The 72,089-nt window shown below is 37.6% G+C and overlaps 1 pseudogene; it reads left to right on the forward strand.

Annotated features, from left to right (window-relative positions):
- The first annotated feature begins 10,577 nt into the window (after positions 1–10,577).
- Positions 10,578–18,491, forward strand: LOC127694469 (tropomyosin alpha-1 chain-like; annotated as a pseudogene).
- Positions 18,492–72,089: the final 53,598 nt, after the last annotated feature.

The following is a 72,089-nucleotide window of genomic DNA, read 5'->3' on the forward strand; positions in this document are numbered from 1 at the left end:
GGTTTTGCTTAGCTCCTTCACTTGCTTGTTTGTGCTTTCCTGTAATTCTTTAAGAGATTTTTGTGTTTTTTCTTTCATGACCTCAGCCTGTTGACCAAAGTTCTCCTGTATTTCTTTAAGAGATTTTTGTGTTTCGTCTTTCATGACCTCAGCCTGTTGAGCAAAGTTCTCCTGTATTTCTTTAAGTGTTTTTTGCATTTCCTCCTTGTTGGCTTTTGTATTCTCCTGGATTTCTTTCAATGATTTTTGTGTTTCCCTTGCAAGGGCTTCTAACTTTTGATCCATTTTCTCCTGAATGTCCTTCATGTGTTCCTGTACCAGCATCATGACCAGTGATTTTAAATCCAAATCTTGTTTTACTGGTGTGATGGGGTATCCAGGGCTTGCTGGTAGAGGAGAATTTGGTTCAGATGTTGCCATATTGCCTTGATTTCTGTTAGTGACGTTCCTGCGTTTGCCTTTTGCCATCTAGCTCTCACTGGTGTTACTTGGTCTTGTCAGTGCTGGACTCACCAGTGCAAGCTGCCCCTTCCCCGTTGGCCTCTGGTGCACAGCTTCCACTCTGCACTGCCTGTAGACAGGGTGCTGTTGTCCAGGCTGTTCAGATCCTGAAGCAGGCATCTGAAGGCTCCCGCTGGGGCCCGCAGGATTTATTGGAGCACACCGACTTCTCCCACCTGGCCGCCCGGAAGCCCCCACTAGCCTCTTGAGGGACCTGGAGATGTGGTGGCCACCCAGGCTGATCTGAAGCGGAGAGAGTTGACCTGAGGGCTTCTGCCTGAGGCCTTGCCCCAGATTGTGTCTGTGGGCCAGATGGAACCCGTGTGCACCCCCAGGGAGCTCCGAAGGTGTATGTTGCTGTGACCTCCCCTGTGTTCCGCTCACTCCGCTGGGCAGCCGATTTCCCCAACCGGGCTGGCGCACACTAGGTTAGCCTTGTCGCCCGGGCCCTGAGTCCAGGCAAACGCCTGGGAGGCCAAGGTCCGAGCAAAGTTCCCCTAGGGCTGTGACTGTTATTTGGGTCCGCCAGGTGACCCGGATGGCGGGCGTGCGAGTCCGCGCTCCCTGAAAGCACCGGGAGAGTCTGTTGTGCTAATAACCTCCTGGGCGGGTTGACACACAGATGGCCCACCAAGCCGCCCAGTTCTTGGGGTCAGTCCTGTGCCTTTTGGGGCCTAGACCCCCCGTTTTGTTAGCCTCAGGCTACGCTTGTTAGCAGTCTCTGCCCTCCCGAGCACTCTGGCTCCTGTAGGCAAAATGGCGGTGCGTGCGCCAGCCGGGGCAAAAAAAAAACTCCTGGCTGGGTTGGCGCCCCGATGGCCACTCGAACAGCCCAGGGCCTGGGTGCAGGCCAACGCCCGTCTGGCTCAGACCCCTGCGGTGTTGGGCCTAGGATTATGTTTGTGTACCTCAGTCTGACTGATCTCTGGAGCCCGGAATCAAGATGGGGGTGAGTCTCTCCTGACTGGCGGGAAGCCGAGTTCTGAAGTGGCTTCCGTGCAGCGAAAGGCTCCGCAGAACCGCAGCTGCTTGCCGCCCGGCTGGTCAGCGAAGGTCAGTGGTCGTGGGCGCAGGGCCTAACTGGACCCTGTGTCGCCTTGGTTCCACCACTGATGGCCCTTCAGCTGGAGCAGCCACTGCTACCGCCGCAGCCGACGCCGCCCTGCTGTGTTTCTATCCTTGTACAGTGAACAATATTCATAATCATTCATAGTGACCTCATTTAGGGAATCAGAGTAGCCAATGCTTAATACCAGTGATGCTAATCTTTAACTGCCATTTGGGAAATTTATGTAAACTCCTGAAATCTAAATTTTCATGAAGTACTGTGGAGGAGAGTCAATGGGGGAATATCTTTACCAGGAATACAATGATAATTAACACAGATTTACTATTATTTGTGGGTTTGGTATTAAGGATGAAACCAGAGGCTATAAAATGAAGTTGCATAATCTATAATGATCTCCAGCCCAAGCCTCTTAACTTTGCATGAACAAACGTATCAAGTGTGACCAGGTGAAACTGCCAGATTGATGATTTTAATGGTACCAATAGGTGACCACAGATGGTTAGACCTAATGCATTTTAATGAACAAACCATTGGAAATATTGAGTCACCAAAAATATACACGTTGTGCAGAAAATATGCTTTTTGCATTTTTATTTAAAATAAATATTACATAGAAATTCAGTATTAAAGCATTTTATAAAATATTTGGAGAATCAGATATTTGCCTTCTTTTTTCATTTGTCTCTTACATCCCGTTCTTCAGCATAAGATGATCCATTTAGCCACAGCACATTGACTAGCCTAGGATTCATGGATTGTGCGTTAGCTGATAAAGAGCAACCATGAAGAGAAACTTTCCCTCTCTCTAAGCTTAGGAAATATACCAGGAGTATGTTCATATTAATATTCACCTTTTCTCTACTGATACAAATCCTTCAATGTACAAGACTTATTGTTATCTCAATTTACCTACTGTGGGGCATGAAGATTTGAATTCATAACTTCACTAATGACAGATTAGTCTATTAATCTATTGTATCTTCTTGACTTCCTGCCCAGTTTTTCACAGTCAGAATGATTCATGGAACAGAATTTTTCTGCATCATTCAGCTTTGGCAATCTGTCATCAAAGCAAATTATACACTCGCCTCCCATCAGTCAAAATGTGTTTAGATTATCACAGTTTCTCCAGCTCTCCAGTCACCTCAAATCTGTGTTAAAGAAACCAGAAGAATTCACAAAGCTTCCCTGGACCCTGAAAGCAGAAAATAACAATCTCCCAGGTAAAAACAAACACACAAAGGACACAGGAAGAATTAAAAAAAACCTATTAGTTTGTTATCTATAATAATGATATGTAAAAATGATGAAAATACAAACGAGTAGAAAAATTAATCATTTTAATTTTTGTTTTAATTGACAATATCATGTCTATACAAAACACTCAGTACATAAAGAGTTGTACTTGTCTTGATATGGCCACTAATCTTAAGTGAGCATGAGAATATATGACATTATTGTAATGGATCGATCTAGAGAAGGACAAGTCTATTCTGCAAAGTCAGTGCTGAAGATAGTGAGATCTCAATGTCTCATTGGTGGTTTTCTGACCTCATACTGATTTCCCACTAAGCATTTTTTTGTAACTGTGTTTTATGTTAGTGATTTTATACAGCTACATTCAGGGTAAGAAGTTCTCCCACTACATTCTGGATTTGTCTTGTGTTCTTTATCTAGTCTCTATTCACTTTCCCTCTTAAAATTATTCTGCTTTACATAAAATTCCATAATACATTTTACATAATACATTATCCATAAATGAATGAGAATTCCACATCTTTGAAAACTAACTTTTTTCTTTTCGTGTTTTGGAGTTTAGGTACAGGTAGATAAATACATTAGCAAAATAAGGTAGATGCATATAGTTTTAATAGGATTCTGTAGTTAGTAAAGGATCATAAACTTACGCTCAGCACAGGAAGAGAGGAATTTGTAATATTTTAGCACAATTTCCTTTGGCAGTGTTGGTGAAGAAGAGTGGTATTTTTATTGTTCAGCCATTATTTAGATAACAAATAACAAGCCAAGCAAATCAACTTCAAATCAATCAGTAGAGTCAAATCTATCAGTTAAGAGGGTTCCTCTTCCAATACCAGCAATTTTGGTAGTCATATAAAACACCACTTCTGGAATTTTTCTACATGGTTCCAACCATTCACACACTCTTCCTTATACTGAGTGGGATAAAAATAATCTACCTTCGTATAACTTTCATTTTTATACAAATTCTGTGTTCCTATCTGTTTCTAGTGGGTAGCATTTAGAAGTTAGATGTACTGGTGTATATCCTGCAGTGATGACTGCTTCTGGTTAAAATAGTCAGGGTTTTTGTTTGATTTCATTCATTCTATTTGTATTTGTCAGTGCCTCTGGATAGGTTTCAGTGTGATAATGCTCCTTCTCAATGTGCTACTGAGATCACTACATGGTTTTATGATGTTCAGGTGATATCTGTGTTCTCTGTAAGGAGTGAGGACTATACATGAAAAAGATTAATAGATAACGCCTATTTCCTACTCTCTACATTCTGTCATCTATACTGAGACTTCCATGCATGGTACCAATAAAATTCTCTAACATGGTTGCAAAACAGCAAAGTCTATATTTTCTATAAGAGGATGATTTTTACTTCAGAGAAGTTAAGTGAGATGCCTAAGACCATGATATATAAAGTCAAGAACAGTGCTGTAGTTAAAGCTCAGACAGAGGAATGTTTGCTTAGTATGAACAATTCCTGGACTCAATTCCTAGCATTGATGATGCTCTCCTGTGAGCCTAGCATGTAGGAGGCAAAGGCAGTTCATTCAGAAGTTCAAGGTTACCCTTAGCTCCCTAGTGAGAATTTGAGGAGAGTTTGTTCTATATGATACATAATATAATATTCAAACCAGTAAACAATCAAGCAATTGGCCTCTTTGGTTTCAGAGAAAGAATGGATATTTATGTCATCTGTTCTTTGGTTAAAATTTGGACTGGTTAGTATAGCATTTCAAAGTTTCAGAATTCATATGTAGAAGATAGGAATGAATGGTGAATAAGTGATGGACTTCTAGAAAAAAAATGGAGGAATTTTATTCCCTGGTATAATTATGGGGTCTGTTTGTATCAATAAATAATTTGACCAAACAATGTGTAAAATACTATGTAATTTTCAATGTTAACTCTGCAACATCCCTCAAGGGAGGTGAGAGTGGGGTGGGTGGAGGAACACTCTCATAAAAGCTGAGGGAGGGAGGATGGTATAGGTGCTTTCCAGGGGGGAAACTGGGAAAGGGGATAACATTTGAAATGTAAATAAAGAATATATCCAATTTAAAAAAAGAAACTTGTCTGCAAAGACACCATCTTGAGATTTGTTAGGCAACATATAACTAACTGATATTTATGCCCTAGGGTTTCTGACTTAGTACATATATTATGATATTCAAGAACTACATTTCTAGCACATTCCCCACTGTTGTTGATGCTGTTATCAGGACCAATGTAGATACACCTTTTGAAAGATATGCAGGAAGATTTCATAGACTTTGTTGAATACTGAGAGACAACAAGTGCCTGGACTAAGACAGTGGATGTGAAGAGGAATTTAGTCAAGATATCTGCCTGACTATGGAGTAATCAGATATGGAGGTAAATGGGAAGATAAATTAGGTGAAGTGGTATTGATGCCACAAAACAGAGGAAGCCTAGATGTTGAGTTTCAGACAGAGTTTATTGCAAAATCAGATGGCTATGTGAAAGAACAGTTGGCTATGCAGGGTGGTCCTGATCTACATTCTACCTTCCTTGGTTTAGAGGGTGAACTAAAAGTTTATTTCTTTCCCCTTTGCTCTAAAGGTGCATATGGGTGTATGCATGCATGAGTGTGTGTGTGTGTGTGTGTGTGTGTGTGTATGTGTGTGTGTATGTGTATGTATAGTATGTGTGTATGTGAGTGAGTGTGTTTGTGTGTATCATGTGTGTGCATGAACATGTATAAAAGTCAGAGGACAAGTTTATGGAGTTAGTTTCTCCTTCCAATCATAACTGGGTTCTTTGGTTGAACTTATGATATCATGTTGTGCTAAGAATGTGTCATTACCTTCTGGCCACCTTGCTGGTGGCTTTTAAATACCCTTTTAAAACTACATTTTACAAGTTGACAATAGAATTTCTAATTTATTTTGATACATCCTATTTCTTTTATGCAATTTCTACTAAAATTTCTGGAACACCCATGTGAGATTTAGAAGACATTTCCATCCTAATAGATAGGGGCAAACATCTGAAGTTTGAGCTTTTAATGTTTCAGCTGATTTCATTGTAAGAGACTCGATACACATATCTAATTATAACAGCTCATGTCGGAAAACATTTTGATGAAAATGATATCACATAGGAGTCAAAAGTGATGATTACATCAACAATTAGCTGTAGTTGTATCTCCTTATGGACTGAACCGAGTGCCTTGAAGTTAATGATGAGGGCTGAATATTGCCACAGCTGCAAGTGATGCTGGCAATGGAGCTCTCTCAGTGTGCAGTCAGGTCTCCTGGCACTACTTAAGCTGCCACCAACAAGGGGTAACAGCTGGGCAGAGGGTAGTGTTTGGGCATTACAGAGTGGTTATAAAAATGGTGCTACCAATTCATCTATGCCAATGAGCAATTTCACATCCTCTATAGAATGTGACTTTGGGGAAATTATTTGTGTATTGGGAATGGAAGAGGGAAAATGGAAACACACATGTTTGGAGTTTGGGGTTTATTTTTTGATGTCTCTTCCTTTTTGACAGAAGCAGGCCCATTGGTCAAAGATTGACAAACACATATCTGTAAAATGAGTGGTCTTCCTAGAGTCATGGAACTTAGCAAAAATCAAGTTGTCAACTCTCTAGAAATATAAAATTATTTTCAAAAAGGTCACCTTCAACTTCCATACTGATGTAAGATACTCTAAGCAAACCCAGGGATGTTCAGTTGCTTGTGACAATGGTTGGTTGTCTGTAGGAAAAAATAGCAACATGGGCAAACTGAACACAGCATCAATTTATTTAGTGAAAGCAAGTGAAATGTAACATGTAGATCACTTAGACAACTTTGCAATACTGGGGTGGGATTTTTCCATTTGAGTCTTTATTTCTTTCATTTATGTTGGGATTTATGCACTTATGCTGGGGAGGCACCAATTAATAACTTTATACAGAATTACTGGCAGCCTTTGGGAGAAAGTAGATGAGGAGTTCAATAAATTATACAGTGAATGCAGGGGCTCGATAAAAGAGGAGAGGAATGAAGAATAAAGAAATGGAGGGAAGAGTTTGAGTTTGGAAGGGACATCTCATTTGAGCATCTAAATTACCAGCTTCCCAAGACAAACATTTCTGGATTTTTCTTTCTCCTTTTCTTCACTTCTGATTTTCCTTCTCTTCTTTTTTTCTTTGTTCTTCCTCATTTCAATGAGAACATTTAAAATACAGAATTGTTGGGAGATAAGCAATCAGGAAATACTTATTTTACCAAGAAGTAGTCATTTTAGCCTAAAGTTTAAAAGTTGACCATGTAAAACTTGAAAGGAAACCATTACAGCTTAGGAGATGGAGACCTGAGTGAAAGAAATTGAAATCTTGGGAGAATGCCTTTAATCCTGTAAGTAATCAGTTTGGGAAAAGGAAGACGGAAGGTAGAGATCAAAAGACAAAGGAAAGGGTGTCAATAAAATTTGATACGCAAAAGTATAGGAAACAGAAGGCACTGGGGAGAGGAAATAATCAATATCGCACAGCCAGAAAAATTATGTTGAAATATAAAGACAGTAAAAGAAACTTTAAATAAAATCTATGGCTGAAGTTTTCAACTGTGATGACTGTGACACTTCACTTAAATCTTACTGGATAAAAAAGAATATAAAAAAATATTTGTATTGCTCATTGAAAATTCATATTTTATTTATTAAAAATATTTAGAACAGATATTTGATTTTAAAAATTTGAATGTTAGAATTGCATTATGCCTCATTTAATTAAAATATTTAGGCAACTTATTTGTTTATACTAGATAATTACTAGATATTTAGTAATTACTTACGAGAAGATATGAACAATTCACACCAAGGTAAGAAGTTTATTTTAACTAGAATTCATCAGTAATCTCTGTCATTTATCTCTAGGAATTTGGGATGAGGGACATGGGTTCTATTTCATGAAATATTTATTTTTATCCTTTTTACTTATGTGTGGGTATGTGGGTATGTGTGGGTATGTGGGTATGTGTGGGTATGTGTGGGTATGTGTGAGTATGTGTGAGTATGTGTGAGTATGTGCACAGCACCACAGAAGCTTTGGCAGGCAAGAAATGCCAGAGGAACGCATGAAAATAGTCACAAGCATCTCAGACCCTGGCATGGGTCTGAACTCAGGCTCTCTGCAGGGAGGGAAGATTTTACTGCTGAAACATCTCTCCAACTCAGTATTCTAGATTTTACTTATTTGATTGTTATAGGTTTTTTTAAATAAACAATTTTTGTTTATTTGCATAAAAAAGTCTTAGAATCTCAAATGTGGTTGGTCTCAAACTCATTGTTTTCTTATATATATATATATATGTATATATATATACATATATTTTTTTTCATTTACATTTCAAATGATTTCCCCTTTTCTAGACCCCTACTCCCTGAAAGTTCCATCAGCCCCTTTCCCTCCCCATGTTTTCCCATCTAACCCTTCCCACTTCCCTGTTCTAGTTTTGCCTTATACTGCTTCACTGAGTCTTTCCAGAACAAGGGGCCACTCCTCCGTTCTTCTTGTACCTCATTTGATGTGTGGATTATGTTTTTGGTATTCCATTTTTTCTAGGTTAATATCCACTTATTAGTGAGTGCATACCATGATTCATCTTTTGAGTCTGGGTTACCTCACTTAGTATGATGTTCTCCAGCTCCATCCATTTGCCTAAGAATTTCATGAATTCATTGTTTCTAATGGCTGAATAGTACTCCATTGTGTATATATATCACATTTTTTGCATCCACTCTTCTGTTGGGGGGATACCTGGGTTCTTTCCAGCTTCTGGAAATTATAAATAGGGCTGATATGAGCATAGTGGAACATGTATCCTTATTACGTGCTGGGGAATCTTCTGGGTATATGCCCAGGCATGGTATAGCAGGATCTTCTGGAAGTGAGGTGCCCTGTTTTTGGAGGACCCGCCAGACTGATTTCCAGAGTGGTTGTACCAATTTGCAACCCCACCAGCAGTGGAGGAGTGTTCCTCTTTCTCCACATCCTCGCCAACACCTGCTGTCTCCTGTATTTTTAATCTTAGCCATTCTGACTGGTGTTTTCTTTAATTAAACTCTCAACTCTTCGGAACATAGGCATGCTCTCATTCCAGGCAAGCATTTTTTATTTTAAATTTACTTTTGTTTATTAGATATTCTCTTTATTTGCATTTTAAATGTTAACCCCTTTCTTCTTCGAAACCCCACTATCCTATTCTCCCTTCCCCTGCTCACCAACCAACCCACTCCCTCTTCCCTGTCCTGACATTTCCCTACACAGGCAATGAGCCTTCACAGGACCAAGGGTGTCTCCTCTCATTGATGTCTAATAATGCCATCCTCTGCTACATATGTGGCCAGAGTCATTGGACCCCCAATGTGTACTCTACAGACCCATAAGAGGAACAACAATAGGAACCAACCAGGATCCCCAGAGCTCCTAGGGACTAAACCTCCAACCGGGTAAACATTTATAAAAATGAGGGAAGTGTAAATACGCAACCATTGACCATTTTCACATAGTTTAATTTAGCTTGCTTCTGAACTTTACAAATATTGCAGCATTTAATAATACCATGGAAATCTAGATATACAACTTTTGTACATTTTATAAAATCTTTAGGGACACTGGAAAAATAATTTTGACTATAAGTTTCACCTAGATACTGTTACCTAGCATAAGCTGTGATTTGAAGACAAGTTGTAAAATGTTCAGAAAATGGTATTTAAGAATCCTCTGCTTGGCTTATGAGAGATATGATTATGGATTCTTTTATATTTGAAAATGTAACATAGAGATTCAGCTATTCTTAAATGCAAATTAACCTCCTAAAGTGAATCACAGAAATGCAAGAGGATTGCCTTCATGTTCAACAGGAGTATTATAGAATAACTCAATGTCATGGAAGGCACTGGAATTCAAAACGGATGAACTGGGCCAACCTCTGACAAAGCAGAAGGATTAAAAACTGACTCCGTGGTCTTCCTATGAGTTTTGAGTCACACCAACATTAGATTTCCTGCTCGATCCATAAATTATCATCTAATATAAATGTATGACAAAACAAATTAGTGTAAATGGACATCATGTCGTTCTAAAGGAGGCTGGCAAAGGACTCATAGCCAGTCTTGCAAGTTTGAAAACACTAGCTATTTTGCGAGAGCCTGTTGTTTTCCTGTAATTCAGCGACAGTTTAGCATCGGTACCCACTGCTGGCCTTATGTTCCTACATCTGCTGTGTGAAGAAAACATTTTTCCCTTAAAGTAGCATCCACCATGCTAATTGTTCTCACTCCCGGTTCACGTTAAGCATCAGATGAGCCATTTGTCGATCAAGGCATGTACCGGAACTCCTTCGACTTTGGCAACAGCTGCCTTTTTCAGGGGATTCAAAGAGTCTGTAGCTGCAGGACATTGAGAACACCGTCCATGGGTAGCAACTGCCTCAATTCAACCTAACACAAACTGAATTTATACGGCACCCAATGAAGGAGCTGAACGGTGGAGCGTTCCATCAACGGACACTTTAGCCCTACATAACAGGAGTGTAACTAGCTACATTGAAAATCATTTGTTATTTTTCTCTGGGTGTCATTTGCACACCATTATTAAGAGACATCTGCCGTATTTCTTTAAGTATTTTGCTTTGCTTTCTTGGAAACCACACGGCTAGAATGTTTTAACAACTCCATTGCCAGTCCTTACCTGAGCAGCAAGTTGCTTTGCAGCTTTGTTTATGGGCTGATAATGGAGAAGACGCTCTTAGCTTGCTCGCTGGTAAGCATAGTTCTGCCGTTCTGCTGTAATATCGAATGCGACTTCATTCATGTGACATGGGGTGCGTTTCCCCGATCGTGTAACACGTCATCACTTTGGGAAATATGTGTACTTTATTGGAAAAACAGCACAGCCAGCAGACACTCATGCGTCCCTTTCTTGCTCACGTAGATTTACTGTTGGGTAGCACAGACCAAGAACACTTGAGGTTGCCTAATGCTTTCTGGTTTTGTTACCCTTTTCCTGCTAGATCAATCCCCTGGTTGGGCTCATATCCTTGATTATTTGTGTCTACTTTCCTGACTCTGGACTTTTTGTTCTTCTCAGTATACTAATGTTTTAATCCTTTGTATAATTTAAGGCAGAAAGAAAGCATTATTATTAATGTGGACAACCTTTGGGGTTTTTTTTTTTACTTTCTTTTTTATGGTTATGGTTTTGTGTTTTCCATGCCTGCTTCCTTCCTTGTATCTGTGATTATTTTCTTCAACTCAAAAAAACAAAAACAAACAAAAAAAAAACCCCACTTTATAGCTTTTTTTTAAATGTAGGTTTACATTTGACAGATATTTTTGCTCTTACCGTTTCTCTTCCTCCTTCCCTCTCTCCCTCCCTCCATCTCTCTATCACTCCCTTTCTTTTGTTCTTTCTTTCTTTTTTTCATCCCTTTTCTCTTTCTTTATCTCTTTGCATACATTGATATGTGCCTGTATGCCCAGTTGTGGACATACCATACAAGGCTTCAAATGATTCTTTCCACCTGATTTCCTTGAGCTGAGGCATCAATGAGGCTGGCAGCCATCCCCCTGTCTCCAGCCCACACAGGGATGCAGGGAAAGGCACACTCATGACCATGTCCAGCTTTTAGGTTAACACTCAGATTTGAACTCAGAACCTCTTGCTAGTGCTCTTATGCACTGAGCCATGTCTCCAGACCTCCCCTTTCCTTTTGTAGAAGTGCCTTGGTTTACTCTTCTTACCCAAAGGACAGTTCCACACTGTGGCAACTACTTTCAGAAATTTAAATATGTCTCTCTTTAGTCTTCTATTCATATTCATTTGTCTTCTAAAAGCAGCTGTCACAGTTGTTTTTTCTTAAGGCTATATGTTTTTTTAAAGATTTATGTATATGATTACACTGTAGCTGTCTTCAGACACACCAAAAGAGGGTATCGGATCACATTGCAGATGGTTTTGAGCCACCATGTAGTTGCTGGGAATTGAACTCAATACCTTTGGAAGAGCAGTCAGGGCTCTCAGCCCCTGAGCCATCTCTCCAGCCCGTCTCTGTCATTGTTAAAGACAATGTATTTTCTTCTGATCACATTTAAGATGCTATTGCACATCCTGTCAAGTCCACTGGTTTTATTATTATGTGGTAACAGGTAAGTTTCTCTGCTTTGTATATGTTCCCTATCCAGGAAGTACATAGGAAAGGCACAGCAGAACAGGCTACCTGAAGAAGAATTCCTGTCCTTCAACCATCTGGGTCTCTCAAGCTTTGTGGCTTCACCTGTTCTCCAATGGTAAAATTACAATCGAGACCTCATAGGTATCTTGATGGTAGGTGCCAGGCCAAGTCAAGCTACTTCATAGCAACAAAAGAGAACTTCAGTAGAACATAGACTCATGTCAATCACTTATAAGCCATAGCCAAGAAAGGAAGCGAAACAATCTTTAAGGTGATATACAAAAAGGAAAATGGAAAAAAAAAACCTCTGAATTATACTTGCAGAATATTTAAACATATACATTAACAACAATGATAAATATAAAAAGCAACTTGTCTTTTGCTACCTGTGGTCAGGCTTATGATACTCAGTATCTTTGTCATTTTACCCTTATCTCTGCATGGTTTCTGAAAGTATATGAAAGATATGAAAATGGAGAATGTCTTCAAACAGGAAAGAGTTTGCAATGTTTATTTTTCCCAAGTCCTAAATTAAATAAACTCCGGCAAGTGAATAAAATAACTAAGTTAATTCTTAGCCATTCTAAGGAGCATCTCTGGAACTGCATTGTAAAACTATAGATAAAAATCAGATATTGTCTGGAAATTGTCTGAGTTTTAAACCAGAAATGCATTTCTTTTTAACATGCCCTCGACATGTTAGTTGTTTATAGCACATAAATGATGAATAGCTTACTAAAGCAGGAGATATACCAAATAAATCCAAAGAACAAATTCAAAGAAAGATAAGAAACATTTGATTGATCTGAAATTATACTTGCCTGGATAAGGCTGCTGAAAACATTTATTCTGTCTCCTCTAATGTGCTTTGAGAACAGCTGAAATGCCTTACCACTGGCCTGTAGAACTCAAGTGCCATTTCCTATGTAAAAGAATCAGAACTCCCTGGAGAATGCTTGCATTCAGTCTAGAGGAGGAAACATCAAAACCAGCCAGGAACATTTCATGCCAGAACACCAGGAAGCACTGACAGTCTCTTAGGACCTCTTCCAAACAGCTGAAGAGTCAACTGGGAAAGCCTGCAATGCTCAGTCTTCAACATTTAAGCACCAGGAAGTACTTAATAGCTACAAAGTATTTCAAGCTACAAAATAGTAAGAGCAGCAACCATAAAAACAAACAAAAGCCCTACTATGCCTTTGTATAACTCATTATTTTGAAGAGTCAAATAAAAAGGGAGGAGGAATTCAGTATTTTTTATTATACTTGATGTACTGATGTCAGAGTAGCCAAAAAATTGTTAAGGAATAAGCATGTCTCAAGATGTAGAAATAAATAAGTTCAGATGATCGCTAATGAAGAAATGACATCATTGAGATGTCATTGTCTTATAATCTAAAATGAAATCATTTATCCTGACCAAGAAAACCAACGGAAGCTAAAATTCGAAATATAAACACATAAACTCGCATTACACATTTTCTTAATGGAGATACGTACAAATGAGTTTACATAGAAGGAAAAAAATGTTCTTTATCCTGCATATTCAAACCAGAAACAGGAACTCTCATCTGTCCTCTGTATTGAATGTCACCACAGATGCAGAAAAATTGAATCAGTAGTCTAAAGAGTAGAATGTATCAAGAGATCTAGAACGGTCCGGGTATGGAGATGTGTAAATTTATTCCCAGAATCCAGGAGACAAAGAGTGCTATGTATGCCACTATACATACCAAGTTTCAGTTAGGCCTCCAAGAAGCATATAGTGAGATCATTTAAAAAAGAAAAAAAAAAGAAGCCGGGCAGCGAAAGCACATGCCTTTAATCCCAGCACATGGGAGGCAGAGGCAGGCAGATTTCTGAGTTTGAGGGCAGCCTGGTATACAAAGTGAGTTCCAGGGCAGCCAGGGCTACACAGAAAAACCCTGTCTCAAAAAAAACCCAAAAAACAAAAACAAAAAAAAGAACAAAAAAATGAAAGAAAGAAAGAATGAAACAAAGAATGAAATAAAGAAAAAAGAAATATCTAAATTATGGGAAGCTGTATAGTACAAGCATTCTCTTTAATATAACTCAAATTGGCAAAGAAGGGGATATCTACACATTAGTAAATAATTCAGCTACTCATCTGCAAATTGATCTTGTTTGATTCTTAATTCAAATAAACCAAAAACAATAATATATCTTTATAAGAAAACTAAAACAGGATATATTTTGAATATATGTATGTAAATATGCACTTGTACACACACACACACACACATAACACACATACATGAAAACATTCAGAAGGTATTGTTAAATTATTTAGAGAGCATTGCTATGTATTTATATGACTTTCATGAGTTTCTGTCTTACATAAATAAACTGACATATGTATGCATAAAATTACATATTTTGAATATTTTTTGAAAATGTACTTAGAGATACTGATAGAGGTGAATTCAATAACCTCATAATTACTGGGGCAATTCCTTTCTATTTTCTCTGTTGGAGGCTAGGCCAAATCTTTATTTACTTAGAAGCTTACTAAGATTCTGGATTTATTTAGGAGTATCCATAGCTTTGCTATGAAGTTCTTACTAATAAACACAAACACAGAAAAGAATAGACTATATTTGATAATACATGTGTTAAGCATGTGTTAAGCAACAGAAAGTAAGACTTCTTTAAAAAGTATTTAAACTGACAGATATTTTTGGTTTTCTATTGTTTTCTTAGAGATGGGACGTTTCAACATCCTTCCTCTGAAAGTTTGACATCTATCATTACCAACATTGGTTTCTGAAAACAATATTTTGTGTTGTCTGCATGATAGTGCTCAGTGAGCATGGGCAGTCTTTAGTCAGAATGAGGGAGAACCACTTAGACCACTCTGCTACACACAAATACTCTAATGGGGATCAATCACACCCAATTAAAACTCCAGGAACTATGAATCTTTAATAGGTTCACCATGAGATAATTCAGCGGTTAAGTCCTCTTTAGATTGGTGCCTCAGAGAAATTCAAACTCAAAATGAATCATCTTCATGATTTCATTTTCAATGAAGCTTTCTGATTGTTTTTGTTTGTTTGTTGTTTGTTTGAAACACAAAGGGCTTTGCAGTTCTAACCTTCTAACTTAATTAGGTTCCTGGATACACGTTAAAAAATTTTAGGCATTTGTTTGAGCTATAATTTACATTAAATTCTATATTTTTGTTCTTTAATAATTAAAGAGTCTAAATAAACATAAGCACCTCGGTGACTTTTGTTTCCCACCTGCCACTTAGCCTGGCCCTTCTCGATGCCCCCATCTAACCCAGAGTCACAGTGGGGACTGCTCTTCATTCCATTACAAATGAAAGTACGTCAGGAGAAGCGACTTGAGCCTTCTTCACCTTTATCTCTGTAATGCAATGGTCAAGAGAGCTGACTTCAGCACAAGGACACCTGACCTGACATTTTCTAGTTAAGCAGCCTCAGCATATCCCCACCTCTTCTCCTCATCTGTGAAGTCCCAGTAGCATTTTCCCTGTGTATGTCTGCTAAAGGTTAAATGAGATTTACATATGTTGCATTTTAGATGGTGCCCGGTGCATGCTGGCCTTTTAGCTGTTGCCTGCTGATAGCAGTGTGGAAGTACAGACTTCATCCCTTCTTGTGGATGAGAGACGTGAATAAGCAAGGCCACATTGGAGGATATTCTTTCTCTTTTGGCTTTCCTAGGGCAAGTCAGCTGCTTGCTTAGTGTGAGTGCTAGTACTGAGAAACGTGTGAGCCTGTGGGTGTCTCAGAGGAAGATGGCATGTCCCAGTACACATGCATCTGTGGATTACTATGTTGGAGATATTCTGAGAGGATGTCATAGGGAGGGAGAAGTTCTAATAAGATCATTTTATTTTTGGTGAGAGTATTTGCTTCTATTTATTTTTAGGTCTGATCAACATTTGAAATCAACTTTTTACAGTGTTAAAAAGAGCAGTCAAGGAGCTCTGCTGGAAATATTTGGCAGAATCCCAGCCAGAAGCATCATCTTCACTGAAATTTTCTCTGTGTTGCTAATTTTATCCATGAATATCTATTTACAGAAGATTTCCCCCTAGCTTTCCTTTTGCTCTGTGCCTCACATTTTTTGTAATATAATTATACTTATATAATAAGTTTAAATAAGTCATTAAGATACAAAAACTTAATGCATAATTAATTGATGTGATTACAAGGAAGAATGAGCACACAAAATATGTTTGTGTAAAAGCATAGTTCAGTACATAGGCACTGTGAACACGAGAGCTTTTTTAGCATAGAACAGCGTGTCATTTGTCAATGCTTGTAATCTGGGGCAAGATACAGCTAATGAAGAACAATTCCATTTTCATTCTGTAAGTATAGAAACAAAATAACTACTTTTGTAGATGTCTTAGCCGTTTATCGGGATCCTCAAAAATGTAACTTGATGATATAGCTTCAGTTAATGCCTCTACTGTAGCCTGAGATCACCTCCCAGTCCCAAAATAAGTTGAGACGTTTCCTAAGAATTCCATTCTAATGTTTCACAACAAAACTCTTTGTATTGATCTTTACTAGAGATACAGAATGTAGCATGTTCTCTTATGACTAATTCTCTTTTTAATAAGCTACTAACTGCATTGAGCAAGATCTGGCTGTGACATCAATAAAGTTATTGAACCCCAAGCTGATCTGGCTGGTTGAGTGATTGTCCTCTTCGTTCCTGCCCCACTTGTATTGTTCCTGAAGATGCATGCTGAGTTGAAGTCAGCCTTGCCCAGCAGAGGAGAACTCATCCTTCACGAAGGGTGCGCTCCCCTGTCAGAATTCCCAAGAAACTCCATATTCATTAGTTAATTTTTAATTGTGTGGACAAGAGCTTTTCGGAGTTGATTCTCCTCTTCCAACTTGTGGGTCCTGGTGAATGAACTCAGGTTGTTAGGTGTGGTAATAAGTAACATTTTCCTGCTGAGCTATCTTACTTGTCCTATATTTTTTTATTTCACTCATTTATCTACTCAAGAATCTAGAAAGTATGTTGTCACAAGTCCTATTATACATGCATCACCTCTCCCAAACACATTGCCACACTTGGCTTGGCTACAATGGTGGAAGAACTGTATCTATATTATCTATATCTGTATCTGTATCTGTATCTGTATCTGTATCTATATCTGAATTTCAAATGTAATGAATGGCTTACTTAGTATGTTAAATTCAATTACATCATATTCTAAAGGTAAAAATAACTTTTAAAAGGTACATCGGGCACTCTGACTTAGATACCCCACTGCACTAGCATCTCCTCTCCTTCTGCTGCCTATGGGGCCCTCACCACTGCCACCATGGACTCCATCAAGAAAAAGATACTACCCAGTTAATGGTGGCGCATGCCTTTAATTCTATCACTTGGGAGGCACAGGCAGACAGATTTCTGAGTTTGAGGCCAGCCTGGTCTACAGAGTGAGTTCCAGGACAACCAGGGCTATACAGAGAAACCCTGTCTTGAAAAACAAAAAAGAAAGAGAAAGAGAAAGAGAAAGAGAAAGAGAAAGAGAAAGAGAAAGAGAAAGAGAAAGAGAAAGAGGAAGAGGAAAAGGAAGAGGAAAATGAAAAGGAAAAGGAAAAGGAAAAGGAAAAGGAAAAGGAAAAGGAAAAGATACTTTACAAAGAGAACTACTTGGATCGAGCAGACCAGGTGGAGGCTGACAGGAAAGGTGACAGAAGACAGGAGCAAGCCACTGGAAGATTAGCTGGTGTCACTGCAGAAGAAACTCAAGGAGACTGAAGATGAACTAGACAAATGCTCCAAGGCTCTCACAGGTACACAGGAGAAACTGGAACTGGAGGAGAAAAGGCCACAGATGTTGAAGCTGATGTAGCTTCTCTGAACAGGCACATCTAGCTGGTTGAGGAGGAGAGGGATTGTATCCAGGAACGTGTGACCACAGCTCTGCAGAAGTTGGAAGAGGCTGAGAAGACTGTGGAAGAGAGCAAGAGAGGCATGGACATCACTGAAAGCTGGGCCCCAAAGGACAAATAAAAGACGGAAATTTAGGGAATCCATCTGAAGGAGGCTAAGAATATTGCTGAACACACTGACTTGCAAGTATGAAGAGCGTGGCCGTAAGCTGGTCATTATCGAGAGTGGTCATTATCGATAGTGATCAGAAATGTACCAGAGAGCAGGTTGAACTCTCAGAAGGCCAAGGTTGACAGCTGCCAGACCTTCAGTGCATTAATTGCTGCAAAGTATAAATACTCTCAGAAGGAAGACAAAGAGGAGGAGATCAAGGTTCTTTCTGACAAGCTGAAGGATGCTGAGACTCCGGGCCGAGTTGGCAGAGATCAGTTACTAAATTGGAGAAAATCATCAAAGACCTAGATGTCATTTTGGTTCATGCCAAAGAAGAAAATTTCAGTGTGCACCATATATTGGACTTGACTTTACGGGAGCTAAATGACGTGTGGACGCCTCTTTAGCTGTGGCCACATTCTCATTTCCTTTGTGTTGTTCTATTTCTTTTCTTTTTCTTTCTTTAGTTGTTGTTGTTGTTGTTGTTGCTGTTGTTTTGAGATAGGGTTTCTCTGCATATTCCTGGCTGTTCTGGAACTCACTCTGTAGACCAGGCTGACCTTGAACTCAGAAATCTGCCTGCCTCTGCCTCCCAAGTGCTTGACTAAAGGCATGCGCCACCACTACCCAGCTCTATTTCATGTTTTTTAAACACTTGTTTACCATAACAATCCCTTCAATGCATTTTTATATAGTTTTACCACTGTCCCAGAAACATCTACAGAGAGCCACCTAGGGCAGAGATTGGGGAAAGACACACAGAAAACCATGCCCGAGTCCGGGCACTTATTTAAATGTGCCATATTCCAGGTAGACATGGCCCCATTTCTTAGAGTTTAGATGTGCAGTTTGAGTGGCCTCTGTAAGAAGCCTCACAGAAACAGACAGATTTCCAGTCAAAGTGCCCATGGTGGGATCACCAAGAAGAATGGTGTTGGAGATAATTAAGTGCAGATTAGTGCTGATTTTAACAAAAGGACTGTTGAGGTCTTTTGTTCAGTATTGCACAGTTTAGATTTCCACCCAGCACTAATTTATTTTGTTTGGTTTGTACTGCAAGACACTATGGGTTTTACATGCCTGTGTCCAGTAAATCCAAGGGTGTGACAGCTTCACTGGTCTTGGAAGAGTCCCATTCCTTCCTTCTCAACTGACACCCTGCAGCCCTTCCAACTCAGCAGGGAGAGCTCTGCATGTAGACAGCTCCCTTTCTAGTTCTCTATGTCAGGATAAAAGATCTAGGAACCATATATGTAATTGTTAAAGAAAAGAGATTTTTTAAAAAGAGTTATAATGGGATATAAACAGTGTATAATGATATGGAGTAAAAAGTACATTTTAGGACATTTTCTAAGAAAATGAAACATTAGAACATATATTAAAAATTCTTAAATTCCATTGATATGGTAGATACTAGACTTATCTGTAGTTTCTCTGTGCTTAAAAGCTCTTTTAAAGTCAAAGCCATTGTGAAACAAACAACAATAACAACAAAAACCCAAAATAAAACCAAAAACAAATGAAATAACCCCTAAAAATTAAAATCAGCAAACCAAGCCAAACCAAACCAAAACCTTAGGCTATAGTGTGTTTGTCCCATGCCAATCTGCAACAGCTCATTCTATGATGATAAGCAATAAGCAATTTTCTCATCAAAAATGTGGCGTACCTGAGATGTTAAGCGTCTTTGTATTAGGCCCCTGCCATACAGTCTACTTCCTCTCGGAGGGTCATTGTTTTACTGCTACAAATTATCCTCATTTAATTTAGGTCAGGATGTCTGTTGAGGTGTCTGACACAGTGGCTTTCTATCCTGTCCATTACAGGTACCTGGCATCACAGGAGTCCAACAAGCCCCTAAATTAATTCTCTATATCCAATCACTGCTGTAATGATGTAATGTAATGTCATCATGTAATGGTGACCTTCCATGTGGTTTTCTGGAGACCATCCCTCTAGTCAAATTTTAGATTATCTGTGTTACACTTTGTACATTTCTCCACACTTCACTTTTACCTGAGTCCTTGCTTTGAATGTCATTTTCATAAGCAAGTGTTTATGAAAAACATGAGTCAAGGTAATAGTTTGTCATATGCTATTTAACTTCAGGTATAGAAAAATATCTTAAACTCTCTTACATCATGTTACTAGCTTACCCTGTGAAAGTCCCAGCAACACAATTTCCTGGCAGAGTGGCATTGGAAACACATCTTGGATATCCTGTGTTTTGCTTTCTCTTTTTGGCTTAAACTTCCACAACCTTGTTCATCATCAAAGAAGACAGGACAGGAAACAAATACAGGGCAGGATCCTGGAGACAGGACCTGATGGAGACGCTACAGAAGAATGCTGCTTACTTATTTGCTCCCTATGGCTTGCTTAGACTGCTTTCTTATAGAAACCAGGACCACCACGGCACAGGGATGTCACCACCCACAATTGGGTGAGCCCTCTCCCATCAATCACTAATCATGAAAATGGCTTACAGCCAGATAGTATAGACACATTTTCACAACTGAGGTTCCCTCCTTTCAGAAAGCTCTACTTCCTGTGTCAAGTCAACATAAATGCTAGCCTTCACAGATGATAATACATACTTCAGAGTTAATAGGAGAGTTCAGTATTTACTCTACACAAGGCACCAAGCACAATCCCTAGAAGTAAGAATAATAATGATAACCATAATTATACCCAGTTCATGGAGTTGTATCTATTCACTCATAAAAGAACAACAATTTAATACAATTAATAGTATGTATACCCTTAAAAATTGATAAATAGTATAGACACGTATTTATATGCTAAGAAGCAAAGGTCACCATTAAGGGTCACTTCTCCTTAGGGTACCACTTCTGCATAAGAAGGCAGAAACTAGGAGTGGCAACAAATATGCAAAACCTCTAAGATAAAAGGCCTCCAAATGATGCTTGTTTTGTAAGGACCATAGTTGACATTAGAATTCTACTGAGATTTCTTGTAGCAAAAGAACACTAAAAGTAAAAGTTCCAGGGGACTGACAAAGATGATAGGTAGTAATCAACACAGGACCAGGAGTATATAGTGATCTCCTAGAATCTCCTTATTGTGTTCTCAAGTTTCTGCAGTGAGGGATGTCTAAGGATGAGTTAATGTACAAGGTATTAACTATTTGACCACTTGCTTGACCATACTCAATATTCTTGATATATAAGCATTGGTTATATTCTCTTATATTTACTAAATGTGATCATTACTTCAAAGTAGAACAGATTTCTGAGTGCAGAAAGTCACACACATAAGTTGGCACTTTACACTACGTTAATGCTTAGTAATTTGTAATCTAAAGTTCCAATGACATTCAGGCTTATAAAATAACAGTCCTATAATGCTATATATGGTAAGACAGTTTGACCTGAATACTGAAAGGATTCAGGATGGAGGGGTAGTCAAGTCAGCAAACACATCCCTGCTTGCATAGTGCCAGACCAGCACATGCTGAGAACGAGCATTCATGCATAAGCCCTGGCAGAGATAAGAGATAATCTAGGGGGAGAAAAAAACACTCTGAATGGAAATGCATTGTTTCTGCTTCAATGCATTTGTGCCCTGGGATAACTAGAAATAATTATTGAAACAAGCCTCTTGTTAATAATAATTACACTTCATTCTATGAAAACAAGAACAAACAGCAATTATCTATAATTTCTCATTTGCAAAACACTCTCATTATGCTAAGACTCCTTGTCTGTGTTTGATAATATGTTATGCATGATGGAAAAACTCTATAGTTTTTTTTTCAGAATGTTGAAACTATACTGAGATAAGCTTGATCAATATAGTGCAGAATTAAATGGTTCCTGTTCGAAGATGAAATAGTTTCTTGGGGGCAGCATAAGGTATGAAAAATAATAATTTGGTTTATTTTAAAGAAGTTATATGCATTAGCTCAAAATGCATTCAAATTATTTCTGTATCAGCAGAACTCAATGAAGAAAGGAGAAAGAGGAATCATCCAGGCAGTTAGGGAAGTGATGTGTACGAAAGTAGCAAGCATTTTGTTTGGATGGGCTTTAATGTTGGTATGTTGTTATTCTAGGATTTGTTTTGTCTCAGTGTATATATGCTTCATTTGAAAACAATTATTTCAACTTACCTTTGATATCATCAACTGCTTTGCTGCATTCATTTTAATCTTAGATTTAACACTCTCTGAGAAAAGAAGAAAACTATCTTCAATACTCAACTAACATGAAAATTAGAGATGTTATTGTAAACGTTGAATCTCTGAACTTGGGGCAGCTGTTTATCAAACAAGTGAGTCAGCAAGTTTGTAACCTCCCCATTTCTAGTACTGTTTTTACACTCTATAAAGCAATGGCACCCAGAGCCCAAGGTTTCTGAAGTATTTGAATGAAATGATACATGCAAAACATGTATCATAGAGCCTGCCCTGACAATAAGTTCTTCAATGCATGCCAATAACTGGACACTTATGTGTGCCATTGTAGAGCTGAAAAGAATTAATATTGCCTTTTCCTAAAGAGAGAGAGAGAAAAAAAAAGAGGGGGGGGAACAGAGAGAGACAGAGACAGAGACAGAGAGAGACAGAGAGACAAAGAGAGAGAATATGTATCTGCCCCATTTGAAACCTAGTAGGGCTCAGTAATGCCTTTCAAAAGGATTCACTTGTCTCAATAGCACAAAGAGGCATAGTCTGAATGTGGCAGGATATTTCTTGCAAGTAAATGAACCCATACCCTGCTGAAATACAGGTACAGATTTCTATCCAATAGTTATATTGTAACTCTGGAAAATTCAAAATTTAAGTCTATTTTTTATATTCTATACAGGATTGATGTTATGTCTTGACAGTGTACAAATTATGAAAGTTGTATATTTTATTTATGAATTAATTAGTATGTTTGGTCTTTCTGTGGAACTGGATTACCAAAACGATTTTATAGTTTCTCAAGCTAATTTTCATTAATATTAGCCTGCTTTCATGATGTCAGAATGGTGGTTTGTTTAAATGTTAGGTAATTTTTAGAGTAAAACTGCTAAGGTAGTTTTCACAAACAATGTACCTAACAAATATTTCAAAATGTTTTCAACATTCATAATTTTTTTGAAATAAAAATTGAGACTGCTCAAGATTCCATCATACTTCAGTGAAAAAAGGTTGTCACCATGAAAACAGACCACATGGTTAATGTTGATGAGGAAATGGACATAGGGCAACCCTAATATACTGCTGGTGAGAATGTAAATAGGTACTATGGAAAACTTGGGTTGGCATATGACCCAAGTTCCTGACATATATATATATATATATATATATATATATATATATATCAATGTAATATATGTACATATATTTATTTGAAGGACTTTACATAGTGCTTTTGCTATATTAACAATATGAAAATAGAATTATTCTAGATGTTCTTCTATAGATAACTAAACAAAAACAAAAACCACATACTCTAATTATGGTCTACTGATAAAAGAAAGAAATCATGAGATGTTTAGGAAAATGGACAAAACTAGAGATCACTATTTTAAGTAAAGTAAGTCAGAGTCTAAAAAAGCACATGTCAGCCATTTCCTGTCAATTATGTAGTCCATATTTAATTGATAACTATTCAGTAATTTTAATGCTATATTCAAAACATACATGAGAAAGAAAAAATAGAGTCTGAGATTTATTTTCTATAGGTAATGCATGGAAGACATAGATTTCAATTTGAGCAGGAAGCAACATAATCTTGTTTAATCTAGAGTGTGTATATGTGGATGAACTGCCCCATTAGTTAAAAATGCTTTGGACTTCCCACAAAACTTTCAGAACCTGTAGAGCTCATATGTAGTGGTTAGGCACGGCTTCCGGTTGAGGGATGGGGCCACCTCCCCAACTCAAAAATGTTGAACCAGAATTGTTCCTGTCTAAAGGAAATGCAGGGAAAATGAGTGGAGGAGACTCTGAAGGAAAGGCCACCCAGAGACTGCCTGACCTAGGAAGCAATCCCATCTGCACACACCAAACCCAGACACTATTGCTGATGCCAAGAAGTGCTTGCTGACAGGAGACTGGTATCTTGTTGATACCAGTTGACAGAGGAGGCTGTCCTCTGAGAGGTTCTTCCAGAGTCTGACCAATACAGATGCAGATGCTCGCAGACAACCATTGGACTGAGCATGGGACTCCAATGGAGGAGTTAGGGGAAGGACTGAAGGAGCTGAAAGGCCTTGTAACCCCATAAAAAGAACAACAAAATCAACCAACCAGACCACCCCCCAGAGCTCCCAGGGACTAAACCACCAACCAAAAAGTACACATGGAAGGACCCATGCCTCCAACTGCATAAGTAGCAGAGATTGGCTGTATCTGGCATCAATGGGAGGGGAGGATCTAAGTCCTGTAGAGGCTTTGATGAGCCAGCATAGGGGAATGCTTGGGTAGTGAGGTAGGAGTGGGTAGATAGGGGAGTACACTCAGAGAAGCAGGAGGGGGGGATGGGACGGGGGCTTTATGGAGGGGAAACTGAGAAGGAGGATAATGCAAATAAATTAAATAACTAATAGAAAAAGAAAAAGAGAGAAAACAAAATTGAAAAAAAGAAAGAAAGAAAGAAAGAAAGAAAGAAAGAAAGAAAGAAAGAAAGAAAGAAAGAAAGAAAGAAAGAAAGAAAGAAAGAAAGAAAGAAAGAAGTTAAGATTAGGGTTTTCTTGAATTTCTTAAGATATCCCAGTTCTCTAATATTTAAATATTCTATTCCCATGCCTATAAAGCTTGTACTTATTTATGAATGTGCATCTGTATACACATATACATTAACAAATGGTAATATATATGTTACATTTATAATATATAATATATGATAATCGATATTTTTAACTTGTCTATCTTCTTACTGAAGTTACAACACCAAGCAGCTAATTTTCCACTTAGGAAAAAATAATAGATACATACCCACCTACTTTGTCATTTCTGAGGTGTTTTCTGACTTTGCAAATGAAGAGTATGGCTTTGACATTTCTTCAAGGATTTGTTGTGTGAGAAGTCATGATCACAATGCACGCCCTCCATAAAACATGTCCCCCTCTGGAGTGAGTTTCAATCATTGTACTTTACCACCAATTCTCATTGTTTACCAATCAATCTGCAGAGTCAAAGGATTCCATTTTGTAGATATCCTTCCTATGATTAACCCATCTGCAAACCTCTTTTTAACTTCTGCTCTTAGAGCTGATTATTAGCGTGAATTTTCTCCCAAATATCTAAATTCACTGGAAATGAGCTGATGGAATGTGCTGACAGGCTAACCTCACCAAAGCCATCATCTGATGTTTCCACTCAATTAAGAAGCTAACTACATTATTACCTTTTCAAGTGAAGAAACATTGGGAATATTTAGAATTCCTGAGATGAGGCTCATTCTCTGGTCATCATGTTGTGAGGTTATAATACAAAATTTAACACCCCCACCACCACCACACACAATGCTATCTAACGAGTTCCATTTAATTCATAGAATTACAATCTAAGCAGAAAATTACTGTCTAGTTTCCCTTTTTCAAAGATATAACCTAAATCTCCCAAGCTTTTCCTGCATACAGATGCCTTTAAACATCTATTAATAGAAGTCTCTCATTGAGAAGAGTTTGCATCTCCTGTTTTCAATGAACTGAAACACTTAGGATTCCAGTATCTTTTTTTGCTCTTTCTGTCAATTTGCATTTCTCCCACCCATGTTTATGTTGACCCTCTCACTTTTAATTACGGATGTTCATTTTTCAAGATAAAAGAGGAAGAATTTAAGTTGTAAAGTTGTATTTTAACACAGCCAATTTTGTATGTCTTACTAATTCATTTTCTTAACCTACGCATTTTCCCATTTAAAAAAAAAAAGAAAATGTAAATGCCCGCAGTAAAAGCCTAGTAGGTGTTTGGAAATCCCACAGTTTCTTAGTTATTCTCTGCATCCCTTGTGGAGATGAAGACATGTGAAGCTAATTTAAGATATACAGTAGTAAGCTTGTGCACATGAAAATATTGTTCATAGTAGCAATTATCCTGTAACTAATTTGCTTTTGGAACATTATGCCTTTAGGCTAACAAACACTCTATGTTTGTTTAATCTTAATTAAACTTTTCTCTCAAAATTAACTTGCTCTACTGGCAAATAAAAAAATCAGTGGTTTATCCTCAATCTCATGGAACTTACATTAAAAGGCAGGATCTTTGGAATCCCCTAAGAGAAACAGGCTTAGGTTTTCACTTAAGTGTCAGCTAGGAGCTGACAGCTCAGGAATAAAATCAGGCCCACCTGTCTCTATTTCCTAGAGAAAGACAGTCTTGTTTTGGGTCTGAATTCAGATGCCAGAATAGTGTGGTGTAATTAAGAAAACAATGCTGATTTGACTGCCCCAAACCTACCTGACTGCAGTGTTACTACTTAGCATTTGGTTTCCTTCTTTTCCTCTAAACCACGTGACCCTAACATTGTCAAAATGTGGCTAGGTGTGAAAGGAGGAAGGATGGAGCAGAGCACACTGACTAATGGTCCAAGGTAAAGTTGCATTGCTTCAAAGTTTCTTTTGAGCTGAGACAGCAGGTTGTAGAATTGCAGGTTACAGACCTTTCATTTTACACCAGTTCCTTTATACAACACTCAAAGGACTTCTTCACAGTGACATCTGTTGGCCTCTAAAACTTAGCTTAGAGAGGCTACCAATATCATGTTATACAAACCTTGCTTAATGGAATAAATTAGTTAATTAAGTAGTTTGTAATCTTCCTAGAACTCAAAGCCATAATGCTGAATTTTACTCCATACATTTGTCTACATTCTATTTGTCTATATTGATCTACTGTTATCTTTCTATAATTAACTCATATGTCTAGGCGTCTTTCCCCATCCACCTAACATCACTGTAGCTCTGTATCTTTTTATCTATCATCCATTCATCTATATATCCATCTACCTATACATCCACCTTTCTAACACCTATCTGGCTGGCTGGCTGACTGTCTATTTTACATGTCCAAAGATATGTATAAAGAGAATATTGATTACTGTATCCCAGACGTACTTCTGGTCCAGTGGATTTTTCCCTGAAAAATCAACTGGAATAATCAATAGAAGTACTTTGTAAGAGTCCAGTAATATCTCCAAAGGCATTTTGAACAGGTAATAATGATTATTAAGTTTATTTGAAAAAAGAAAGTCAGAAAAGTGTATTTTATTGACATTACATTAAATACAAGTTTTATACAGTTGAAATCTTGACAATACCAGATGTGAATAACCATGGCTATGAATATGCTGGTTTTCTGGTTTACGTTCTTTAGTATATCTTTTTAGTTATTACAAGAGATTTGGCTCCCTTCTAATGTAATGTAATAAAAGGATGTAAGTATCTTATACAAGCATTTCTTTAACTGATAATTTTGCTTTTTATTCTATTATGCTTCTGGTATTTAAGAAGAAAATTAATTGCTTTATAATATTTTTCATGTGCAGAATCTTGCTGAGTTTGTCAAGTGTTTCTTTATAGTAAGTATGGTGAGGTCAGATCTTGCTTCCCATATTTCAAAAAGTGAAGGACCTCCACTCTAATTCCAACTTCTAATAAGGATTAAGAATCTGAAATCCAAAACAAATATACAAATAATCAAACAACTAAAATGAAGGAAAACATTTCTGTTAATTCCTTAACATCAATGGAACTGTTTTCAATTTTCCACTTTTGATTAAAATCTCATTTTACTTAGGATATATATGTATATACATTTTCATGTTCACACAAATATATATATTTATTTATATATTAAGTATGCAGTTTAGTAATCATTTTCAAATAAAGAGTTTTATAAAATATTCTTCAACTCAACACAGATGTTGTCTTAGTCATGGTTCTCTAGACGAACTCAATGCAGAAAATGTGCATTCATATTACCAAGTGCTTAATGGAGCACGACACATGACAGAGACTAGGTAGTCCATCAATGCTTGTCTGCATGCTGGAGAGGCTAGGATGCCAGAACTGCCCAATCCACTGCCTCAGTGAAGATGATTTGATGCCAGAGGACTGGAGGATTCCTGGAGAGCTGTTGGTCTTAATCCACATTGGAAGGAGAAAGAACCTGTGTTGCAATTTCAGCAAAAATTTGGCAGCTGTTACACTATTGAGTAAATACAATCACCAGCAATGGATAAAGGCAGGCAGGCCTGGTTTTCTCTTCAGAGCCCTCCCTATCTGGACTGCCACTGGAAGGGGCCACACACTCAGCATGAGGGCTTGCTCCCATTTCATTAATCCTTCCAAGAAATATCCTCATACACCTGCTTGAGACATGTCTCACAGCAAATCCCAGATCGAATCAAGCTGATAACCATGAGGAGGAGGAACATTTTCTGTATATTTTACTAAGATAATCAATATTATTAAAATTCTTGACGTTCAAGATAAGATCAATAAGACGCTTATTGATCTATTCCATATAATGTTTCTTGGATTTTTAAAAAACGTGTTTTATACTTCCACATACTTCAGCCTGTTCTTTTCCTTCAGATTTGGTGCTTTCTTGGATTTTCTTATCAGTATTGGTTTCAGGTTACAAAATAGACTAGGAATTTTATTTTTGCTTTGAATGCTCGAGAGGACTACATATAAAAAAGTCATTTTTTTGAAAGCTCTAAAGAACTGAGCTATAAAACCGCTTAGACTTCATGCTATTCTGTAAGGTTGCTTTTATATTCCTCCTGCTCCTCCCTCTCCTTTTTCTCTTCCTCCCCCTCCTCATCCTTTTTCTTCCTTTAATTTCTTCTCTGCTTATTGATCTATTCCATATAATGTTTCTTGGATTTTTAAAAAACGTGTTTTATACTTCCACATACTTCAGCCTGTTCTTTTCCTTCAGAACTAAGAAATGTAAGCATTGCATTCAGACACTGCTTTCTTTTCTTAACTCTCCTGCTGTGTCTCATCATCATAGAACATGGATGTTGCAGTGACTAATTATTACCCCCACTCTCAACAGAAGCTGTCATTGGAATCTATATCATCCAGCATGATCCACAAGGAAATTGAGCTGTCATATATTGTAATGGAAAGATGATTAAAAATTAACTTAGTCAACACAGAAGGCATTTTAAACATGTAAATGTCAGGTAATTTTGAATACCTTGAATATTTTGTAATTGGCCAGGTATTTATCATAGGTATTCCATAAAATAAAGTTATTGAATTATACTATGTTGTTGATTAGGAAAGACAAATACATTTAGAAATTGTTAAAAAGTAATTTAAATGATTAAAATAATTACCTCATAAAAGAAAGCAAGGTATTTACTTTTAATATTTTTAGTTTTTAATTGTTTCATTTTTCCCCCTTTTCTTTGCTCCTTCCAAACTCTTCCATATACACCTCCTTGCTCTCTTTCAAATTCATGACCTCTTTTTTCCAATGATTATACATAAAACCTGCTTGCTCTGGATAATGTTACTTGTATTCAGTGCTGACCATTTGGTATTAGATAACCAATTGGTATGGTCTTCCTTGGAGAGGACTACTTCCACTCTGGAAACCTCCTGTTTTTATTTCTCTTCCGTGGTTAGACATAATATCTGCAATTGCATTAAATAATAGTGTGAGAGAACACAATTATATGCTCATCACCTCCTCGGTTCATGTTCCAGATTGTTTTAGGCATTGGGGATAAATAGAACATTGCATCAATTAAAGGCTTAGAAGCAAACGAACCTGCATGTGCAAGCTCAGGAAAGCAAAAACACACAGTGTAACACCAGAATTAAACCATGGTTTGGAGTTTTTCCTTTGTTCTATTTTTATGTTTTTGTTTTTAAATGGATTGCTACTTTAGTCAATACAACTCAAGGAAGGTTTTGTTTTTGTTGATTTTTAGACTTACTTATATTTTTATGTGGATTAGACTTTTGCCTGCATGTTTGTATGTCCCCTTCCACAGTCACCTCTGAGAATCTTGATTGTACCCTTTCTTATGGGATCTTTGTCCTTTACTTGTGTTTGTCTTCACTCTACACTAGAGAAAGAGGTGGCGTTGTTTTAAAAACAATAAAATTATTTACTGTGTAAATGTGAAGTTGATAAAATTGACTTTCGTCCTCTGTAGAATTTGTGAACTATCATATTATATGTTTCCACTGATGATTTCCATATCATAATAAAATGATTTTTATATTATAATAATTACACATTATACCAGGAAATGTATCACTATTAATTTTTAAAGGGGTAACTTGTAGCAACATGGTTAAATGATCTTTTCAGTGTCACATAGCTATATGATTATTAGTTTTATATAAGGATTTCAATGAAATGAGAGTAGTGTATCATCTAACCCTAAGCAGTGTTCCTAAGGGATCTGGCCAGATATGCAAGGGGAATAGACTTGACACATTCTTAGTTCATCTAATGGATATTGAACAAACACAGCCAAGTAAGACCAGGAAGGGTTATATTTCGGATTCTCTTGTTCTGCTAAACAGTAGTTTCCTAAACAGATCATCCCTATTGAATTAGATTTCTGCTACCTATCAATTTGTTTTTTATCCCCTGACTGAGGCATTTTTTGTTATTGCTATTGTTCTAGATTTCTTTCTTCCCAGTCAATATTTGCACAGAGAAAACACATGATTCTGGTACAAAGAAACTTGGAGAGTTAAATATTTGCTAATTATGACTTTGGGAAGCACATTTGATAGTCTGTATTTTAAAGGTGTTTTCTGCTTTACCCAGCACAGCATTCATTGTTCTCAGCCTCAGTTTTCGTCTTCTCCCTCAGCACAGTGGATAGAGTACTCTTTGATACAACAAAATCATCCAAGAGCAGATGAAACTATAATTACAATCAGAGTTCACACTTGCCAGAGATGAAATAAAAATTAAAAGTACTAACTCTGTGACATTTTGATTATCTGGAAATTCTCCAAGTCTGACAGATGACTTTAGGGGCACACGGCTACATTTAAGTGTAGACATGAGAGGCTCCTTGTAAATCACATAAATTTGTTGCCAACTGAGATTCCTATGTATTTCCCAATTCTCTTGTTCTTATGGAATTCTAGGCTTTTGATTGAAGATGTATTTTTGAATACCGGATTTTTTTCTTGAAATTGAAGTTTGATTAAATGAAAAAGCAGTACTCATGAATTTTACAAATGGAAAAATGAGAGAAAAGAGGAGCAAGAAGTATGATTTCTATGGAGAAACAAGTGTGAGGAAAGAGTAGACTAAGTCTCCATGTTAAGAAAGAAACAACTTTTCAAATTCTGATATCGAAGTCCTTCTGCTAGATTGAAGATATTTTAATTGAGACCTCATTGTGTGTAGCAATAATTCAGGTATGCATGTATTATATTTACTTGCTCTAAGTCTTCCAACTCTTGCAGGAGTGTCTTCTCACATTTCAAACAGAAATAGCACAGTTATCTAAACCAATAACTCTAAGAACTACCAAAAGTGACCAAAAGTTCTAGAACATAGTTTTGGCTTACCCGAAAGCCAATATAAGGCATCTGGTTTGTATAAAAAGAAAAAGGATTATTGCATGACCAAAGAGTCACAATATCAAGAACTCTAAATGCAATTTTTTCCTCATTGTTGACTAGCCAAGAAATATGCATGTGGGAAGAAAAAGGATGATATTTCTTGATCAGATGGTGTAAGCTGGGCTATTAGGGTTGCTTTAAACAATTTGTTTATGTCCGTTGTATTTTTTAAAAGCCTGTGTGTTTTGCCTTGATAGTGTTGAGCTTGTGACATGAAAAGATGAACTTGCTTCTGCACACATCTATCACACTCAACCGGTATGTTTCTTACCACTCTTGAGTATTGTCTTAGTTTGGGTTTCTATTGCTGTGAAGACATATCATGACCACATAATTCTTATAAAGGAAACATTTAATTAGTACTGACTTACAGTTTCAGATGTTTAGTCCATTATCTTTATGGCAAGAAGCATGGAGTTGGAAAGGGGGCTAAGAGTTCTACAATTTGATCTGAGGCCGGATGTAAAAGTAAGTTTTATTTGCTCAGATATAAACCTTGTCTTGATGGCTTGCAACTGAATAAACTCACCCTTTCTAATTCCTTTTGAACTCTAGCTGGTAGATTCAACTCAGTCATTCTGGCTTAAACTCCTCTCCAAGCTGATTGATTCCATCTGGCTTCTCAGTGAATTACTCTGGTTGACCTCAAAGTAACACTGACAATCTGGTCTAATCTTCCAGTCCTCTTCATTCTCTGGCTCATTCTGTCTTCACTTGCAACCTCTCTTTGTACACTGTCTCAGTCTAACTGTCCCCTCTACCTCTCTTTCTCTGTGCTGCTCTCCTAAGTTAACTCCCTTTTCTCTTCTTATGAGAGTTGGGTGAGGCTATCTCTGACCTATTCTGTCAAATCTTTCTGATTCCTCACTTTGTCTCTCTCAATTAGAAGTCACTTTCAAACATGGCTGCCTCCTTCTACAAATTAAACTTACCTATATTGTTTGGTATTTAGGGTATATACTAAAGGCATGTCTTTATGCCAGGCCATGTCTTACTGTATTCCAGCTGGATCACATAGACCGAGAAGGTCGTTGGATGTGATCAAAGCAGCCATGTTGTTGTATTAAAAGTCCTCTACATCTTTCCCCTTTCTGTGTAACCTAAAATATTATAATAAAAACAATTATTAATCCCATGAATATAATACTCCAAATGTCATTTTGAAGATCCCTTACTGAAATGATCATCTCTATAACTGGAGTCCTGATCATCTGTCCTTCAGCAAATGTCCATTTCAGCATCAAGGTTTGCCAGACTGTCAGTCTGATGAAGGATCTGTCCTTTTTCAGCGAGTTTGTTTATTTGTCCCTATGCAGGGGGATCAGTTTTCTGTCATTCTTGATTTGTGCATTTTATGTGGAAGCTTCTCTTATTCAGATAGGATATTTATAGATTTTGATGTAACCCATTTTGATGGAACCTATAGAAATAAAAGCTTTTCAACAATGGAACACATTTACTGAATCCCCTTCTGATGTTAAATTGTCTTTAAAGCATGCGGGTTGGTCTAATTCAGTATTTTCTGAAATCCAGTTTCCTTCAGCTAATTTTATTCTCCCTTTCTATTTATTAATGTACAATTATATCTCTATGGCTCATGCATTCAAACACATGAGTCTTTGAGTGTCATCCACTTCCTATTCAAAACACCACAGGTATATTTGGAAACCTTTCCATTTTGAAAGATAACCTAAGGTATCATTATCCTAAAAAGCTGTATTTGAGTGTGGTCAAGATCTAGCCTGATTCAATGGTTTAGGTGAGAATCCTGTTATGGGAAAATGGAGCCTTTGTTTATTTTCTCATCAAAGCTGGTTCTATCACTTTTGTCTCTAAGACTTTTGCAACATTTCTGTTGTTTAACAAATAAACCATAAAATATTACTAGTAGTATTTTCCTAAACTCAGAAAAGTCAAAATTTACAACAGAAAGTACAAAGTTTTACTTATTTTATACTTCCCACTTTAAACAGCATGGTTTATCAAAGTATCTATTTAGAAACCAGGATTTGCTTTCTACCACTTTCAAATTTTACTCTTCTTTATAATGGATAAACAGGACTTGTGATATGGTTCAGTGGGTAAAGGTGCTTGACCCTAAGCCTGAAGCCAGTCCATCTGTGAGATTCATAGGATGGGCATTTTCTACAAGTTCTTCTCCGACATATATAGAGGCAGAGACAGAGATATAGAGACACACATAGACAGAATTTATTAATTTATTTAAAATAAAATGTGGAAAATAATATCTGGTCAATCAACTCCATAGTTCAGGGGATAATGGAGAGACCATAAATCTGCTACAAAATTTTGTAAGCAAAGCTCAGAGCATTGTGCTGTTACCTGTGGAGAAATATTCACTGCAGTGCTTACCCCACATGGAAGAAACTATGCTAGCATCTTTCTCATGTTTCTCTACGGTTATTCCATGACAAAGGAACTTCGAACTTCATGAGTGTCACTGTGTTTCTCAAAATAGTGTTTATCTTTCACTTAACTCTTGACATTAAAGATTTTCTGTACATGTCTGCCCACTTCTTCAAACTACTCATTTATGCAATCTATGTTTCATAGAAGTTACTCACAAGTAATCAAGTGAGATAGGGTTCTCCTATTTCTCTGAAAGTAAAGTGAAGGAAAATGAAAACTGTGCATTTGTAAATGTCCAGAAAGAATAGCTGGAAATGAGTAGAAGGATGAATGAAGAGGTAGTGGATGGCATGCTTTGGAGGAACTTTGTAGAACTGCTTTCTTTTAGGATTCAAACACATGATTACAGGAGAAGAATATTTTAAAATGGAAGCAAAAATAAGTACCTGAGAATTATCAATAAATAGAGTGGAAACTAGTGCAAATGCTACACACCATTAAATAGCCCTGCTCAAGTTGTGATCTGGTTGAACCTGTCTGAGATCTGATTATACAAAGTTATACAGAGAGTTCTGAAATAATCTATGCTGCTATTGACTTTTCTGATCCCTGCAGGAGCCTCATTTCTGTTTCAGGATGTGGCTTTGCCTTCATGAGGATGACAAAATTCATCTAGCCTGGAAGGCTTTGCTCTTCCAGGAATCCCAGGTGACAGCAGACTTAGGACGAGGGCTTTCTGGGGTGCCTTTATCTAAGTAAAGGAGACAGGCAGATACAAGATGAAGGCAGACATGTCATGCTCTCATCTAATGCTTGTTACCATGTGGGGTCAAGTGAGGAGCTAGTGCTTTTAAAAAGAAGCTTGTAAGCAGCTGTTTCATCTCCCCCTTGTACTTCATCCTTCAATCTTGAGAAAATTAGGGTGTCAGTCAATCTGACACTGTAGGCTTCCTGATCTAGTGATAAATTAGTTCACAAGAAAAGGACAGGCTATGGTGGTAGAAGCTTATAAGAGAAAAAACTCAGATGCCTTCCTGTGAAAGTAGAAGCCACCACTATAAAGCAGAATATAAAAAGTATTCAACACCAGAAACCTAATGACAAATCTACTGGATGCTCTCGTTCCTGTCAAATAACCCCATTTGAGTTCTAGCATAGGTTTTCAGTGTCAAGCAGTCATGCATAAGACCTACTTGTCCTTAACCTCCTGGCTTAATTGAACACTGGAAGAGCTGGCACAAGCAACTCCATTTTTTCTTATGGGCTTTGAGACAGGGTCTCAGAGAGATCTCATAATCCTCTTTCAGTGTCCTGCTTCTAGGGATTTTAAGCATGCACCACCATATGTGACTTCATTTCAACTTCAATCCCTCGTGCTCTTGGATCTGAATCATTTTGTCTGAAATTAATCATCTTTTGGTTTGCCCTCAGTTGCCTCCCATCACTAGGATGGAATCTGTCTCACTTTGTCTGATCTGATTCTACCTGGGGAGAAAAATGACACATGGAACAAGTCAGTACCTATTAACACCCACCCTTCCACTTTTTGTCAAATTGAATCAGCTAAGACTTTGTAGGAACAGCCCCATGTTGAACTTGCCTGGATTCCTTTTTTTTTTTTCTTTTGGTTTTTTGAAACCTGGTCTCACTATGTAACCCTGGAAGCTTTGAATGAAGCCTTGAACTCACCAGGTAGAATAAGCTGGTTTGGAACTCCTAGAATTCTCTGCTCCCTGAGTACCAGAATTAAAGGCCATTCACCATATGCAGCCTGTGTTTCATTAGTTGGTAATTCTATGTTGTAAAGGTGAAATCTTCATCTCAAAAGTGACTGAGAGCTTTAGAAGTAATATTTCTATAAAAGGATGAGAAAGAATAGTGGAAAAGTTTCATGAAAAATGCTACTAATAAGAGCAAATATTTTAATAACTGTATTAGAAAATGTATGAGATTAATATTTCACAAGTTTGATTGTAAAAGTTTTACAAAATGATCAAGACTTCAGATAATAAAAGGCTTTACAGCCATGCTTGCACATTTACAGTAAGACTAGCTATCAGAAGAATTGCAGAATGATCAAGTAATTTTGATGTATATTGTATTTTAGGGCAAAATTGCAATGAAAATCTGATGTCCTATAACAAATTAATCACATTAACTTTCTTCTCATAAATATATCTAAATTTATTTTAATTTAGAGAGTAATAGGATCTGTCAGGACTAGATAATTTTTATATAAAAATCACCTTCCTAATTTGGTCAAGTAGGGTATGCTAGTTTACAGAAATACTACAAGATGACAATATAATACCATTAATTACACTTGGAATACATGGCATGTAGTTATGACTAATTATCTTTACTTAAAGATTATTATCACAATACAATGAGGAGCCCATGAACATAGGTCTTGAAATGTTAGCACCACCCACACTTTAATTTGGAGGATAACATCTTGGTAAAGTGTTCTGAGTTGTCTATTCTAGAAAGCTTATCCTCTTTAGGAACACAAATACATTTAATAGGCCATTTACACCAGGGATCCAGGAGACTCCATAGCCTTCTGTGCACAGCACACCAGGAGAGAGTTATTTCCCAGCAGTGCCTTCACTTCTGAACACAGAAGTGAGATCTCCACCTTTTCTCTGGAGGGGACCAGCTAGGAGACACAGGGCATAAGAACAGTGGAGTAGCTGGGAAAGAAGTCTTCCTGCCACCATTTGTACTAGGGAGTCAGGAAACTCCACAGCCTTCTGTGCATAGCCCATCAGGAGAGAGAGATCTCCCAGCAGTGCTTTCACTTTTGAGCTCAGAGGGGTAAGGACACAGGCTTACAGGCCCACAGGAGGAACAAACTCCAGCCAGAGACAAGAATACCAACTAGCACCAGATGGAGAAAGGCAAGCACAAGAACCCTACTAACAGAAACCAAGTCACATCACATGGCAACATCAGAGCCCAGTTCTCCTACCACAGCAAGTCCCAGATCCCCCAACACACCAGAAAAGCAAGAGTTGGGTTTAAAATCATATATCATGATGCTGATAGAGGGCTGCAAGAAAGACTTAAATAACTCCCTTAAAGAAATATAGGACAACATCAGTAAATAGGTAAAAGCCCTTAAAGAGGAAACACAAAAATCCCTTAAAGAAATACAGGAGATTATGGGACAACAGGCAGAAGCCCTTAAAGAAAAAACACAAAAATCCCTTAAAGAATTACAGGAAAGCACAATCAAGTGAAGGAACTGAACAAAACCATCCAGGATCTAAAAGTGGAAGTAGAAACAATAAAGAAATCACAAAGTGAGACATCTCTGGAGATAGAAAACCTTGGAAAAAATTCAGGAGTCATAGATGCAAGCATTAACAACAGAATACAAGAGATAGAAGAAAGAGCCTCAGGTGCTCAAGATACCATAGAAAACATTGACTCAACAGTCAAAGAAAATACAAAATGCATAAAGCTGGAAACCCAAAACATCCAGGAACTCCAGGACACAATGAGAAGACCAAACCTAAGGATTATAGGTATAGATGAGAGCAAGGATTTACATCTTAAAGGCCCAGTAAATATCTTCAACAAAATTGTAGAAGAAAACTTTCCTAACCTGGAGAAAGAGATGCTCATGAACATACAAGAAGCCTTCAGAACTCCAAACAGACTGGACCAGAACAGAAAGTCCTCCCGGCACATAATAATCAAAACACCAAATTCACTAAACAAAGAAAGAATATTAAAAGTAGTAAGGGAAAAAGGGCAAGTAACTTATAAAGGCAGACCTTTCAGAATCACACCAGACTTCTCACCAAAGACGATGAAAGCTAGAAGATGCTGGGCAGACTTCATACAGACCCTAAGAGAACACAAATGCCAGCCCAGGCTACTATAGCCAGCAAAACTCTCAATCATCATAGATGGAGAAACCAAGATATTCCATGATAAAACCAAATTTACATAATATGTGTCCACAAATACAGCCCTACAAAGTATAATTGATGGATAATGCCAACACAAGGAGGGAAACTATACCCTAGAAAAAGCAAGAAAGTAATCTTCTTCCAAGAAACCCAAAAGAAGATACCCACACAAACATAAAATTAACATGAAAAATAACAGGAAGCAACAATGACTATTCCTTAATATCTCTTAACAACAATGGACTCAACTCCCCAATAAAAAGGCATAGACTAATGAAATATTTCTCATCTAAATCTTCAATTTTACCAGAAAATGTTTGTAATTACACTTTTAATTAATTTAGTAATTTTTATTATCTGCATTTTTCATGATAATCTTCAATTTTAATATGGCTTTCTATATATTTCCTCTATTTTATCAAAATTTTTTCAATGTAAATCTTTGATTTTATCACAAATGTTTCTAATTCCACCTTCAATTAATTTAGAAAGAGTTTTTTATCTACCATTTTATATGTAATATTTTTCATGAAATAGTCGATCTTAACGTGTTTGTCTATATATTTCTTGAGTTTTGCTAGAAATATTTTCCATGTAAATCTTCAATTTTATTTGAAAATGTTTATAATTCCACCTTCAATCAACTTAGAATTATCTTTATGCCTATCCTTTTATCTGTATAATTTCCATGATAATCTTTAATTTTAATGTTTTTCTATAAATTTCTTCAATTTTATCAGAAATTTTTATGTAAATCTTCAAGTTTGTCAGAAAATGTTTATAATTCCACTTTCAATCAACTTAGGAATACTTTTATGCCTACCATTATTATATCTATATAAAATTTTCCATGATAATCTTTAATTCTAAAATGTTTTTTCTATATTTTTCTATAATTTTATTAGAAATATTTTCCATGTAAATCTTCAATTCTATCATACAATGTTTTTATCCCATATTTCAATTAATTTAGCAATGTTTTACATGTCTATCACTTTACTCTTTAAATTTCCATGATAAATGTTAATTTTAATATGTTTATCTGAAATATTTTCTATGTAAATCTTAATTTTATTATAAAGCATTTTTACTTCCCTTTTCAATAGAAAAAGAAACAAATACATTTAATACACAAGGAACCAGAAACATTTAGACCATATATATAACTGTTATATGTTACCTTTTATTTCTGCAGCAAAATTTTGATTCCTTGGATCTGTAAGATAATAGATTTATAACACTGTTAAAATCAAAGCTTCAACTATTGTACAAATTTAGCAAACATTGTAGCAACTACAGTAGACACATTCTTTGATGAAAAACAATTACATATAAATGTTGTCCTCCAACCTCCTTCTCCGTGTGTGTGTGTGTGTGTGTGTGTGTGTGTGTGTGTATCAGAGGAGAGCTTGCAAGAGTAGTCTGTTCTCTATCATTTGGAATCTTGTGCATAACCCTGACGGTATTCGACTCAAAAGCATCTCCAAAATCATATGGAAAGGGAAATGTGGAGATCATTATACCCTGACTGAGAAAACTTCCCACAGGTCAGACCTCAGGACAAAAAAGTACAAAGTATCTTTCTGTTCTGTCTCTGGATGTTGATAGAAGGCAATTGATAATAGTCAAAGCAGAAAAATCACAAAAACCTATTTTGTGTTCACAGTTCATATCACTGTTGCAGAGGACCTAAGTTTATTCCCACATAATGGGCCCCTTACAGCCAAGTGGAGATCTGCTACCTTCTGGCCCTCTGTTCTGCCCTCCAGTATGTGAGCATCAATGCATACACACACACACACACACACACACACACTGTTACATGCACATACATAATTAAAAATAAAGCCAAGCAAACAAACAAACAAAAACATAGAAACAAGTTTCTGGGATTCGAGGTATCCCAACAGCTGTGTTGGCATTCCCTTTTTCAAGATCAACTTTTTAAAGAGACTGCTGGTTTTGTCTTTTTTTTAGTCTCTTTTCTTTTTTTTTTATTCGATATAATTTATTTACATTTCAAATGATTTCCCCTTTTCTAGCCCCCCACTCCCCGAAAGTCTCGTAAGCCCCCTTCTCTTCCCCTGTCCTCCCACCCACCCCTTCCCACTTCCCCGTTCTGGTTTTGCCGAATACTGCTTCACTGAGTCTTTCCAGAACCAGTCTCTTTTCTTCTAATTCAGTTCATAAAAGTTGTAATCAAAGCTGTTTTGAGGGCAGCAAAAGCACAGACTACAACAGCCTCAACAGCCTAGACTCAGTCACTTGTCCCCAGTGAAAAAAATTAAAGAAGACAAAAATTATTGGTTAAAAACAGAAAATAAGTTTATACAATGTGGCCACATTGGGAAGAGTAAAAAAATCAAGTGGGTCTTTAGGATGCTGATGTGAGCTTAGGACTTAAACATGTAAATGGTTATGGTAAAAGGCCAGAGGTGGTCAAGGTATGGTGGCCTATGTCTACCATCCCTTACGGGTATCAGTCTGGTTCTTACACGATGGTCATTTCTGCTGTATGGTACAGCTATGTCTTCATGGACAGTATCCTCATGTAAGGTGCAGGAGTTTGTCTATTCTTCTGGGAAGTCAGGAGGGTTGCAAGTTGAAAAAGAACACTTGCCTCCTTCCCTTCCACCAAAGTAAAGGGGATAGATGGTCACAAATGAAGGCAAAGATTTCAGGTTTTATCTGATTTTGGTTATCTTGTGGGCTCAAGTGAGGAATTGATAGCATTGAGCACAAACAAAGCTTTCTGAGACTTCTTGCTGTGTATTTAGAGAAAAGGGCATTTGGGAAAAAGAAAGAAAAGAAAATCAACTTGTCTTTTTATAAGGACTGCACTTGCAGGATAACAAATCCACTTACATAAAAAAGGCCTTGATCCAGCTGTGAGCCCACAGTCCCCATAGTCCAATCCCCCCTGCTTGGTCCCTACCTCTCAACTGCTGCACTGGAGACTAAATTCAAACAAATGCTTTGGGAGGGAAAATACACCAACTATTGTGCTTGTACATACTATAACTATTGAATATATAGCAGAAAGAACATTAAGAGACACTAGCAGCATACATATATATTTCAGGAGACACACATGCAATCATTCAGTAGAAATGCTCCAGCACATGAAATGACCCTTTAAATAATTTATAAATAATTTTTCTTAGAGAATCAAAAATTTTGTATAGAAAAACATTCTGAAACTGAATGGATGTGTGTGTGTGTGTGTACTTCTAACTTGATATTTTGTAATTTTGTCAAAATAAAGACAACAAAATTAGCCTACTGTTACTTAACTTTTGGGTCTGAGTTGCGTGACTCAGGATGGTATTTTCTAGTTCCATCCATTTACCTGCAAAACTCAGGATGTCCTCGTTCTTAATAGCTGAGTAGTATTTCATTTTCTGTATCCATTCTTCTGTCCCGGGACATCTGTTTTTTTCCAGCTTCTTACTATCACAAACAAGTCTGCTATGAACATAGAGGAACACGTGTCCCTGTGGCATGGTGGAGCATCTTTTGTGTATATTCCCAAGAGTGGTATTGCTGGGTCTTCAGGTGTATCTATTTCCAATTTTCTGAGGAAGCCCCAGATTGATTTCCAGAGTGTTTGTACCATTTTGCAATCCTACCAGCAATGGAGGAGTGTTCCTCTTTCTCCACATCCTCTCCAGAATGTGCTGTTGCCTGAGGTTTTGATCTTAGCCATTCTAATTGATGTAAGGTTGAATCTCAGGGTCATTTTGATTTGCATTTCTCTGAGGACTTTGAACATTTCTTTAGGTGTTTCTCGGCCATTCAAGACTCCTCTATTGTGAATTCTTGGTTTAATTCTACACCCCATTTTTTGATTGGGTTGTTTGGTTTTATTGGAGGTTAGCTTCTTGAGTACTTTATATATTTTGGATATTAGCAAACTATTGGACATTGGGTTATTAAGGACCCAAGTGAGGATGCCTCAGTCCCACTTGGGAGGGAGAAGGAATCAACCACAAGAGGGGAGGGAGGGACCTGAGACAGGAAAGAGATGGGCATGAGAGGGGTACACGATTGGGTATTAGGTGGGGAGGGGAAGGACTGAAATCCCTGAGGGCCAGCAGAAAGAATGGAAACATGTAACTTCAGGAGGTAGGAGGTTGGGGACAACCTCCAGAATGTACCAGAGACCTGGGATGTAAGAGACTCTCAGGACTCAAAGAGAGGGATCTAAGATGAAATGCCCAACACTGGAGAGAGGGAACTTGTAGAGTCCAACTCCAGCAGAAAGACAGGGCATGAAGTGAAGGATGGGGTTGCCATCCCATAGTCAAAACTCTGACCCATAGTTGTTCCTATCTGAAAGAACTACAGGGATAGAAATGGAGAGAAGCATGAGGAAAAGAAGGACAAGTGACAGGCCCAAAGTGGGATTCAGCTCAAGGGGAGGTCCTAAGGCCTGACACTATGGAACACTCACAAAAAGGGACCTAACATGACTGTCCTCCAAAAGACCCAACAAGCAGCTTAAAGAATCAGATGCAGATATTTGTACCCAACCAATGGTCAGAAGCTGCTGACCCCTATGATTTAGGGGAAAGCTGGAAGAAGCTGAGGAGGAGGGAAGCCCTGTAGGAGCACCAGCATTCTCAATTAATCTGGACCCGTGAGATCTCTCAGACACGGGCCAGGAAGCATATTCCAACTGATATGAAGCCATCAACACATATACAGCAGAGGACTACCAGGTCTGAGTTTAGTCAGAGAAGATTCATCTAACTCTCAATCAACTTATTTTTATGTTTATTGAGGAGGTCAACACCCAGTTTGAGAATTATCTTTATTTATTAAGATGAAGTCGGCCGACTGACCTGTCTTCCTATCACTGACCTGTACTGCCCAAATTCACTTGCTCAGTATGCCTTCAGACCTACTTTGACATTCCAGTTCTTGTTATTTTACATTTTAATCAATCCATGCTGTGTAAAACTGCAATTACAATTAATCAATTCTTCTATTGGCAGAGACAGTGCCATAACGAGAAAATGCTGATGGGTAATAAACAAGTTCAGGTTGTGTTTTATAAATAAGGGAGGCCTGGTCTTATTGACTAACTTGCAAATGATTTACAAACCATTTTCGAGCTTTATCTGGGCCAGGGTGTCTCAAAAAAACAGTTGAGTCAGTGCTTTCCTGAAGAGAACATCCCTGTGGGGGTGAGGTCCAGGGAATGAGGACAGAGAATAAGGTTACTCCAGTAGTAAACCCTTGGCTTCTGACACAGATCGCTACCTGAAAACCCTTCTCAAAATCTTTTCACACATTAGGCTTGTAACAATCAGTCCTCGTGTATTCCTAAAGAGTTATTTTTTTTACAATTATCTGGTTAACTTTTACTTCCCCCTCCAACTAATTTATTCTTAAAGATACTATGCTTTTAGTCATGAAAAATTTCCTTCCTTTATGTATCCTTTCACATGTCCATGGCCTGTTTATAGGATGCATTTACTATGTGCACTGCACAATTAATATTTTATAATGTGTCTGATTATTCTCCACACTGCCTGTTGAGTATTTTTTCTTTTTATAATTTTTTATTTTCAATATTCTTTGTTTACATTCAAAATGATTTTCCCTTCCCCGGTTCCCCCTTCCCCATAAGTTCCTAAGGCCCTCTTCCCTCCGCCCATTCTCCTATCAACCCCCTCCTTCAGGAAGACAAAAAAAAATACTGATGACATAAAATAAGTTTAAACTCACACGTACCCATAATTTCATAACACAGCAGAGAGACTGGTAATGATTCAGAGATGTCGACTTCATGTTCTATGAACTCAGACTTACATGAACCAAGTAGTAGGAGAACAAGCATAGCTTGAGACAGCTATGAGATGCTACAGGGTAACTAACCTTCAAAGCTGCAAAGATTCTTCTTCATGAGAATGAACTCTTGATTTCTTGGGAGAGGCAGGTTCCATGAAAGAATTCCAGACAGTGCTCAACTCGATCTTTTCAGTCCTGGAGAAAAACATTACTAAAAATCATCACTAATTCTATTTTCTCTAGAGGAGTTACTGGCACAATTCTATTAGGACTTAATTTTACTTTATTTTCATTTCATTAATTTATTCATTTACTCACTTTGCATAACAATCACAGCTCCTCTACTCCCAGTCCCACCCTCAAAAGTCCCCCGATTACCACCTACCCTTCTCCTTAGAGAAGGGGAAGCCTCACCTTGAGTACCACCCTGCCCTGGGACATGAAATCACAGCAGGACTAAGTGTATCCTCTCCCACTGAGGCCCAACCAGACAGTCCAGGTAGGGGAAAGAAATACAATCAATGGCAAATAACAGAGTCAGAGATAGCTCCACTCCAATTGTTAAGGGACCCAGGGAGACACTGCTGTACATCTGCTACAAGCATATACAGAGGACCTAGGTTCAGCCCCTGCATACCCTTTGATTGGTGGTTCAAATGGATAAATATTTAATGGTATCAATTATGTCAACTATTCCAAACATAGTGGCAAATGAATATATCCATAATCTGGAGTTACCTTGATCAATTCTGAATCCTACTGTTCTAGTTTTCTTTCTGCTCCTATAATAAAACAATCCAAAAAGGCAGCTTGGGAGGAGAAATGGTTTATTTGGCCTTATCTTCCAGGTAACAGTCCATCCATGAAGGATTTTAGGTCAGGGAATCAAAACAGGAATCTGAAGTCAGGAGCTGAAGCAAAGACCATGGATGAATTCTACCTAATGGCTTACTTTCCCTGGATAGCTTAGCTACTTTTCTTATACATTCCAGACCTATTTTCCTAAGAATGGCAACAACAACGATAGGCTGAGCCATTGAGTAGCAACTGAAAATTTGTAAAATACTCTATAGACATGTCCACTTTCCAATCTGATCGAGTCAACTCTTCAAAAGCCATTCCTTCTTCACAGGAAACTCTGGATTTATTTCAAGTTGCCAGCTGAAGAATAATGTGACACTCACTTTTATTGAAATTTATTGCAATAAATTATAAATTGAAACATATATGATTATTTATTGATTAACTATGTCAGCTTCTTAGACAAAATCAAATAATTGCTTGTGCTTCCAATTTTCACATGAAGATGTTTAAAAAATCTTTTTTTTAAATTTATTTTCTAAATTCTTTGTTTACATTCCAAATGCTTTCCCCTTTCCCAGTCTTGATTAAAACAATTTAGATGAAAATTTCCATAGGGTTCTCTATAAAGTATCTCTCCTTACCAGAATGCTTTCTAAGTTTTAAAACTGATACTAAATTAGTTTGAAGGGGCTATATAGGTCTAAGCAAATATAAATGCTTTCAAGTGTGACTATAGAGTCAATTCAAGCCTCTAAGCTACCTATGAAACTCAAACTAACAGAGATGGTCTTGATCTGTTTTCAATTACAATTGCTAGTCTTTGAATACTCTGTCCTAGTCATAGTTGATGGAGAAAGGTGTCACAAAATAGTAGGACACACTAAAGGTGCTTGTGTGTGTTTATGGAAATGAGAGAGGATGAGAAGAGGGAACCAGGACTGAAGTCGCGAACTTCCCAATGTTTTATCACCAATAATTGCAACAAAACAATAAAAACAAATAATAAATTCATTTCCTATCTTTGTCCAGTAATAATGATCATTAAAATGACAGAAGAATTGAAATGGGAAGCAAAGTATGGAGAAGATGGAAGCTGTGTCCACTATGGTCTGGAAACTGGTGTTCCTACTAAGTAAAACTATAGGGGGAATATAGTTCAATCATGTGACTCAATAGTCTCATCATGCATACTTCCCTAAGGAAATAGCATCAGTCTTTCAGAAAGTTATTTACATTCTGTGTGGATTGTGGCACTTTTCACAGTAATTAACAAGTTGTCCATCAGTGGATGAATGGGTATCGAATGTAGTACAAATATGTTGAATGTGGAAGAAACTGATTTTTTTTCAATGACATGGAACTGTAGGGCATTCAGTTAAGTGCAATAATCCAGGCATGGAAAGACAAAGGCCACATGAATTTTCTTATATGTGGAATATGTGGTTGCTCTAGCATTGGTGAGTAGAAAAGTTGTTACCCGTAAAGAAGAAGTTAGTTTATGGACATAAAACTACCATGCAATAATAGGAATCATTCAATTGTTCTAGTTCACAACTGAGTGAAACTTATTAATGATAATTGTGTATTTTCAGGTATCTAAGAGACAGGATTTTAAGTGATATGTACAAACATATGATCAATGGTTTATGTAATACATATGTTAACTATTTGGGTTTGACCACTACACTATTCACATGTATCAAAGTACCAACCAAGGAGTACACATGGATGGACCCATGGCTCCAACTGCATATATAGCAGAGGATGACCTTGATGGGAATCAAGGGGAGAAGAGGCCCTTGCTCCTGTGAATGCTCAAGTGTAGGGGAATTTGAGGGCAGGGAGGCAGGAGTGGATGGTAGGGTGGGGAAGCACCCTCATAGAAGCAGGGGGAGAGGGGATGGGATAGGTGGTTTCTGGGGGAACCAGGAAAGGGAATAAAATTTGAAATGTAAACAAAGAAAATATCCAATAAAAAAAGAGAAACAAAATTTAAAAAAAAAAAAAAGAAACCCAGGCTGTACCACACAAATAGCACATAAAAATACGAATACAGATAAAATAAATGAATAAAAATCATGATGAAAATGTTTAGAAGAATATTTAAAAACTAGGTGTAGGTAACCTCCAGTTGTGTGTTTGAGCTATTTGAAAAGATTATTTTAAATATTTCACACATTTCCTTTTTGTCTGGTAATTATTTGTTTAGAAACTTTTTCAAGATCAGTAAATAAGTGTTGAAATGTTTTTTCTATATCATAAGAGCGTAATTGAATGAATTAGGTTTATATTTCTCTTAATAAATGATACCTTTACTATGAAATATGCTGTATGGTAACTGACTATATTTATTTTAAATGAAATTCTTTGATGCAATATTGCTTTGATTTATTAGGTAGCTTTCTGATTTAGTGGAAGGCGGTTTTGAATCAGATGGGAGGGTTGATTTACTAGAGATGGCATTTGATTTGATGGATGATGTATCTTATTCAGTATTCAATAAGTAATGATTCAATAGTCGATGTGTGATTTCATAAGTCAACTACTAGATTTGATTTTGATCTATTTCTCAGTAAGAGATACATTTATTTTAATAGTTGATGTATCTATTTTAATGTACAGTGTGTCACATTTGTGATTCCATGTTCTTATTTCTGCACTTGTGATTTATGAATTTTACTATTAATATATATGTTTCAATTAAGTGTTATGTGGAACATTCATTACAATCCACTATAGAGCTGAAGCATTGCAAAACGTATCTGAAAGTTTTTACACATAGTGCTTGCCATTAGTAAGGCAGTAAAATAAATCTCAGCTCATGGAAATATAAATGTATCTTTGATAGAAACAAGTGGCATGGCCATATGCGTCTTTGAAATTAAAGTTAAGGTATATTGCATATTTATATTATATTCTTCTTTCCCTGCTCCCACTGGGAGTTTCTGCACGTTTTAGTTTTGTTTTCTTCTTAAATAAAAGAACTTGTTGAGGGCAATTTTTAAAATGTAGATCAACTCAATGACTGTTTTAATTAGGGTTACTTCCAGCTATTTCTTTTCTTTCCTTTTTTCTTTTTTTTCTTTTAAATCTTCATGACTTACTTTCCTAAACTTTGTGGAATGATACATGAATCTCCATGAATTCAAGACAATGATTCTATTTGATATGTTTTGGAACATATCAAATAACAGTTATAACTCATGGGATCTGATCAGAAAGCTACACATGGCTGCAACATAAACTAAAACAGAAAGTGTGACAAAGGCTCAAGAGAAATAAAATGCAGGACAATTGCTGGCTTAGATTTTTACTTCCAAAAACCAAACCATGAAAAGGAAAACCATGAGACATCCTTTATATCACATGCTTTCTCTTGATCTCTGTTCTTTGAGTAGTGGTGTTTGCTGTTTCTTTCTCTAGCTGCATGTGGTGTATATGCGACATATGTGCACACGTATGTGGCAGTAAATGCCATGTATGCTCACTGAGGGAGAGTCTCCACTGAACCTGGAACTAGGCTGGAAGTCAGTACAACCTTGCCTTCCTTCTCTGCCCTGACGTAGACCTTGGGTTATAGACTTATGTATGCATGATGCTAGGCTTGTCTATTTTTTCCTTTATCTTATTTTGTTTGATTTTGAAAGCCCAGTGCTGGGAATATGAGCTCGGATCCCCATGCTCGACTATCAAACTCTCCTATGTATTGAGCCATCTCCCCTGTTCTCATATATTTCTGAATAAAAGAGTGAATCAGTAAGTCACATGAAAAATGAAACGTAGGGCATTCTCTATGGTCCCCAATCTTGTTCATATCTGGGCTCTAGCTTCATAATTCTGTTTGCTTCAGAAGCTGTTTAATGTTTTGCTGATACTTTTCATTTGGCGTCTAGAAAAAAAGTCCAATGGCTTTAGGATGAATGCTTGAGAGAGAGCAAGAATGGTGTTTGCAATATCATAAGGATTATAGTATTAAATAAAGACTATACAAATATGACCAGGGTTTACAGAAACTCATAGATGTTCTTTTTTTTTCTAAATTCTTTGTTTACTTTCCAAAATTCTTTCCCCTTTCCCAGTTCCCCCTCCCCATATGTCCCATAAACCTTCTCTACACCCATACTCCAATCACCTCCCTCCTTTTTCTCTGTCCTGGTACTCCCCTACAATGCTGGATCAGGCCTTTCCAGGATCAGGGCCCTCTCCTTACATCTTCGTCATTTGATATGCTACTGTGTCTTGGGTATTCAGGGCTTCTGGGCTAGTTAATATCCACTTATCAGTGATTGCATTCCATGTATATTCTTTTGTGATTGGGTTACCTCCCTTAGGATGATATTTTCCAGTTCCAACCATTTGCCTACAAATTTCATGATTTCATTGTTTTTAATTGCTGAGTAGTATTCCATTGTGTAAATATACCACATTTTCTGTATCCATTCCTCTATTGAGGGACATCTGGGTTCTTTCCAGCTTCTGGCTATTATAAATAAGGCTGCTATGAGCATAGTGGAGCATGTGTCCTTATTACATGCCAGGGAATCCTCTGGGTATATGTCCAGGAGTGGTATAGCAATGGTCCTCTGGTAGTGTCACGTTCAGTGGTATAGCAATGGTCCTCTGGTAGTGTCACGTTCAGTTTTCTGAGGAAACTCTAGACTGATTTCCAGAGTGGTTGTACCTTCTTACAATCCTACCAGCAGTGGAGGAGTGTTCCTCTTTCTCCACATCCTCACAAACACCTGTTGTCTCCTGAGTTTTTAACCTTAGCCATTCTGACTGGTGTGATGTGAAATCTTAGGGTTGTTTTGATTTGCATTTCCCTAATGACTAATGATGATGAACATTTTTTAAGGTGCTTCTCAGTCATCCTAATTTCTTCAGGTGAAAATTCTTTGTTTAGATCTGCACCCGATTTTTTAATAGGGTTATTTGGTTTCCTGGGGTCTAACTTCTTGAATTCCTTATATATATTGGATATTAGCCCTCTATCAGGTGTAGGGTTGGTGAAGATCTTTTTTCAGTTTGTTGGTTGCCATTTTGTCCTTTTGACAGTGTCCTTAGCCTTACAGAAACTTTGTAATTTTATGAGATCCCATTTGTCAATTCTTGATCTTAGAGCATAGGCTATTGGTGTTCTGTTCAGGAACTTTTCCCCTGTGCCCATGTCCTCAAGGGTTTTCCCTAGTTTCTTTTCTATTAGTTTCAGTGTGTCTGGTTTTACGTGGAGGTCCTTGATCCACTTGGAGTTGAGCTTAGTAGAAGGAGATAAGAATGGATCAATTCACAATCTTCTGCATGCTGACATCCAGTTGAACCAGCACCATTTGTTGAAAAGGCTATCATTTTTCCACTGGATGTTTTCTGCTTCTTTGTCGAAGATCAAGTGACCATAGGTGTGTGGATTCATTTCTGGGTCTTCAATTCTATTCCATTGGTCCACTTGTCTGTTGCTCTGCCAATACCATGCAGTTTTTAACACTGTTGCTCTGTAGTATTGCTTGAGGTCTGGGATATTGATTCCCACAGAAGCTCTTTTACTGTTGAGAATAGTTTCAGCTATCCTAGTTTTTTTGTTATTCCAGATGAATTTGAGAATTGCTTTTTCTAACTCTAAGAAGAACTGAATTGGGATTTTGATAGGGATTGCATTGAATCTGTATATTGCTTTTGGCAAGATGGCCATTTTAATTATATTAATCCTGGCAATCCAAGAGAATGGCAGATTTTTCCACTTTCTGAGGTCTTTTTCAATTTCCTTCTTCAGAGACCTAAAATTCTTCTCATACAGATTTTTTTATATATTTGGTTAGAGCCACACCAAGATACTTTATATTGTTTGTTGCTATTGTGAAGGGTGTCATTTCCCTATCTTCTTTCTCAGCCTGTTTATTCTTTGAGTATAGGAAGGCTACTGATTTGCTTGAGTTGATTTTATAACCAGCCACATTGCTGAAGTTGTTTATCAGCTGTAGAAGTTCTCTGGTGTAGTTTTTTGGATCACTTAAATATACTATCATATCATCTGCAAATAGTGATAATTTGATTTCTTCCTTTCCAATTTTTATCCCTTTGACCTCCTTATGTTGTCTAATTGCTCTAGTGAGAACTTCAAGTACTATATTGAAAAGATATGGAAAGGGCAGCCTTGTCTAGTCCCTGATTTTAGTGGGATTGCTTCAATTTCTCTCCATTTAGTTTGATGTTGGCTAATGGTTTGCTGTATATCGCTTTAACTATGTTTAGGTATGGGCCTTGAATTCCTGTTCTTTCCAAGACTTTCAGCATGAAAGGATGCTGAATTTTGTCAAATGCTTTTTCAGCATCTAATGAAATGATCATGTGTTTTTTTTTTTATTATTTTGAGTTTGTTTTTGTAGTGGATTGCATTGATGGATTTCCTTATATTGAACCATCCCTGCATCCCTGGGATGAAGCCTACTTGATCATGGTGGATGATCATTTTGATGTGTTCTTGGATTCTGTTGGCAAGAATTTTATTTAGTATTTTTGCATCAATATTCATAAGGGAAATTGGTCTGAAATTCTCTTTCATTGTTGAACCTTTGTGTGGTTTTGGTATCAGCGTAATTGTGGCTTTGTAGAATGAGTTGGGTAGTGTTCCTTCTGTTTCTATTTTGTGGAATAGTTTGAAGAGTATTGGTGTTAGGTCTTCTTTGAAGGTCTGATAGAATTCTGCACTAAAACCATCTGGTCCTGTGCTTTTTTTGGTTGGGAGACTTTCTATGACCTCTTTTATCTCTTTAAGGGTTATGGGACTGTTTAGATGGTCTATTTAATCCTGATTTAATTTTGCTGTTTGATATCTGTCCAGAAAACTATCCATTTCCTCCAGATTCTCCAGTTGTGTTGAGTATAGGCTTTTGTAGTAGGATCTGATGATTTTTTAAAATTTCCTCCGTTTCTGTTGTTATATCTCCCTTTTCATTTCTACTTTTGTTAATCTGGATACTGTCTCTGTGCCCCTTGGTTATTCTGGCTAAGGGTTTATCTATCTTGTTGATTTTCTCAAAGAACCAGCTCCTGGTTTTGTTGATTCTTTGTATGGTTCTCTTTGTTTCTACTTGATTGATTTCAGCCCTGAGTTTGATGATTTCCTGTCTTCTACTCCTCCTGGGTGAAATAGCTTCTTTTTGTTTCAGGGCTTTCAGGTGCGTCCTTAAGCTGCTAGTGTATGCTCTCTCCATTTTCTTTTGGAGGCACTCAGGGCTATGAGTTTTCCTCTTAGCACTACTTTCATTGTGTCCCATAGATTTGGATATGTTGTGCCTTCATTTTCATTAAATTCTAAAATGTCTTTGATTTCTTTCTGTATTTCTTCCTTAACCAAGGTATCACTGAGTAGAGTATTTATCAGTTTCCATGTGTATGTGTGCTTTCTGTTGATTTTGTTGCTATTGAAGACCACTTTTACTCCATAGTGATCTGATAGGAGGCATGGGATTATTTCGATCTTCTTATATGTGTTGAGGTCTGTCTTGTGACCAATTATATGATCAATTTTGGAGAAGGTCCCATGAGGTGCTGAGAAAAAGGTATATTCTTTTTCTTTAGAATGAAATGTTATATATATATATATATATATATATATATATATATATATATATATATATATATGTTAACTCTAATTTGTCCAAACTTCAATTAGTTTCACTGTGTCCCTGTTTAGTTTTTGTTTTCTTGATCTGTCCATTGAGGAGAGTGGAGTGTTGAAGTCACCCACAATTATTGTGTTAGGTGCAATGTGTGTTTTGAGCTTTAGTAAAGTTTCTTTTATGAATGAGAGTGCTTTTGCATTTGGAGCATAGATGTTCAGGATTGAGAGTTCTTCTTGGTGTGTTTTTCCTTTGACCAGCAAGAAGTGTCCCTCAGTGTCTCTTTTGATGACTTTAGGTTGAAAGTCAATTTTATCTGATATTAGAGTGGCTACTCCCGCTTGTTACCTGAGACCATTTTCCTGTAAAATCATCTTCCAGCCTTTGACTCTAAGATAGTGTTTGCCTTTGACACTGAGGTGTGTTTCCTGTAAGCAGCAAAATTTAGGGTCCTGTTTACGTATTCAATCTGTTAGTCTATGTCTTTTTATTGGGAAATTGAGTCCATTGATTTTAAGAGATATTAAGGAATAGTGATTATTACTTCCTGTCATTTTTGATGTTGTTTTTTATATTTGATTGGTTATCTTCTTTTAGGTTTGATGAAAGAAGGTTACTATCTTGCTTTTTTCAGGGTGAAGTTTCCCTGCTTGTATTGGTGTTTTCCTCCTACTATCCATTGTAGGGCTGGATTTGTGGAAAGATAATGGTTAAACTTGGTTTTGTCATGGAATATCTTGGTTTCTCCATCTATGGTGATTGAGAATTTTGCTGGATATAGTAGTTTTGGCTGGCATTTGTGTTCTCTTAGAGTCTGCATGAAGTCTGCCCAGGATCTTCTAGCTTTCATAGTCTCTGGTGAGAAGTCTGGTGTAATTCTAACAGGTCTTCCTTTATATGTTATTTGGCCTTTTTCTCTTACTGCCTTTAATATTCTTTCTTCCTTTAGTATATTTTGGGTTTTGATTATTATGTGACGGGAGGTATTTCTGTTCTGGTCCAGTCTGTTTGGGTTCTGTAGGCTTCTTGTATATTCATGGGCATGTCTCTCTTTAGGTTAGGGAAGTTTTCTTCCATAATTTTATTGAAGATATTTGCTGGCCCTTTAAGTTGTAAATCTTCATTCTTATCTATGCCTATGATCCTTAGGTTTGGCCTTCTCATTGTGTTCTGGATTTCCTGGATGTTTTGGGTTATAAGCTTTTTGCATTTTGCATTTTCTTTGACTGTTGAGTCCATGGTTTCTATGGTATCTTCAGCATCTGAGATTCTTTCTTCTATCTCTTGTATTCTATTGTTGATATTTGCATCTATGTCCCCTGATTTCTTCCCAAGGTTTTCTATCTCCATAGTTGTCTCCCTTTGTGATTTCTTAGTTGATTCTACATCTGTTTTTAGATCCTGGATGGTTTTGCTCAGCTCCTTCACTTGCTTGTTTGTGTTTTCTTGTAATTCTTTAAGAGATTTTTTGTGTTTTCTCTTTCATGATCTCAGCCTGTTGACCAAACTTCTGTATTTCTTTAAGTGATTTTTGCATTTCCTCCTTATTGGCTTCTATCTTTTGACCCATATTCTCCTGAATTTCTTTTAATTATTTTTGTGTTTCCCTTGTAAGGGCTTCTAACTTTTGATCCATTTCCTCCTGAATTTCTCTAAGAGATTTATTTATGTCCTTCATGTGTTCCTGTAACAGCATCATGACCAGTGCTTTTACAACCACATCTTGTTTTTCTGGTGTTTTGGGGTATCCTGGACTTGCTGTTAATGGAGAATTGAGTTCAGATGCTGCCATATTGCCTTGATTTCTGTTAGTAACGTCCCTACGTTTGCCTTTTGCCATCTAGTTCTCACTGGTGTTAGTTGGTCTAGTCACTGGCTGGCGCTTCACCCTCCTTTGAGCCTATAAGGCTAATTCTACAACAGTGGATGACTGGGTTTCCCCTGTCACAGATTGCTGATGTGCTGCCCTCCTCTTGGGTGCTGTTGGAGCCCTGGTGTGTCCTGCCCCAAGCAATGCTTTGCTTAGGTTGCCTCTGTGGACTGAACATGGTACTGCCTGTCTGCTCTGACAGAGAGCAAGGATGGCAGTGGGGATCCCTCAGGGCACTGGCCCCACGCCTGGCTGGCACACAGAGGAACCACTGCTTTCCTAATTCCTGGGCACAGGAGGCAGCCAGCAGTTCAATTGCCTGTGTCCCCCGAGTTCTTACACTTGGGACAGCTCAGTACCTGGGCTGGCCTGTCTCCATTGGCTGGGGACAAAGATGGCGACTTTGCCTTCTCCACAGGGCAGGGTACCCACTTCAGGCTGGCCCTCAGAGTAACAGCTGCTCTCCCAGTTCCTAGGTGCAGGCGGCAGCCGGCAGCTTGGTTGTCTGCATCCCCGGAGGTCTTACACTCAGGATAGCTCAGTACCGGGGGTGGCCTGTCTTGTCTGGCTGGAGACAAAGATGGCGACTCCGCCTTAGCTGCAGAGCAGATTACCTGCTTCTGGCGGCTCACGGAGGTACCACTGTCTCCCAGATCCTAGGTACAGGCGGCAGCCCGCAGCTCGGTTGTCTGTGTCCCCTGAGGTCTTACACTCAGGATAGCTCAGTACCTAGGGTGGCCTGTCTCCACTGACTGGGGATAAAGATCATCATAGATGTTCTTGATGTCAGTCAGTTAATAGGAATTGACACAGCTCAACTCTGGTAAATTTGATCTCAAACTATGAAAGGCTATGAAGCAGACAAAGGACTGAAAAAACAAACAAACCAACCAACCAACTACAACGAAAACCTCTGCTAATTCCTTCCACAGATGAACAAAACAAAAACACCTAGCAGTTTAAAAAATAAACGATCCCTGTATTGTGTGCTGGAGATTATATATATATATATATATATATATATATATATATATATATATATATATATATATATATATAAACATTTCCAAGATAAAAATAATGTACTACAACATCTAATACAAGGCTCTATCTTAAAAGAGATATGGTATCTCTTAAAAGAGAAAGGTTTAATGTTATCAAAATAGGCAATAATGTCAAAGGACATTTTAACTTACATGTAATGTTCTAATCTTTTGTTTCATAATCAAATGCTCTAATTTTAAAAGCATTTATTGCATTAGTGTTGAGCATTAAATTTAAAATTGAATATGGCAGAAAATGATTTAATTATAAAATATTTCTTTAAATTTGCTTTGCTAGTCATTATTATTTTTTTATTTCAAGATGTGCAGTTAACCTAGACTAAGAAAAAAAGTTATAGCACAATCATAGCACGGTGGTATCTATGTTTTCTACATTCCAGACATTGATGTGGAATGTCTGTAGGTTTCATAAGAAATAATTAAAAAGATCTCTCACTAACAGTTTACGTTTTAATTTTAAAACTGCCTTCGTGCAGGATTCCCTTTGCGTGTATCCTTGCCAATCGGCCTCCCAAGTGGAAGTCTATCTGATCATATTAAGAGAAGTAGGCTTATCGGTTCCCTTGCCTCTCCTTACACCCCATAACAAACATCACAATTTTAGTATTCTTCTAGGGAACACATTCTTTTCTGGCAACTTCCCCCCCCCCCCCCCAAAGCTCAGTACTTGGTGGTTGTACTGGTGGTAATGTGAGCTACCTAATTTCTTCTTCTTTTTGTGATTGGAGACACATGAACATGCAGGCAACCCACAGTTAAATATACAGCATCCCTGCGATGTTTCTATTGCATGGAAGCAGCTGGTAACTAGGATAAAAGCTCCTTGGAGGGGTAACTAGAAAGAAAGGATTGAGAAATAACACCCTTTGGGGATGACAAAAAAAATGTTGCTTTAAACACTCAGTAGTTGAGTTTCTGTACTAAATTGTGGCACACTGCCCAGATTAAAACATAGGAACACCAAGGGGATTTTCAATGACAATATAGGTATAGAGACAGAGTAGCTTTGTGTTTGCTTACAAAATTCTAGTCCTGTTGGGAGCTAAGTTGAAATTTAATGGAAATTCTATAGGGAAATGGTATAGCATGCTTTCTTCCAGAATCTCAAGCAGTCTAAGCTTAGAGCAAAGGATATGAGCTGTGAAAAGTTCAGGGATGATAGGGGGAGATTGGCCACAAGTTTGGGGTTTCAGCCCCACTACCTCCTGAAATGTAATTAACACGGGTCCTAGAGAAATCAACTATATATCTTAAAAGCAATCTACATTTTCTCAAACATAGTAATCTCCCACCACCCCAAAGATTAAGCACATTATTTTCTTAGAAGTAATAAAATAGTATGTATCCCTCTCTACTAGGTAGAATAGAAGCACTAGCCAGGCCACCTGCTAGGCACCTTGAGCACACTCTCATACCTGGTTTTACCTAATGAGACAGTGATCCCTGGTCAATGGAGGAAAACACAGATGTCCGAGAAGGAAAGAATGGGTTGTATCGTTATTCCATAGAGATAATGCAGAAAGTATTGCTAGAATAGGAGGAAGATAATAATAAAGCATCTTAAGGATCCAAGTCAACTTGTATTTTCTTACTTCTGCATTATTTTTTTTCATTCTGATTGGAAATACAGTCCTTAATTATGTTCACATGTGGCATAATAACCTTTGTCTTCAGTTATTCAGTAAAGAAGTAGAAAGGCCATTTGAACTTGAGGCTTCTCAGCTCCTAGTAATAACCACTGTCTTGGGAACTATTATATCGCCTCTTCCCACTGCATTTCTAGGGTGTCATCCTTCTTGAAGCATTGCACTAGGAATAGAACGATAATAGCATTAAACACCATGATTTTCTTACTGCTCCATGTGTAACCTCATTTTTTTTCTTTCAATAGTCCCCACAATCATCTGCAAAGGAATACTATCATTAGTTCTCTCTCTTGCAGGGTAGAGAAGGAAATTGTCAAGTGAAAGTTAAAGGTCTTTTAGCTAGACCATGGTAGAATTAGAGTTCTGGATGCAGTGTGCCATTGGAACGTTAGATGTTAGAGCAAACGCGGAAGAGAGGCAGTATGTGTCCTCAAATTAATACCTCGAGAGGCACTGTGAGCCCCAGATTCCAAGGCTACCACTAAAAATCACCCAACTTACATATCTATAATGTCTCCTTTCCAGATTGCTTGTTTTTATTTTGCTTCTTTACAGCCATCTGCATTCAAAGCAACATACTCATAATTGGGTTCTGTCAATTATTTTCATCCTATAGCCATGGTATAACAACAAATTGTAGAAAGCAAAACCAGAATCTACCTCATAAAGTTAGAGATTAAAAGGTGCCGTTTACTTCTGTTTTCAAAATAGTCTGCTAATGCACATGGTGTAGAGAAAAAGCTGTGTGTGTGACCTGTTATTTCAGTCTAAATTGCATGAAGTAGCCCCTGGTTCTTATCCATTAACAACTGTCTAAGCTACAACAAGTTCCAAGAGAGGCCATCACTACGTTTACCCATATCCAACTTTTATCTACCTATAGAAGGTATTTCTAAGTCTCCTGCTACTAGAGTGATCTTTCAGTGGCTTGGTGTCAAATTTCACATTTTTCTGAGATCTTAGAGTTCTATGGTAGCATCTAATATAATAAAATTGTTAACAGACTTCTAGTTTTTTCTTAATGTACATTGGTTTGCATGTGTATCTAGTGATAGAGTATTAGTTAGACAAAGATCATGTTATGTGACTTAAGTTCATAAATGAAAAAAATTAAAGAAAAAATTATGGGAGACTCTGACAAAAAATTCATTGCAGCTAAATGTCTCCCTGGTAATCTCTCAATGTATTCTAAATCATTTCTCCAAGGAAAATAGAAAGGCACTGAATGAAAAATTAAAAAAAAAATAGTATTTGGTGAAAGAGCCAAATGTGAAATACAGAAGAGGTAAAAACCACTAAAACTAGAAAAGCAAAAAACGCTGAAACTCAGGTTAAACTACATAGCGTCTTGCTATGGTTTGACATCTTTTCTGCTCTTCCTTTTTAATAGCATGTCAAGTTTTCAAGTTTCCACAGTAGAATTAAAATGTACCCCTGAAATGTGGCCACAAATGTGGACTAGATATTGAAGTAATTTCAAACTGTCAGATAGTACATGGATCATTAACCATTTTCAGGAAGAACGTGTCCCCAAATGGATTGTGACACAAGTAAAGCTGAGAACATGATTCATGAGAGTGTTCCAAAGGTTCTTTCTGGTTATTTAAAGGACTTAGATCGAATAGATTTTGCCAGTTCATCTTCCCAAGCAAAGTCATATTTTTTAAAGGGCAGGAGCAGTAAGGAGGAATAGGGAAGGAATCGCCAGTTTCATCTGCGGTACATTATTAAGATAGTGACATTTTATGGCTTACTATAATTTTAAAGAAGGCTATTATGAGAAGAATCGTGTTTCTTTAAAATTCATACGTTGGAACTCTGAGGCCCTTTGCCGTGCAATGTGGCCATATCTGGAGATAGGTTTTAAAGCAAGAGGTAATTAAATACAAAAGAGACTGGTTGAATGGGCTCTAATCCAGCCCAACTGGTGTCCTTGTAAGACCAGGAAATTAGAATGCATGCAGGAAGGACCCCAAGCGGGGAAAAGAGAAGGCCTGAACAAGCTGGAGAGAGGATTTAGAGGAAATGAAGGGTTCTGACACCTTACCCCTTGGGAAACTGCCTCTCAGAGTTGAGAGACTAGAGCACCCTCATAGAAACAGCAGATGAGGGTGGGATAAGGGATTTCCAGAGGGGAAACCAGGAAATAGGATAACATTTGAAATGTAAATAAATAAAATATCCAATAAAAAAAAAGTGTCAATTGGCCACAGAGCCTGGGATGTTCTGTTAAGGCAGCTCTAGCCAACTGAAATAAAAATTCAGAAACTTCTGAAACAGTAAGAACTGTTGGGGTTTACTAAACATAATTATCTGAACACCAAATAAAGTTAAGTAATAACTTTAAGTGATTATTTGCTTCATAAAATGAAAACACAAATACTTGTATTTATTTCTCAGTGTTCAAATATTTACTGTGATACAGATGTAAGCTGCGTAGTTGAAATAATTATCTAAACACATCTACAGCCTCAGCAGAAACCAAATGATTGGAATGAAAGGAAATGCGGAAGTTGGGAAACATTGCATATATGGAAACACACACTTTTCGATTTTCATAAGTGAAAGTACTCAGTTTTAAGTGTGAGAAGAACTTTGGGCTTGGAATTTGAAGAAACAAACTCACCATTAAAACTAAGTATGTTTTTGAGCCTAGACGATGGCTCAGCAGTTAAGGACACTTTCTTCTTTTACAGAGGACATATGTTTGCTTCTAGCAACCACACAGTTACAACCATGTGTAACTCCAGTTTCACATCATCCAATACTCCCTTCTGGTCTCTGTGAGCACCAGGCATGCACATGGCAAATATGCATACCTGCAGACAAAACACTCACACACATTAAACTAAAAAAGTATTTTTAAAAAGTTCATTTCTCTACTAGGAAGTAAAATTACATATGGCAAATATAATTAAAATTATGTTTTAGTTTATGTTTTAAATGCATTTTAAGTTTTATATTTTATTTATACTTTTCAATAATTTTGGTCACTTTGGGGAAACATATATACTTAAGATAGCTGTAAACAAAATTTCCTGCACATTGTATATATGACATAGTTAATCAAGAAGGTACCTTTCATATGTTCATCTTATGCATGCTAGTTATGTTACATAGATTTGCTTCTAAATTATTATTTGAACATAAATAATTGTGGTTCAGTCTTCAATTTATATATTGCTTTTTAAGTCAACCAAAACCAATTGAAATGAGTCACTTCCATACAAACTTAGCTCTATCTTAGAAACCGAAATTCAGATCTGGTCACCATAGAAGAATGAAATAGATATCTAAACAATGTTTTTTCTGCAGATCATATACTGCAGAAATAATGTGTAGGTGTTTCAATGTTGTGTTTATACCTCGCCTTGTCCGTGTCCACTGAATCACTTTATAGGCAGTGGCTCAAAAGCAGAATGTAAGGCTGGGGAGATTCTGAGTCAGTAAAGTGCTGTCAGTGCAAGTGTGAGGGCCTGGGTTCAGATCCCCAGCCCTCACTAAAAAGCAAAAACAAAACAGCAGCAGCATCAGCAACAACATCAACAACAAACTACATGTGGTGGTATGTGCCTATAATCCTGAAATCCCAGGATTGGAAGGGAGAAGGCAGGTGCATCCCAGTCTTTCTGAGCAGTCAGACTAGCTGAATTATCAAGCTTCACTTTAACTGAGAAACTGTCTCAAAGCAGTAAGGTAGAGAGTAATAAAGACACACAGTCTCTACCAGTTGCCTCTTGGTGAGCACACATGCGCACACACACATACAAATGTGCATATAGACACACTGCACACAAAAAGAATAAACAAGGAAAACTGAAAAAAAAATAACAAAACGTAATAAATTCTCGCATTTTATACATTTGTTTCTGATCTCAATGTTGTTCAAGTCACATATACTTCATGCTACTTTAAACATCTTCTGTCTTAGTGTACAAAGAGATCTGTTCTCTGATTTTCACGATTAGGCTTTCAGGTCACACACATGTGTTTCCCTCTGGTTTTCAGTCAGGTTTTACCCATCACTTCCATCCCTCAGTGGTACTTGAAGTTTAGTTTAAATATTGAGAATCTTCTCCACCAGCTTCTTTCAGGAAGCGTGTTGCAAATCACTCCACAAATCCCTGTCCACAAGAGCTTTTCAGTTCTGCAATATACATTTCAGTTTCCTAAATAAATGCCAAATATCTTCCTAAGTGAAACACACTACAATTGTCAAATATGGGGCAATAAAGGTTGCTCTAAAGTTATATTGCACACCCGTTTAATAGAAGAAAATGATTTTTCACATTTCATTTCATATCATCACATAAAAAATAGTATATTCTCAGTCCAAAGAATATTTGTATCAATCTTTTATTTCTTTTAGCCCTTTGAAGACCAGGAAATTGTTCAATACAACATTACTCATTATCCCTTATAAAATATATTTTTATTATTTTGTGACAGATGTCTGCTTAATGAAATACAGTTGTTTCCTTAAGTTTGCCATAACTAGAAGTGTCACATATTTAAATGCTCCTTAGCAATGATTTGTTCTGTATCCAGCTGCTTTCTGCCATAAAATACATTTTAGAGACTCTAACCTGCTGTTCCCAGTTGCATAGGAAGGGCCACTATTTCACACAAGGTACCAAAAGAAGTTTCAGTATGGAGTAACATACTTCCACTTAAATTAAATCTTTAATTCATTAAACTCTTTTACTTCCAGAGAAGACTACTATATGTCAGTTATGAAAACCCTTAGATATCTGGGCTGTATCAATAAATACGTTTCAACAAATTGCACTAATAAAGTTACCTTCTGATGAGGACAGAGAGAGAATAAAAGTAGTCTTGAGACATTGGAAACAAAGCTGCATAAGCGTTGGGGAATCTGAATTCAGAACTCCATCACCCAAGAAAATGCTGGGTGCAGTGGCATGTGCCTTTGGTCCTAGTATTGCAGAGGCAGAAACAGGAGGCTCTGTCTTACCGAAAGTTCAAGAAAAGATTTTTTCCTTGAAAAAGAGTAAGGTGGAGAAGAAACAACATAGATGTTGACCCAGACTTCTGGTCTCTATACATGTGCACACATGTGGATGAGTATCCCAGAAACACACATATCTGTATGTGTACACACACACTATGACAAAATTATAAAGATGTGCCAGAAGTTGGCAGCATGTAATGATAATAGATACAAAAAATTTTAAATATGTCACATGTGTAGAGTAATTGCAAGCTGACATCACAGAAGGGCAAGAAGGGTTGTTCAGTCAGTAAGAAATTTACCCATGTGCAAAGTAACTAAACTGATCAAGGCATAACCCACTAAACTAATTATATTTAGGTTAAAAAAATAATGAAGATGCCAGAGGTGTAGCTCAGTGGTAGGGCATTTCCTTAATGTGTGCAAAGCCCTGAATTAGAACAGACAAACCACAAAGCCAAGAATTGGTACATGAGTGGCACAAAGAACAGAAAGTATAAAGTCTAAGGATAGGTAGAAGCTGCATAATTGAGAAAGACTAAGAAAAGTCCTGTGTGTAGAGTGGACTGCGCAGGAGAAGAACAGGTGGTAGGGAGGTCCATTTATCCCTCAACTTCCTCAGTAGGTCGGTGCCAGGATCTCCTTCAGATACCAAAGTCTATAGATGCTTCTCACTCATGTTAAAGGAGAAAAATAATTGCATATAACCTATGCATCCATTTTTAGAGCATCTAAGTATTGAATATGTTAGAAATAGTATATGCATTGTTATGCTCTGTTGTTTATGACAAGAGGGAAGTCTGTGACTTAAAAACTAAACGCAGTTAAAGACATTCTTAGTCCTCAGTTACACAAATCATCTGCAGATGTGAAAGGCTAAGTCAGGCAGTTTATGGGATGCAGCTGCTGAAAGGCATTGTGTAGGACATTGAAGATACTATACAGTATCCTTGCTACAATGTCTACATAAACATTGTACCCACCACCACAATCATCACACACATTCCTCTGTGTTGAGAGATGAAAGGGTCATAGAATTTGTAAAAGTCCATAGAATAAATTCTTCAAACTGCAGAAGTCATGGTCTCTATGACAACCACTTCACTGTGGTAAAATAATGATAAAGCAGCCATGAACAATGTATACAGTATATAAATAAATATATATGGATATGTATAACAAACCATATCTATCCTTTGAAACAGACTTCATTGATTTTGTGGAACTTTATTTGTTGAATCTTGCTATACACAAACTTTTTATTTTTCTATCTTAAAAATAAAATTATGCCCTGGCATGATGGTGCATGCCTTTAAGGATACTACTTGGAAAGCAGGGGCAGGTGGATGGATCTCTGTAAGTTCATGGTTACATAGGAGGACAGGGTTTCAAAAAGAAACAAGCAAATAAATAATATCAAAATGAAACTTATACTTTCATACTTTGTTCATTTGCTTTGTCATTGCTCCCCAAAATATGTTCATAAAAGTAATATATGCAATATAGGTTGCAAATTCCCACTCATAACTATATCATTCTTCTTAAGTAGATAGGCTATAATTTTGCCTACCATCTCCAACAGATTGACATTTGATATATTTTCAATATTTGTCTGCTGCAATTAACTGAGTACTTTTGTATGTGAGAATACACATGCACATATATATTTAAGCCAGTGAGAGCCTCTTTCTCTCTTCCTCTCCCTCCCCCTTCTGTCTCTCTCTCTCTTTCTCTTTGTCTCTCTCTCACACACACAGAGACACATGATTAACTTAATGCTATGGTCTTATAAATAAAATAGGGTCAGGAAATATTAAATATGTTATACATTGTTTCTTAATAATTTTATGTGTATCTATACATATATATATATACATATGAATATATATGCTCCTAAATGAATATAAATGCTCCAAAAATTATGTATGAGGAATAATGTATCAGGGTAGTTTTAGTTTTCATTTGTCTTCTTATGAATGAAATTGAACATCTTTTCATCCATTGAAGGGCTACTAGAGGTTCCCTTTCTGTGAAATATCTATTCTTCATCTGCCATTTTTATTGGGTTACAGGATATATTTTTAAATTAACACCAAGTAGGCTTCCTAACATTGGATGTGATATGTGAAAAATGGGAATTTCAAGTACAGCTCTAGGCTCTGCGTGTTCAATAACTGAAAACGATGAACTTAGTATGTAGTGGGGTTGGGAAAGGTATGCTGAGCAGTTCTGTGCAATCAACTAATGGTCGAGATTTCTTTGGACAATATCGTGGTAATGGATTTATTAGAATTTCACACGAGCAAAAGAAGGATTTGAACATGAACCCTATAAAAGATAAGCACATGCTGAGAAGCACAGAATCAGGGGAGTGCAGCCTTAAATGAATGTGTGTAAATTCAGGTGGTGACAGAGTGAGTGCTGGGAGGGCTGACGCTGAAATCAAGAGAGAAGAGGGAAACAGTGGCCCAGAGGAATGTGGGGGGCATCAGGCATGAAGGCAGGTGAAGTTCAGCATGACAGATTAGTAAGCAAGACTGAAATAAATCCAGAAAGGTGATGGCCATGATTTATATAGTCTTTAAATGGTATTGGGTCTTTTTTTTATTTTTGAAAATAGACTCTTCTCTAATACAATGCACTACAGTAACAGGATGCAACACTACAATAATAATACAGTATGTTTTCCTCTCCCTCCACTCCTTTCAGCTCACCCCCACCTATCATCTCCCCCAGTTTCACTCTCATTCTTCAGAAAAGAGCAAGCCTCTTGGTAAAACAGGACACTTTTGGTAGAGAGCAGAAAGACTGAATCTAGTCCAAACTACGATGCTTGAAAAACTCAAAAGCATGGTAAAAACAAAGACAAATATAACCAGAGTAATTCAATTTTATAACAAGAGTGAGTACACTTGAATATAAGCAAAATCTATCAGACTAAATTTAATGTGACATTGAAAAACTTTGGTTAAAAGAAAAACCTAGTATTTTCTCTATAAATGCATTTCACAAATGCATTGAAAGAATAAACATTCTCTCTACAAAAATTATGATTAGCATCAATAAGATCATTGAGAAGTACAAATGTAAAGAATCACTCTTTAAACACCCATAAAGTCTTCAGTGGGAGAAGCTAACTAACTAGCACGTACATGACATACACAATCAGTATAGTTTTGATGAGGTGATTAAGTAAAAGAGATTACTTATTATTATTTTAATATTTTGCTTTTGCTTCTATAGTGATAGTACTGATATTCGAGGTTGCAAATCAACAGTGAAACATATATAAACACACCAGAGCTTAGTAGCTTTTGTGGTCACCATAAAGAAGCTCATCCTAGAATTTTTAAATTATGGTAAACCCATGAGAGGGGCTTCAGAGCTGGTCCAATAGTTAAGAACACATGCTGCTCTCGCAGAGGACCTAGGTTCTGTTTTCAGCACACATATGGCTGCAAACAGCCATCAGCAACTCCAGTTCCAGAGAACCCAACACTCTTCTGTGGTACAAAGGCATGCATGCAGGCAACACACACACACACACACACACACACACACACGACATCTTAAAATAGAATAGTACTTGAAACTTTGATTGATGTTTAGAAATGATTAGAAAGTAGTTTTGAGTCTTCTGACTAGTCAATGCCTTGCAGAATGCTCAGAGATAGTCATTAAACTTGCTCTTGGCTGTATGCTGACCTTTGCCAACTATAAATCCCTGGACTCAGAGCCTTGTTAGGCATCAATTGGAGGAGAGCCCTTTGTCTTGTGAAGGCTCAATGCCCCAGTCTAGGGGAATGCCAGGACAGGGTGGCAGGAGTAGGTGAGTGGGTGAGTGGGTGGGTGGGTGAGTGAATACCCTCATAGAAGCAGGGGGAGGGTGGCTGGGATAGGCGGTTTCTGGGAGTGAAACTGGGAAAGCGGATAACAATAGAAATGTAAATAAAAAAGGAAGGAAGGAAGGAAGGAAGGAAGGAAGGAAGGAAGGAAGGAAGGAAGGAAGGAAGAAAAAATAAAGTCATCCGCAGTTACATTCGAATGGGTTACCGGCTTCCCTGGAAAGAAAGCTGGGGATAGTGTAAGACCCCAAAAACCGATGGTGCCCCAGCACCCCACACCCCGGAAGGTGACAGCCAAATCACTCTCCAGAGACGGTCTCGATGCAATAGCATGAGGATTTCTTTATTTCCAGAATTCTGGGTTCCATAGCCGTGCACCACGCAGGGTTAGAGGATTATGGACTCTGAGTGCCGAATTGCGACAGCTTTTATAAGTTTACGACAGAGCCCCCGAATCACAAACCAATCATTTCTTAGCATGGAGAGCCTGCGAAATGGGAGCCAATTGATTTGCACCACTCCATAGTTTTTAGGCCAATCATTTTAAATTATCGGAGTCCATGCTCAGTGAACCAATAAGTTTCCTATAATGTCTACAGCTGCGTGAACTCCTACTTAGGGGTAATGGCGTAAATTTACAGAAGATAAGCTTAGCCCATTTCCAGTTACCCTGTGGGGCTAGGTCTAAACAAAGGGCGGGCTCTGGAATGTGACCTTTTACCTAGTTTCTAACAAAACTAGATAGCATTTTAAACTCCTGACTTCTTGGGGTCATTAGAGTTAGGCTGTATTATCTTCTATCCTTTCAGTAGGAACAGAGTGACTAGAGAAACATGGAGCCAAGACGAGATTTCCTGCTCAAGGTTCAAAGTTTAATGAAGGTCTCCAAATATATATAGGCGGGGAAAGACCCTTCTCCCAAAGGCTGGAAACAGGTCTGCAGAACTGTTTGCAGGTGGCTGGTGCCTCAGGGAATTGCATGTCCTTGGAAAAAAATGAGCTTCACCTTGATCTGAGTGCTCCACCCTAGGTGGAGGGGATTATAGCTAGCACAGGAATTCCTGCTCAAAGACAGGGGAGAGGAACTTCACCTTGGTCAATGTCAAGTTCTTACCTGGTGGCATAGCACCCCAATATGGTTCTCTACAAAAGAAAGAAAAGAATCCCTGTTCTTCAAGCACTTCCTAAGGCCTGCATTCAGTGCCTATTAGTCTTATTCTCCGTTGTCATACCTGGTCTATTGTAACAGCTATGCTTTCTTTGTGCAGCAGAGCCTTCTCTAGACTCTCAGAGAACATGTGCCGTCATTATTTGTTGCCTCTATCCCAGAATTTCCCTTAACGGGTTTGTTCACCTCTCCTATAAAGGCATGTAATTATCCCAGGGCAGTGGTCATCCCTGCTTCAATGTTACTATACATCCATTGTGTACTTTTGTAGCTAAAATGTGTCTAACAAATATTGAACAATTAGAAGTGTTGACATTTGTGTGTTACTAAATGCACACTTCTGTAGATGCCATTTACATTTGGTATGTGGGAGGTATCTCCTCTAGTCACTTGGTAAATTTAACACTCATTTTTTTTTCTTAGTAAAATGTATAAAAACTGTATCTATTAAGAATAACAATATTGTGGCAAGTAGCATATCCTGGAAGATACATGGTAGACAGAAAGTGGTATTTATTTAAACAAAAAGCTGTCAAGAAATAAGAATAAACATTGTATGCACAATGTGTTAATAAGTGTTTCTGCTATATAAATCTTCCCTTGGGGGTGGGGAATGAACTTCTTTCACATTGTCAAACAGTTGCTAGTGAAAGGACAAAAATACAGGTCTTAAAAATTAGACACCTACATCATTGTCCTATTTTATAATTAGCATGGCAATAGTATCACTATGCATGTCCTGAAACTGGATTTACTCAACAGATAGCTACACATCAATTTTTTTTTTAAACTCACAAGCTCCTAAAAGTTTTAATTCTGAGTGTAAGTAGAGAGAGTCACATTGTAGTAAGAATTATAGAAGCTAGAGGAATATGTGCAAGATATACAATACAGTAAAATGCCAGGGACATCACAGCGAGGGCCATGAATATTGACTGAATAGGAACAAGTACGAGTTGCCTTGGTTGGGACACAGTATTGCACTGTTACACAAAATCCACTCTTAAATGTCCCTGTACCTCCTTTCTACTGTTTTACCATCCTGAAATTCATAATACTACCTGAGCAAATATATCTGTACTTTAGGTTTGCATTATTATGCTTTTTGAAAATAGACAGCTAAGGTAAATATCACTGAAAGTCGACACAGAGAACATGCTATTAGATGTTGTGAGTTCAATTTTTGTCAGAGTAAAAGGTTCATAGAGAAGGAAGACAGCTTTGCCATACTGGAATCCGAGCATCATCTGGTGACTCAGCTCCTCTCTCTCATCTGTCACCTGTCCTTTCAGCTGCTAACCCTGGACTTTTAAAATGATACTGAATTTGTGAAGCTGCAATTTTAACCATCTGCATCTACCTCTCCATGTGCATTTTAATTACTGGGTTCTGATTTACACAGACTGATCAATGCCACGATGATAATATCTTGAAAACTCAGGAATCACTTCATCAAGAGCTAGTTATGCAAATGAAATCAAGTGACTCAGGAAGAGAAAGAGAGAAGAGACTCTAACACTTGGTCTCCTGCCTTGATTGCACACTGCAGCTTTCTTCTGTTGTGTGCCTACCCAGGCTGCATTTTGACATCTTGCTTTTCCTAGGCAATGTCTATGATGTTAGCAAACAAGCCTCATTAGTAACGTGGGCAGCCAAAATTACAATTGTAGAAATATGCACGACCAAATATGCTCTGCTCTTAAGTATCTTCCACAAATACTGAACAAAGAACAAATAATATTTATGATTCCTGCATTGAATGGGAAGGTTATTGTTGATGTAAGCAGAATACAGAGGCTAGTAACAGCTAATTCTTACATTTAAATGATCTGGGGTTGTTTACTGTAGCATTGGCTAAGGTTTTTTTAAGTCTGGCAACACACATTACAGTAGATAATAACCAACACAGTAACAACAGTGAAAAAAAAAAGCCACTGACTAATGACTTGCTATGAAAGGGGGATAAAAGCAATCTTGTATAGATCTTGGCTTTATTCATGTTTTTACCTGACTTTATTTTGTGTTGCTGTTGCTTTATTTTTCATTTTTTTCATGTAATTTATCCTGATTACAGTTTCCATTCCCTCTATTCTTCCCAGATTGTCTCTACCTCCCTTTGCTTCTGGATCCACCCTCTTTCTCTCTCTTTAGAAAACAAATAGCTGGAGCTAGAGATATGTCTCAGCTGTTAAGGGCAATGACTGTTCTTTCATAGGGATCTGGGTTCATCCCTGCACCTACATGTCAGCTCAAAACTGTCTGCAACTGCAATATTTGACATGCTCACAGACATACATGCAGACAAAATATCAGTGTACAGAAAAATAAAAGTAAGTAATTTTTAAAAACATGCATGATTTTTAAAAAAAAATGGAGAAGAAACAAAAAGCTTCTAAGGGATGCTAATACCTATAATATAATATAGGGATCCATGATTTCCCAAAGAATGATATCCCTGACTCAAATAGTGTGTAAATGCAATGAGGGTTTTATTCTGCAGAAATCCAGCATGCTGTGTGGTCTACCATCTACGCAGATGGAAAGACCCCAAAATGAATTCACAGGCACAATTTAAAGCACATTAGAACTCCAGAGAGGAATAGGTGACTCTTCATCTTGGTTCTATCTAAACAGACATTCCAGAACCATTGTTGGGACCTGGGGGCTGGAAACTACTGCTGAGGAAGTCTGGAAACTGCTGCTGACCCATTGTCTTAGGCCAGGTAGCAAGGCAGCTTCTGAGTCCTGGAGTTTCCTGGACTTGCCCAGTTCTTGGAGAGATTTAAGACTAGTCTCCCAAGATGCCAATTTGAAGCCTGTCTCGGAATAAGCCTAGCATTCTCAATTATAGGTTAAAACACAAAATAATAAATCAGAATAGAGGAAAAGAAACAGAAGGAAAAGAGCCCAAGAAACCCATAAGAAACAGATACAGGCACAGAGACTCATTTGTTCACACACTTGTACGTCACGTAAAAACACTAAACTGGAAGCCATAATAGAGTCAAAAAAGACCTGTAGGGCAATCATAGAAAAATAATATTAAAAATGAAATAAACATTAATATAAAATTAAACAAACAGACAAACAAATGAAAGCCCCTACATAACATTGTAAGACAAGAAAGCTATACAGATGTCTTGAGTTCATTTTCTACTGATGAACTATTGCAGGACTTGCAGCCTACCCTGAAAAGTAGTTTCTTTTCTCACTGAGACTTCTTTGGAGAAAAATACATTTTGATATGTAAGTGGTTATTAAGAGGAGATAGCCTCTGTCTTAGAAATAGGGACGCTGTGCCACTGTCTTCCTTCAGCCCTAGGATCCCGTCCGGTGTAGACCAACACACATCCTGTGCATGCTGCCTCAGTCTGCGAGAGTTCCTATGAGTATACATCTTGGGGGTTTACAATGCCTTGTTTCTCTTGGTGTCCTCTATCTGCTTTCGCTCTTACATTCCTTCTATATCCCTTTTTATATGGTCCCTCAGCCCTCATGGGAGGGATTTAATGGAGACATCCACTATTGGGCTGAGTGTTCCAAGGTCTCCCACTCTGTGTATATTGTCTGGCTTTCTGAATTTTTGTTCCCATTTGCTTCTGGAGAACTCTTCTCTGATGCTGGCTGAGTGGAGGCACTATGAACTGGGTGAAGCAGAATGCTATTAGGAGTCATTTTCGAGGATCTTTTAGTAGAACAATAGTATTTGCTTTTCCCCTAGGTTCCTGGGCTATCTAGTCTCTGGTTCTCGGTTACCTAAGCAGTGTAGGGCATAGGTTCCACCAAGGGAGGAATAAGCTGTTTTGGGGGAGAAAATTTACATTGAAATTGGTAACAGTGTTTCAGAAGCTCACAGACTGATTGCTAAAGTTATTAAGGAGAAAATGGGCTGCAGAATACTTGGGAGTGGTGTTACTGACCCAGCTAGAAACTTTCCTGGAGGCTTGGAAGTAAAGGTGAAGACAATTGTTCCTCTGAGACTGAGTTAGAAATGCAAAGTAACTTTTTGTCATTTAGAGGAGATGATCCCTGGAGATGTAGATTATCCAAAGCCCCAGGCCAGCCCACTTTCTCCTTAGAGCTAGACCTACAGAAAATTAAGTCCTTATTGGAAACTTCCTTGGAGAACTAAGTTTAAACACACCAAAAATTCAGGCAAAGAACTAAAAGTTCTGCTCCTCCGTTCCTCTGTATATTGAAGGTGTCCTTTCTTCAGGACTGTTTGAGGCAGTGGGGACCATTGCCCTGTGGACCTGTGTGTATTTCCTTTCCACTCATCTCTCCTCCCATTTCCAAAGCTCTCTGAAGCTGCTTTTTCGTAACAAAAAAATATTCTTAAGGCTGTAGGTATATCAATCAGGAAGGAAAACTTGCCTTTCCCAGGGAGCCCTTTAGCCCTCTGAACCTTGGATATGGTAGAACCTGAAGATGGATTTGCTTTACTTCCACATTCTAGTTTGCCTTCTTTAACTCAAACTATTAGGTCTAGATCTAACATTCAAACTGGGCTGGTTTATCTTATCTTATTTTATTTTAGTTGAGAGACCACCCCAGGGAATGTGGGTTCGCCTTAAGCCATGCTAGAGACAGAGTGAATAATTCATTCTTGAATGGTGTGTTGAATTTTTCCTTCCCACAATCCTTGCCCTTAGTACTGGGCCCACAGCCATGTGAAGGTTATGTCTACCCATGTTTCTGAATTCAGAAAAGTCTTACTTCTAGCCTTCTTACTATATCTTTGCTAAATTTTCTTTCCTTAACACTCAAAGTCATCCTTCCCCCCACACATACACTCAAGACTTTTCTCCAAAGCCTCCTCCCTACTATATGTTTGCTTGCTTGCCAGGCATCTGGCCCCATGCTAGCCTAACAGGGCTTGGATTTTCCTTTCTCATCTGCATTCTTCTCTGGGCATCTACAGAGGATTACCGCTTGCTTGTCCCAAGGCTTTTCCTTTAAATACACACACACACACACACACACACACACACACACAGAGAGAGAGAGAGAGAGAGAGAGAGAGAGAGAGAGAGAGAGAGAGAGAGAGAAGAGAGAGAGAGAGAGAATCCCCGAACCTCTAATTGAGTCTCTTCTTGATTTTTTTCTATCAGTGAGACTTAGAATCCTAAAAGGGACTCAGGTATCACCTTTATCAAAACACTGACTCCACCTCTCTACTACTTGTTCTCCAATGATAGGTTGTTTGCTAAAGTCTTTATTTCCCTGCCATTAAATGATTACAAGAATAATGACTATTTTATACAGACTTTGATAAAAAATTTTCCACTAGTAGAGATGATAGCATAGTTTCTAATAGCAATTAAACACTCAGTAACATTTATCTTTTTAGAGTCAGTTT

Source organism: Apodemus sylvaticus, chromosome 10 (assembly GCF_947179515.1).
Source record: "Apodemus sylvaticus chromosome 10, mApoSyl1.1, whole genome shotgun sequence".
Lineage (NCBI taxonomy): Eukaryota > Metazoa > Chordata > Mammalia > Rodentia > Muridae > Apodemus > Apodemus sylvaticus.